Below are 72,089 nucleotides of genomic sequence, written 5' to 3' on the forward strand. Positions count from 1 at the left end.
TTCCAATTATAAAAAGAATCCTCACCCTGTAATCCTAATTTCATGTTAATTTACTCTATTTTTAAATTGAGAAGAAATTTAACTCTTGGAGACTTAAGTGACCTGGGTCCCAGTGCAATCTTTGCCAGGAGACCTGTGACATCAACATCACATACTAGCTCCTGTATTCTCTACAGAGGTTTACACCTTGGCTAATCCAAGGTGTGCAGGTGGTGACTCTTATCTTTGAGGCCTGAGATTATTGCAAGATCTCAGAGTAAAAAAGGACATCTATTTTGACCATATCCAATACCTTGTCTCCTATCCAAGGTCCATCTCCAGTCATCCTGATGCACATCTGGCCACTGGACCTAGATGGCTCCAGAGGAGAAAGTGAGGCTGGTGACAACACAGCCCCCCCCTCACTCAAATCCAGTTCATATGCTTGTCATGACATTACCTCCCCTGATATTGTGATCTTCTTCTAAAATGAAGGAAAAACATTATCCAATACCATAGAAAGTATTGTCAACAAAGTCATCTACTTTCTAGTTTAAAAACCTGTAATAAGTAATCTCATTGGGAAATATGCTCCATGATATGATAACTCATTCAAAGAGACTTTTCTCACACAATTTTTGGATCTGTTTTCAAAAAGTCCTACAATGTCACTTTCAAGTATCTGATTCATGAGAAGAGCTAATGAATTGGGAGTGAGAGTCCTAAACTAGGTAAATTGTGTCATTAAATGGCCTCAGTTGATGCCTCCACTATACTAAAATATTCCAGTGGTCCTGGTCCAGCAGGTTGTTACAAACATCTGATTTAAGTAATTCATCTAATAATAGAAGACTTACTTTCCTGAGTCCTGTTTGATGATTAGATTATGCCACATCAGTTAACTTTACTCTAAAAACTCATGCTGAGTGTCTATTTAGGATCATGATCATATGGCACAAATTCTGGCATATTCTTGATGGAGCAATCTCAGTTCTAGGGTGTTAAGAGCAAATCTGTAACCTGTTCAAGTTCAATATTAGATGAACCAAGGTACATGCAACTCATTGAATAATTAACAACAGAAACTTAATTAGCCATAACATAGCAAGGATGCAGGGGAACTTAACTTCTGTAGTTTCCGTATGGAAACAGGCAGGCAGGGTACAATGACTAATATAGTCCTTAGAAATTTTCCAACTCACATTCACCAAGGTGGAGAGACCCCAATCCCACATGGATGAAACCTTTAATATCCCTAGGTGATCCAGCCCTATCAACATAGCCAATAGCTAGAAGGAAGGTATATCTAGGGAGGCACAACTTGAGCTTTGCCCTACCTCCAAAATTAAGTCCTGACCTCATCTTTTCTTACTCTATGTAGAGGATAGGAGACTAAGTGAGGGGGTGGACCATGAGAGTTATTGGTCCTATAACCCAGAGTATCAAAAGAAATCTCCAAATTGAGGCTATTTTCTGTGAAGGAAGGGGCAAATCATTGGACAGACTGACCTTCTATGCAGAATACCACAAAGCCTACTTTATTCTGATAAGTTGGATATCAAAAGAGATGGAGGGAAGTCCATGAACAGATTAGCCAAGAATGCCTTATATGTTTTTTACCTCCTCCAGCTGCTGACAAAGGAAAGGCAGCTGACTTAAGTAACTCCAAGTCAAGGGTTTGTATCCCACAGAATGGTGTATATTCTCTAGAATAGGGCCGATTCTGTACCTTGCCAAGAGAATTCTCTATAGCTTCCTGCTGGTAGGCACAGTGTTCCTACCATTGATGGAGACAGTTTATTTATGAGAATAAAGTAATACTGTACCAGTCTTTGATTAATCACCAGGATTTGGGGTAATTAATCCCCTCCTGGGGAAGGTAGGACAAGTCCCTCCTCACGAGCCAAGCATGCACACTACCTGGGGTCAAGTCAAAATCTCCCAGGATTGTGGATTCCTCATGTCTAAATTGAAGCAGCTGGATTATATAGTTTCTGAGGTCATTCCAACTCTAATTCTGTGATCCTAAGGTAAAACAAGACCAGAGGTCTGAGATAAGGTTGAACCCTGGTGTGGAAGACAGAGATTCACTTTAGAAAATTCAACTCAATATGCTTTGACAGATATTTATTAGGCATCTATTATGTTACAGGTGTTATCTTAAACACTAGAGCTACAAAGACACTAGTGAAACAGCCCCTGTCTTTAGAAAAATTATATTCTACTGTCAGAAAATGCTATGAACACAGGTAAGAAAATATGAAATGGATGCCAAATAAATACAAAATAACTTGGGAAAAAATCTGGGAAGGGAAGGCAAAGCACTAATCACCAGGAGAATCAGAAAAGGGTTCCTTGTAGGAAATCAATTCTTGGTCCTGGAGGCAGGATATAATAAGCTGACTTTTTGTTTGATTCCACCTGACTTTTATTGTGGTTGTACAAGTTTCCCACATAAAGTAATGGGCCAGAGTTTGCCCAATTCAAGTTAACCTATGCCACCACATAGGCTGGAGGTTGCGATGCTTAAGTGGGAGGAATTTCAAAGTAGAACAAAGAGAAATTAAAAAAAGACTCAGAAACTTAATCAAAAAGATAAGTCATAAAAGATTCTTTGAGAACAGAACATGAGTAACTTCAAAGACTCCCATGCTCCAAAGAAATTGTCAAAATTGTTAACCTTATTGGATCTGCTCCCAGAACTGTAAAGTTCCTCAAGAGGGATAAAAAAATCTATCTAATGCTTCACAGCAAAACAGAAATCAGAGTCACCAAAAATTGCCTTCCTTTTTCTTCAGTCCCTTGGTAAAAGAATTTGATGAAGATGTAGTATTCAGAATTAACACCCTCTATGCCCCCTCTCTTTATTGGATAGTCTTAGCCCAACAGAGTAAGTAGAAAAATCTAGAGTATTATAAGGGGACTAGAAGACTTGGGGAGAGATTGACATATGGCATCTACGCATTGCTCAAGTATCTTTGCTGATATGAAATCAAATACATAATAAATGTTCTTAAATAAATGCTTGTTGACTATGACATACACACTAAGGAAGGAATTGAAAAATCAAGTTCAGAAACTTAGACTATGTTTTTAATTCTCATTTCCCTGCCAAATCTATATGACCCATATATAAGATTTATCCTTTCTCATATCTTCAATAGACTTAAGATAGCAGAACTCCATCATGAGTGGATCAGAATATAGAGAAGACAATTTTATCTTTTGTGTAATCTATCATTTAAGACTATTATGATTTGCAAAAATAATTTCCTTGCCTATGGAGTGTTGACATATAGAATTAAAAATGAAAATGATTTAAAAGTTTCCAGTCCAGATCCCTCATTTTAAGGATGGAGAACTTAGACCTAAAAAAGATGATTCAACATGCCCAATGTCATATAGGTAGCTAGGATTTGAACCCAGATTTTCCGAATCCCAATGTATACTTTCCATTGTATAATGCCACATTCCTAGATGACCTTTAAGGTCCCTTCCCCAGCAGTCATTCAGACAACAAATAAGTGACTACTTTGTGCTAGAAACTAAGGAGACAAAGGCAAAAATGAAAATAGCCCTTGTCCTCAAGCTTACATTCTGTCAGAGGAAAAAACATGTACATCTAAATAGGCAACTAGAAATAGAAATAAATAAAAGAAAAAAAAGAGAAATAAATAAGTGCTAGACTTTGACTCAAGAAATTCTGATTTCAAATTTAGCTTCTAACTGTGTGACCTTGATCAAATCACTTAACCTCTCAGGGACAGTTTCCCCATTTATAAAAATGAGAATAATAGCAGTATCTGCCTCACGTGTTTGATTTGTTGTGGGGGCTAAATGACATAATCTATGTCGAGCACTTTGCAAAATCTAAAATGCAATGAAAGTGATAGCTATCATTATTAATGATAATAAATTATTGTTATGTATTAATATGTTGATTAATTAATAATATGCTAATAATAAATATTATTATTAATAAGTCAATGTAGAATATATGGCAAATAAAATCCACAGTTCAAAAGGTTTAGTTTTAAAGATCGTGCAGTCCTGAGGGTTCCAGAAGAATTCTTCAGAATTAGAATAAGATCCCTAACTGTTTAAACTGATTCTGGTTTCATTGGAGACCTTTAAGGTTTTGTTTAATGAAGAAAAAGACTGTGGAATTTAAAAGTTGTGTGTTTGTCACACTGTAACACTGTAGGCTAGCCAGGTGTTTGGGGACACTGTGCTATTTATTTAGCTATGTTTTCATGCCCTTTCCAATCCTAAAGTCATTCCAGTCTCTAGCATATTATTGAAATGGGACTTGTGAACGATGTCATCCATTTCAACGAACAGTAATCGAATTTTTCCTTTACACATTCTGGGGAAGAAAAATAAATAAAAAAAAAAAGAATTCTCCAGCTGGAACACAGACTATGGGGCACTGAAACTACAAGAATTTTAATTGCCCGAAGTATCACCCGTGGGATTTTTAATATCTACAGTGTGGCTGTGTCAGGAACAACAACTTGTGCAGTATTTAATCTGTACATTTGAAACCATGCAGCGTGACTTCACCCCATGAGGATGCTCCCCGACACAGCCAACATTTTCAAGTCTGTAAAAAAAAAAAATCCTACTCAAAGAGAATCAATACGTGTGTTTAGACTTGGCTACAAATCTCTCATTAGAAACTGAGAGAGTGCCTGCTGCAAATCTTTCCACTGCGTTATCTTCTCCTTGCCTCTTATGGTCTTGGCCATTAACATGTCTAAAAGCCAGTGTTTATTTTTGATAACCCAGGATGGTGTAAGATAAATTCAGAAATCTACAGACTGTGTTAGACATTCCAAAGGATTCTCTTCACATTAATCCCCCAAAAAGAATGTGATTAAAAAAAAATTCTGAAGCTTGGGTGAGGTTTCCAAGGGTTTAAAATCTGACCCTCCATTCTGAGCCTGGGTACATGGTGAGACCAGGATGCTTTTAGTGATGTCCCCTCCTTGGCTGGGGGTGGGGGGGTGGGAGGGAATTTGGGCAGAGGGAAGAACAGGATTCCTGAGGCTGGGATTAAGGCAGCAGAGAATTCTCTGGGGCATGTGGGACATGCTCAAGGGGAGGTGTTTTAGAAGCACAGATGCTGACTGTCTTATGACCAAATTAGAAAACCTTGAACTGGGGGGACAAGGAGCAGCAAATGCAACGTCAGGTTTAAGCTATTCATGGCCCAGCAGTTGCTGCTTTTACTCCAAATGGATTCAACACCAGCTCAGGGCTCATGGTATCTGACCCACCCCTTCCCCATTTATTTGATTGGCGATGGGAATGAGGGTGCTCCTTTTGTTTGAGAAGAGACCTATTCCATCTAATTCAGCCTCTTTATGTCATTTTTTCTTGAATGTTCCTTCCTTGTAATCGCAGCAATATTCACTTTGCTTCTTGACAAATATCATTTAAAAAAGATCTTTATTAGTCAGTTAGGCGGGGCCAAGGGCAAAAGACTGAACTTGATGTCAGTCATGAATTCAAATCCAGTTTCAGATACTTACTGGCTGTGGGATCCTGGGCAAATTACAATCTCTTATAGTTACCCTATCTACAAAATGAGAAGCATAACTGATTAATGCTTAATATCCTCATTGGTGATTGGGAACCATAACTGATTGATGATCAATGAGCATGTCAATCATCAATCAGTTATTGTTCTCATTTTGTAGATAGGGAAGCTAATGCTGCAAGAGGTGAAATGATTTGTCCAGGGTCACAAAGTTAGTTAAGTAGCTTATCTCACAAGTTTGCTGTGAAAGTAGATGAGGAAACAGAGGCACACGGGGCAAAGTGACTTGCATTTATTTTAATTTCTTCCCACTGTGCTCAGACTAGCAAAATATGAGATCTGGACCTAAGAGGTCACCTAGTTCAATCCCATCCTTTTATGGTTGAAGAAGGTCAGAGGAGCAGTGATTTGCCTAAGGCTGTAAAATTAAGATGCTGCAGAGCTGAGTACTGCACCCAGGACCAATGGCCATTCCAACATTCGTTTACATTCTATGTCTCTGGTAGGCATACTTTTTTTTAAAAATGCTGTCCCCTTCATTTGAAATTGAGGTCTTAGGGGTGACTAGGTAGTGCAGTGGATGGAGCACCGGCCCTGGAATCAGGAGTACCTGGGTTCGAATCTGACCTCAGACACTTAATAATTACCTAGCCCTGTGGTCTTGGGCAAGACACTTAACCCTATTTGCCTTGCAAAAATCTTAAGGAAAAAAAAAAGAAATTGAGGTATTTAAGGAGCACAAGGATAGTGTCATTGACATCCTTTTTTTTTTTTTTTTGGTTTCATTTTTAGGTTTTTTGCAAGGCAAATGGGGTTAAGTGGCTTGCCTAAGACCACACGGCTAGGTAATTATTATTAAGTGTCTGAGGCTGGATTCGAACCCAGGCACTCCTGACTCCAGGGCCGGTGCTCCATCCACTGCGCCACCTAGCTGCCCCTGTCATTGACTTTCTTTGTGTCACCAGAACTTGGTACAGTTCCTATCCCATAGGAACTACTTGTTTTGATGAACTTTCTTTGACACATTATTTTGGTGTTAGTCCTTATTAGCAGGAAATTTAAACTGAGCTTTCCTTCTCAGCATTGAGATCAATCTTTGAATGGTCAATCAGAAAAAGTTTATTACAGTGCCAGTCACTGTGCTAAGCTTGGGGGTACCACCTTAAATGCTGTCCTCAAGGACTTCAGTCTAAAAAGTGGCTGTGCCCATCTGTAAGGGTTCTCTTCCCACCCCACTGCCTTTTCCTTGAGTGGCACCTGAGTGGCACCATCTGGGATTCTGTGTCCTCAGCCTTGTCTCTCTGCCCTTGCCAACATCACATACTACAGTATCAAAATTCCTCTCCAGCTATGGCTAAACTAGGGAGCATGACACAATGAAGCAAGCTCAGTGTAATGTTAATGACTCCAAATGACTTTCCTTCAGCAACTGTACACCACCTCCTTGAAGCCCAAGGCCAAGATTAGCAAGGAGGACCAAGTCTCCTGTGGTTCCCCAGTTGCATGTCCTGACTGGCACTGCCCCGACACTGCCTGCCCTTTGACAAGACAGTCTGGGCTTCAACTCCTTCAGCAACAAAATGAGAAAAATAATCCTGCTCCCTTGCTTTCACTGGGATTTATGGAGTGTGAAATGACCAACATTACAAAGATCCAGTGATGAGAGGCGTGTAAAGATGAAACGTGTTCCTTATTAGAGAAGTTGCCTGGTTCCTTGGCAAAACTGTTGGGTTTTGGAGTCAGAAGAGCAAGGTTCAAATCCCAGCTAAGTTACTTATGTGGTCTTGGACAAGTCACTTTACCTCTCTCTTGTTCGGTTTCCTTATTTGTAAAATGAAGGTCTTGGTCTGAAGGATCTATGAGGTCTCTAAGAGCCCTTTCTCTGGAGAGGGTGACCCCAAAAGACCACCTAATCTATTCCACTGCCTCTTGGGTATTTTACACTTCATCTACCTATGCTATTCTGAAATAGAAAATTGCAGTCTCAGAAACCAGTTCCACTATCATGTAGTCCCAAATAAGGAAGTCATTTCCTTTTGACTAAAAAAATCTTTTTAGATTGCTCTCTTAGGTTGAAAATAGCTGAAGACTGTTCTCTAAGAATACTCCTGTATATAACTGCAAGGTGTAGTGAAGTCACCTTTTGTCCTTCTCTACTGATGGAGAAAATCTTTAGTTTTTCTGAATAGTGTCTTATCTCCAGTGCTTTATACTTCTTTCCTTTTTTCTCTTCCTTTCAGATTTTTCAGAATCCTCAAATTATGGACTCACTAATTAACATCAACCTTCTAACTGGTCAACACCGAATGGCTGGAGCTTCATTCTGTAGTCTTCATGAGTATTTCTCAGTTTTTCAGTCCTCACTTACACATGATCCTTTTGTGTTCCACAATTCATTAAAGGTGGAGTCAGCAGCCCTGACCTCCAGCCCTGTATTTCTAGTGCTACCTATTGAACATTTAGCACCAAATGTTTCCTAAATATATCAAGCTCAATACATCCAAAAAAAACCCATTTCTCACCAGTCTCCTCTTCAAAATTTCCCAATTTCCATGGAAGACATTATCCTTCCAATGTTCCATATTCACAACTTCAATGTCATCTTCAAATTCTCTCTCTCTCTCTCTCTCTCTCTCTCTCTCTCTCTCTCTCTCTCTCTCTCTCTCTCTCTCTCTCTCCACCCTATATTGAAGATGATGTCAAATAACATAATTTCTTTTTCCAAACCATCTCCCACATAAGGCCCCCTTTCTCTAGTCACATAAACAACACCTTCGCCTCTCTCCTGGACTACTACAATGGTCTTTGTCTCAAATCAGTTTCTATTCCAATGTATCTTCCTCCAAAGTGATTTTTTTTTAGTTTTTGCTAGGCAATGGGGTTAATGCTTGCCCAAGGCCACACAGCTAGGTAATTATTGAGTGTCTGAGGTCGAATTTGAACTCAGGTCCTCCTGACTCCAGGGCTGGTGCTCTATCCATTGTGCCACCTAGCCACCCCAAAGTGATTTTCTTAAAATGAAAGTTAACTTTGTCTTTCTTCATTTAATAAGCTACAATCCAGAGCAGTTAAGTGGTGCAGTGGATAGAGCATTGGTCCAGGAGTCAGAAGGACTTGAGTTTAAATCCGACCTCAGACACTTGGTAATTGCCTACCTGTGTGACCTTGGGCTAGTCATGAAACCTCATTGCTTTGCAAAAAAAAACCCCAAAAAACAAAAAAAGAACCTAAATAAACTAAAATACCTCCCCCACTACATTTTGGTTCAAAACTTAGCTCTAATATACTTTTCCAGGTTTATTGCACATTACTCTAATTCATACAGTCTTTGTTTTGAATAAGCCAAATAGGTATATATCCTCCTCCATTAGAATGTAAGCTACTTGAGGCCAGGACTATTACTTTTATCTGTGTATTCCTAGCATCTAGCTCATCACCTGGTACATCATTGGTGCTTAATAGGTGTTTGTTGATTGAAGGGTTGATTGAAAGGAAAACAGGTTCAAATCCTCTCTCTGACACTATCACTGAGTCTCTGAGCAAGTCATTTCACCCTTGTGCCTTAGTTTTCTCATATGCAATAAAGGTTAATAAAGTTTAATAATAAAATGTTATATTATATACACATGTATACATAATTGAAATATCTACCTTTCAGGGTTGTGGTAAGGCTGAAATGAGAAATGCTTTGGAAGCTTGAAAGTTCTACATAAAGCTGAGTTGTTTTATAGGATATGTGAAATTTTTACTACCACTAATAATAAGAATATTGACCTGATGGTTATTTGATGGTGGATGGTTTTTTAAAAGAGGGATTTTTTTTGAAAGGATTTTTTGAAGTTAAATCAACTTTATCCATTAAAAAAATGAATTACTGGAGACCTAATGGCTAAGACAACAAAAATATTTTTTATTGAAATAATCTCAAGGACTATGAGAATGGTAAGGTCTCATCTTATTTATTCCTTCATCCATTCACTCAACAAGCATATAAAGTATCTATCCAGGAAAGAATATGAATAAGAAGTTTTCAACTGAAGAAATTAAAGCTATCTATAGTCAAAAATCATATACAATTGATATAGATGGTCCTAACAGCTAGAAAGATAAATAAAAGACTTATATTAACTGCAAAGGCAGACCTCAGTTACAGGGTACAATGTGTCTGGGAGTTTTAGACTAAATTTAAAAATAATGTTTATTAATTTTGAATTTAAAAACCAAAAAAAAGTAGTAGAGGAATGCCATGTTCACAGCACAACATAGAGGATTCAAGATAAAACCATGAACTTTCATTTCATATACTATTTTTTTTGAAAAACTATGTAATGAATACATTATTTCAAAACTTCACTGCTCTTCTGTGCTTCCAATTCTTTTGTTTTCTGCTGTGCACTTTTCTTTCTCCCTCCCTCTCCACCCTGCCTTATAAAAGGCTGCCATTAGACACATATATATGCATTTTCCACATTCCCTTCAACATTTGGTGTTTTCCCCTTCTATCATTTTAGCCAATATTAAATTATAATATGGTATCTCAGAGTTGCTTTAATTTGTATTTCTCTGAGTTGTTTTAATTTTCATTTCTCTAATATTAATTTGAAGCATTTTTCATATGACTATGTATAGTTTTGATTTCTTCATTAAAAACTGCCTATTCATATCCTTTGACCATTTATCAATTGGGGAAAGACTTTCATGCTTATAAATTTGATAAAATTTGTTATATATTTTAGGTATGAGACTTTTATCTGAGAAATTATCTATTTAAAAACCCTTCCTGATTTTATTAAATGAATGATTTTCTTACCCTCAATTTTTATTAATATTATCTTTAATTTTTAAGATTTCCAATTTGGTGTTTAATTGGAGATTTTTAATTTTTATTTTTCTAGCTTTTTAAAATTATGTGCTAATTTATCAGTATGCTCCTTGTTTTATTAATAGAAGCATTTAGAGATAAAACTTTCTTTTGATTATTGTTTTCAATGCACCTCATAGATTTTAATGGTGTCTTAATCTCTGTTGTCATGTTGTCATTCTTTGTAATGAAACGATTATGTCTATGATTAGTTCTTTAACCCATTCATTCTTTATGATTAAGTTATTTAATCTCCAATTCATTTTTAATCTATTTCCATATCCCCTTATATTAATTCCACTGGGGAACCCTAGCTATAGGCTACAATGTGTTTGGGAGTCTTAGCTTTAAAAAGTCAATAACTTAGGGCGGCTAGGTGGCATAGTGGATAAAGCACCGGCCTTGGAGTCAGGAGTACCTGGGTTCAAATCCGGTCTCAAACATTTAATAATTACCTAGCTGTGTGGCCTTGGACAAGCCACTTAACCCCATTTGCCTTGCAAAAAGTCTAAAAAGAAAATTTAAAAAGTCAATAACTTTAAAGTCTTAGCTAGCTAACCATGACATTCCAAGAAGCTTGTTATCGAACTACTCATTTCCTGATTTAGGAGTTATGGACTTACAGTGCGGAATGAGACATATGTTTTTGCCTATGGACTCTTCTTATGGAGAAATAAAGGGGAAAGGTTCAGATTTACCTTAATTTTAACAACTTCATAAAAGCATGTATTTTATAGACTGGGTATATGCAAACATTGCCCAATATTTGCCACAAAGTCAGAAATTTTAGGTAGTTGGTTCTTATTCTTCTACTAGTTTGTACAACCTAAAAGCTAAAAAAAAAATTCATTTCTATTATTTAATGATCTTATTCTAAACTTAACCACAAATGAAAAGGGGGTTATATGTGAAATTATAAATCTTATGAGTGCATCTTACTTTCTAAAGTATAATAATTTCAGTTGTTTCACTTTCACAATTGTTCTTGTCAGTTTTCTTTTTCCTTTTGAACTTTCTTCTGTTCTCCTTTGTACATTATTAAAAATGCTTTAGTAACCCTCTTATGAGTTGTATGTTGTACTCACAAGATATAATTTAATTTTTCAGATGAGGAAATGAAGGGCCAGACAGGGAAGTGACTTATCCAAAGTCCAACTTTAGACCTTGATAAGGGTCTAAGCAAGGCAAATCAAAGTCATAATAGATGAGTGTGGGTGAAAAGTTATGATGATATTAACCACCACCAAGTCTCTCACATATGGGATTTAATTTTATATTCTTCACATTCATTCTCTAAATCGACAAAAAAGTTGCTTGATTTCTGATGGGATAAATTGGGATTGGATTAGTCTGTGGTTTCAATAAATGGCACTTATTACTGCCTGAGAGATGCACAACCATGAATTCTACTCCCCCCCCATTCATTAGGGAGGGGGGAAAGTAAATAAAAAGATGTGATTTTCATATAGATTCTATCCACCAAATTTGGACTGCAATTCGTAAATTCTGCTCAGACAAGGGAAAAAATAGGTTGCAGGTGGCAGAGCTTTGGAAGCACATCACTGAATATAAGTGAATATGTCAACTAAAGACTAAAATATCAAGAGGGTTCAGAGCTGTTCTGGGAGAGGAGCAATGATGAAATAGAGAAGTTATCCATCAACTAAAGTTTTCTCAGAGTGATATCAGGTCACAATCTATATTATTGTTAGTAGATAAATCTTAGAGGGAGATAGTTGAAGTTTAGTGACTTGTCCACAGTCACTATTAAATGTTTAAGGCAGAATTAAATCACAACTTTCCAAAAGGTTCAGCACTTGATCCAGTGCCACTATGTTGCCTTCTACTTATCTTAGGAACATACGTTGTACATGTGAAAATAAAAGGCAAATCTTGAGTTTTAAAAAACAATATTTAAGTTGGCTTAAGCTGTATTGCATATTTAGTCTTTCCATCTATTTCTTCCTTGTTCTGTTCAGTTATAACATGATCAAAAGGAATAAGGACCAGAAAATGGTCAATGAAGTACAATGGAATGAATAATATCTAGACTGAAAGTCTAGAAAGATATGGGTTTAAATTTCTCTTCCATTACTTACTAATAATGTGACTATTGGCAAATCAAAAACCATTATGAATCTTCGTTTTCACAACTATAAAATATAATAGCTGTAGAGGTGGCTAGGTGGTGCAGTGGATAGAGCACTGGCCCTGGAGTCAGGAGGACCTGAGTTCAAATCCGGCCTCAAACACTTAATAATTACCTCTAGGTGTGTGACCTTGGGCAAACCACTTAACCTTGCAAAACATTAAAAGAAATATAATAACTGTAGTACTTGCTATTCATACATGGAAAACCTTAGTGGGTAAAGAATACCTATTTTTCAAACTATAAAATTCATTTGGATGTACAAGCCACAGAGTTTGTCTATCAGAATATATCTTAAACAGACACAGAATACAGACAATGAATGAGGTTGAAATTAGCACAGGATGAGGAAAAGGGGTCAGATTGTCTTTGAGAAATTTTACAGAGTTTTACTGACCCCCCAACCTACTCCCTGAGACATCAATATTCTTCAAGTGATATCATATTTCTATGGATCTTGGAATACTAGAGACTTTGAAGAATTAAAGTTACCAGTCACTCAGAGGGCAAATGAGAAGTATGGCATGAATATATACCAACCAAGCATTGTACAGAAGTATTTTTCACCAGAATCTCACCAGAGATAAGTATGACTATTAAAAGAAGTGGGCTGTCATACAAAAAGAATGAAGAATAATTGATGAAAAGTCTACCTGCATTGGTATTCTTTTTTGATATTGAATTGATATTTTTGCAATATCAAAAAACAGATCACAAAAAATGAAGTGGACAATTTCAGTTACATTAAATTGAAAAGCACAAAATCAATGCAATTAAATTAGAAAGAAAAAGATTAACTCTGAAAAATTTTCTTGGAGGAATACCTAATAAAGTTAAGCCAATAAATATTTATTAAACACCTACTACATTGGAGATGTGAAGGTAAGTTCTGGAGATACCAAGAAAGGCAAGGATAGTCCCTGACTCACAGTCTAATGAGAGGAGACAACATTCAAATAATTATATATAAAGAAATTATAACCTGATTAACCAAAGATAATCACAGAGAGAAATCACTAACATTAAAGGCAAACAAGAAAGGCTTCTTGAAGAAAGCTGGATTTTATTTGGGAATTGAAGGAAGTGAAGGAAATGAGATGACAGATATGAGGAAGGAGAAAATTCCAGGCGTGCATATGTAATGAACTGATTCAAATATATAACAATGTTAGTAGCTCTCCAATAGATAAATGGTCAATGTTTGTGAACAGGCAGTTCTCAAAAGAAGAAATCTAAGTTATAATAACTAGAAAAAAAAGTTTACTTTTTAGTTCCACCTCCTACCTGTAAGGTTTGGAAAGATGATAAAAAATGGAAAATTACAACTGCTAGAAGACTGTGGGTACTGTTGATGGAACTGGGTATTTATCCAGTCATTCTGAAAAGCAGTTTGGAACTATAATCCAGAAATCAATAAACTGTATAGACCTTTTAAATTCCACAAAATCACTACAAAAACCTATACCCCAAAAAATCAAAGAAAGAGAAAAATGATTCATATGTACAAAAATATTAGTAGTTGCTCTTTTTTAGGAGAAATTAACTGAAAACTAAGATGGTGCCGATCAATTGTGGAATGACTAAACAAATTTTGTTATGGATATAATAGAATATTAGTGTTCCATGAGGAATTATTAAAGAAAAAGTTTCATAATGTAGACTAGAGGTCCTTAATGTATTGTCTGGTGGTCCCTAGGGAGTACTTGAGACTTAGAGGAAGTGTATAAGGTCAAAACTATTTTCATGATAATGCTTAGATGTTTTAATTTCTAATTTAAATATCAATAGACGTAAACCATATGAACCAAAAGCTCTCTAGGAACTCCTCCTCAATAATTTTTTTTTTTTTTAGGTTTTTTGTAAGGCAATGGGGTTAAGTGGCTTGCCCAAGGCCACACAGCTAGGTCATTATTAAGTGTCTGAGGCCAGATTTGAACTCAGGTACTCAGGTACTCCTGAGTCCAGGACCAGTGCTCTATCCACTGCACCACCTAGCTGTCCCCTCCTCAATAATTTTTAAGAATAGAAGGGGTTGGGTAGGCTAGGTGGCACAGTGGATACAGCACCGGTCCTGGAGTCAGGAGTCCCTGAGTTCAAATCCGGCCTCAGACACTTAATAATGACCTAGCTGTGTGGCCTTGGGCAAGCCACTTAACCCCATTACCTTGCAAAAAAAAAAAATCCTAAAAACAAAAAAAAAGAATAGAAGGGGTCCTGAGACCCAAGAAGTTGAGAACTACTGGACTGGTCTAAACAATAGATATTGTCTATAGACTTGGTCTTTTGTGTTTTATTTTTCTGTGTGAATTTCAAAGACAGTCTCTTCTGAATGGGTCTCATTGATGTGACTCTCAGAAATATTAATGTACCCTCTACAGTGTAATGAAGCCTCAAAGTTATCAACTCGGTCTGAAAAATAGGAATATCTGGGAAAAATCTCACTGCCCTTTGGGAATACCTTTCCAATTATAATTTGCACAGAAATTAATAATAACAGCTAGCATTTATACAAGATGTTCCAAAAGTCTTAGTGCAGTACTTTATGAAAAGCACTTTATTTATGTTACTTCACTTGATAATGAAAATCTTCCAAGAATGGGGTAAACACCTTTAGTGAGCATATGTCTCACTAATTTATGTCTCAATACCAGTAAGGACAGATTTATTAAACAAAGTCAATTTTGTGATTCCACATTTCTTATCTTAATCTATACTTGGTAGACATCTTGTTCATTTTTGCTTAGTCAAATGTTTTATTAAATGTTGCTTTAGTAATTTGTTTTTTAGATCAACAAATAATGAATATAATGGAATTAGTATAGTTTATGCCTTCTCAATCTGTTGTATGAATAAAGAAACTGCGAAATCTGGTCCCCTTCTTAGACTTTCATCAGACACCCTCAATACACAAGCAGACAGTGCTTATATTTTTTAATAGAGATTTAGAAAATTCAGGCAAGTAAGTTGATCATCCAGACATTTTCTGATTCTAAAAAGAGTCTTCTAAGTCAGGGAAGATCTATAGAATAACCTTTTTCTGAGTTGCTTTAAGATTCTCCCCTCACCCCAACTTTGTTGATTGACATTTTAAAACTTCTTTTTAAGCATCAAATTGCTGTATACATGCCATCTCCCCTTTAGAATGTAGGGTTGCTTAGAGACTAAAGATTGTGAGGTTTTTTTTAATTTTATAAAAATATATCCAGAATGATGAATTGTGTCAATAGTAACAGATTTACTAGGGATTTTGGTAGGTCAGTAAAAATGACCAACAATAGATGGTCCATTACAGAACCATAAACATCATTCTAGGATGCTGAAAAGTTTGTAAGATAAACCAGTGATCACGGTATTGAGAGAGAAAGAGATGAAGATAACCCTCATTATGCTTGTCTTCCAGGTGCTGTGCTGAGAGATTCAAAGATAAAAGTGGAACAATCTCTGCCCTCAAAGAGAATATACTCTAATGATGAAGAGACATTAAAGCACTATGTAAATAGGAAATATAATTACTGCAGTCATTTGACAATATCCTGAATAGATAAAATATTCAAAACTTGTTCTCTTTCATTCCTGGATGAACTTCTTTGCTTGATCCAGTTCTTCAGACTAAAGGAAGAGAGATAAGGGAAAGCTCAAGTCAGTCAACTAGCAAATATTAATCACCTACTATATGCCAGAATGCAAAGAAAAAACAATAGTTCTCAATCAGCTCATAGTCTAATGCAAACAGCTACATATAAAAACATATATACCAGATAAATTGGTGATAATCTCCAAAGGAAGGAGGCAATATTAAAGAGGACTGGAAAAGACTGCTTGTAGAAGGTGACACTTTAGTGGAGACTTGAAGGAAGGCAGGGAAAACAGATTTTCTTCAAGTCTCACTTGAGGAAGATGAGAATATTCCAGAAAGATAGGCAATGAAACTTTTCAGTTGGGAGATAGAGTGCTTTGTGAGAAAAAAAAAACTAAGACTTTTGGAACATCTTGTATAAATAAATGCTAGCTGTTATTATTAAGTTCTGTGCAAATTACAATTGGAAAAAGTATTCCCAAGGGCAGTGAGGTTTTCCCAGATATTCCTATTTTCAGATTAATCAGACATTGTGTTGATTACTTTGAGGTTTCATTATACTGCAGAGGATACATTTATATTTCTGGGAGTCTCATCAATGAGATCCATTCAGAAGAGATTGTCCTTGAAATTCACACAGAATAATAAAACACAAAAAATAGGTCTATAGACAGTATCTATTATATAGAAGGGGTCCAAATTTTGCAGACTTTCTTCATTCATACAACAAATTTGTGTGGTGTGACCTGTTAAAGGGATGATCCATACATTTTATCTGTTATCCTTGCTTGGGTCTAGACCCTTTCAGGATCTAAAGAGGAGAGAAGATCATTACTAATAGAAAAATGGGGGGACAGGGGTCACAATTGTCATTCCAAAAGCAAGCACAGAAATGGAGGCTAACCTTGCTATCCGGATCCACACAAACGAAGTTTAAAAGAGATATATTAAAGATTATTTTGCTTCTTCATTTAATAATGAGGGCAAAGAAAAGCAGAATAAGACATCTGTTGCTCTTCAGTTGTCTAAATATTATGATCCTATTATCCAAAAATGACCAGAAATAAAAAGTAATAAGTCAGAATAGCATCTTCTTTGTGTTGCTAATAACCAAATTGACTTGCTCAGCTGACTGTCTCCTAGTTTGTAATCCTGCTGGAAAAAAAAATTAACTGTCCAACACTGTCTTGCCATCTAAGTGTCACTGCCTTTAAAACAAATTAAACTAGAATTGAAAAAGTATAAGGAAACTTGAAATATAGCTTAAAAACCAACTTAACCAATTAGTCTGCAAAGCTGACATACTAAAAATAAACACAGGCTTTATTTGAATTTAAACTTAATAAATTTTAACTTTAATTTTTTTAAATTTTTATTTAAATTTAAGACTTTTTGTCGCCCCAGGGGTACATTTACTGCTCAACTTGGTCTTCTTTTCCAAGTTCTTATGACTCTCTTGCCATGCCTCTGCTTTTTAACTCTTCCTTTACCTTCTAGAAGGAAGAAATAAACAAACATGTTGTAATTCATTGGTCACAAAGAGTGCCAAATGCATTACTTGGTCATACTCTTGGGTCACTCTAACCCTGAAGAATAGAAAAGGCTCCCTGGACTTGAATCAATTCAGTAACAAATGTTTATTAAAGAGTTTTTGTTTGCTGGATACTAAGAGATGTGCTGAGAGGACAAAGATGTCTACAGCCTAAACCTGGTGTTCAAAGAACTTAAAAGCTAACAGAATGTGATAGAGGAGGGTTGGGTAGCAAGACAGGTATATGTGATGATGATGTTTGCCCTTGAATATCAAAAAAGATCATGACATCAAAGAGGTGATGCCATGACAAGCATTTGAACTGAATTTGATTGTAGGGGTGCTGTGCTAAGTCACTAACCTCACTTTCTGTTCTTCAGCTATTAGGGTCCAGTAGCCAGATATGAATCAGGACAATTGGAGATGACCCTGGGGGTGACTAGGTAGTAATTACGTAGCTGTGTGGCTTTGGGCAAGCCACTTAACCCTATTGCCTTTCAAAATTCTAAATAAAAAAATTCTTAAGGAAAACTTTTTTTAAAAAGTACACAGGAGATGACCCTAGATGTGAGGCAATCAGGGTTAAGTGACTTGCCCAGAGTCACGTAACTAATAAGTGTCAAGTGTTAGATGTTGGATTTAAACTCATGTCCTCCTCACTCCCAGACTGGTGCTCTATCCACCCCACTACCTACCCACTCCAGTGATGGAGTATTTTCCCTCTTTTATCTACTTCTTCCCATTTGAATATCTAGGGAGGATAGTCTTTCCTTCTCTCTAATTATTAAAGAAACTGGGAAAGACTATTTTGAAATAATAATGAGAACCAGAGAGAGAGAAAAGAATGCTAGAACATGAAGATGAGAAGAAGACTGGTAATGTCTACCAATGTTTTGTATGCATAGGACATACTTACAAACTTAGGACTTCTTGAGGTGGGGGCCGGGAAGATAGGAGGCTGAGAAGTCTCTGCCAAAGGCTCCCTCAAGGGGAAACTAGGTGTTGCAGTGGATAATGCACTGGCCCTGGAGTCAGGAGGGCCTGAATTTGAATTTGGGCTTAGAAACTTGAAACATTAACTATGTAGCTTTGGGCAAACCATTGAGCTCCATTGCCTTACCAAACGAACACCATCAATAAAAAACAAAGGAGCTTTCAAATTTGGGACTATAATTAAGAGTGGGAATATGTGTACACCTTTAGATCCAGTTATTATTTATTCAAAGGTCTCATTTATTTTCCTTCTTTTAATTAAAAGCTTCTTTGTAAAGTGTTTTCTGGACTTTAAGGTAATACATAAGAATATCCATCAGTCTGCAGTGGAGTAGCCAGCAGGATAAGAATATTGTTCATATACTTGCCTAAATTTCCTAGACAAGGGTTATGAGCCAAGATAAATGAAAAAACAATCCTACTTAGGTTCCTGCTCAAGTTTTCATGACCTGAGCCTTTGATACCAGGGTTAAAAAAACAAATAACTGTGATCCAACAGAGAGTGAGATAAATTTGGAGTAGTCCAGACATAGTGCTTCATGATATTTGAGGAGGGAAAGATTGCTTTCCCCTTGGGCTTTGGGGAAAATTTATGAGGAAAATGGCACCTTGCCCACGCCTTGCCAAAAGGAAGAATTTCAGTGAATGGATATGGTAGTTTCTTCTTTGTTTGCTTTTCTTTTTCCAAAAAAAAAAGAGATAGAAAGAAAAGAATCCCAACTACCAAGGAAAAAAAAGAAAAAATAGCATGAAATAAATATGGTCTTTCAAAGCAAGTTTATATAATATTTTAGAAAGGAAATAATCATGTGCCAGGCACTGTTAAGCACTTTACAGACATTATCTCATGTGATTCTCACCATAGTACTAGGAATTAGAGATTGTTATTATCCCCAGCTTCTCTAATCATTAGAGAGAAGAGTGGAAGAGAGAAAGGAAAAAGGGAAAATATCCCACTGTTAGTTACATCTATAGGTCTTTCCCCCCCCACTCCTATCCCTCTTCCTCCATTCCCTATTAGAGTGGAAGCCAGGTTTATGCAGGAGTCATCTTCTGCATCTCATAATACCTAAAAACACACAGAAACTCCTTAGTCTGTGTGTGTGTGTGTATGTATATATATGTATATATACATATATATACATATATATGTGTATATATATATATATATATATATATGTATATATTACATTTGAAGAATCTGAGGCACACAGCAACTAAGAGACTTGCCCAAGGTCACACAGTTAGTGAGTGTCTGAAGCCAGATTTGAAGTCAAGTTGACTCCTGGGCCATCATTCTTCCCACTGTGCCCCCTAGCTTCCTCTGACTCTAAAGCACCTTATGATTGACCCTCCTTAGTGTGGTTGTTAGTACTTAGATATGCCTTGCTTCTGATAGTTTCTCTTACTCTTAAATGTTAGGAACAACTTGGCTTCTGGTAAACTAGAAGACCACTTTTAAAAAAATTATTCCTTCCCAGCTTCCGAGTAAGTGTCATTCATGATTTGTAGTAAAAATAAGTATTCTTTGGTAGTTGAAAAAGTCAGTGATTAAACACTTGGCCCTAATAAGTAAAAAACAGAAAATATGAAAAAACAGAGAAATATGAATGCATGAATTCAGAATAAGCACGGAACATCCCAAAGGAATGAAATGATAAAAACAAAAGTTAGGTCATTTCTTCCATCCTCCAGTCATGAAATCTCTACATCAAAGACAACAATCCTGGTCAAAATAAAGAAAATGGCAATAAGGAGCAAATTGGTTTTTTGATAAGTCTTTATACAAAGAAAACCAGGCTTGGAAGGGATGGAAAACTAGAATTTAGAAAAATAAATTTGATTAATTTTCTAAAATTTTAGTAGATATTTTTTCCTCTCTTCCCTTTATTCTTCTTCTTCTCCATTCCCTTACACTTGGGTAAGCAGCTAAAAAAATGTATAAAGCAAATGGTACAGTTAAGCGTGAGGGACACTCAAGATCTGGGCACAGAGTTCATCAGCTGTCACTAAGAACATGAATCCTCAGCTGTTACCCTTTCTTTCTCTTACAAGGGAGTCTTGTCACATAATCCTTCAAAGGAGGGGGGGAGTGAGGAAAGTTCACTTTGATGCTGATTATCACATTAAAGTTCTCAGGGTCAAAGTTTGTACAATTTCTGCATATCTCTAATAAAGCATAATGACATGACATACACATTTCAGTCATTGAAAAGAAAACTTAGCAGTATAAATCCTCAAATTTTATCAGCTTTTCTTGTAGGAATACAGAACACTGTCAATGGATATTCCCAAAGTACAGGTGAGTTCTGGGTACCATGCTTATTCTTAAGGTTTCAGTCATAATAGTCCTTTGAGGAAAAGCATTTCTTTGGAGTCAGGATTAATCCAAGTTCTACTAGCTGTGTAATCTTGGGCAAATCATTTAATCCAATGGTGCTTTAGTCTGCTCACCTGGAAAAGTGTAGGGAATGAAATATGGATTAGAGAACATCTGTCCCATTTTAGTAGTAAATCTTATGTCCCAAAATCATAAAGTAAGCTTTATAGCTAGCAGCTCAATCCTATGTCCAGGCTCTTTCAGTATATAAAAAAGTGAAATCAGGGAAAGTTGATAAACTGGGGAAGGTTAATTTTACCTAAATACATAAATACACAAATTGTGATTTAATCAGCATATAGAACTCCTGGAAACTTTCTCCACTGATACAAAGCAGATTGTAACATAGCAAATATGTCCTTCCAGTTACTACCTATGAGATCTTAGGCAAATCATTGAACCTCTCAACACTTCAATTTTCTCCACTGTAAAAGAAGAGAATTGAACGAGATCACCTTTGATGTTTCTTCCAACTCTCAGCACATGATTCTACAGTTACCAGAGATACAGAAAAGCTAAACAATTGCCCTTGGTAACTACTACTAAGTATCACAAATCAAATTTGACTCTAAGTCTTCTTGATTCTAAACTCAGCATCATATCTATGCTAACTTGCATTAAGGACAAAACATCTACTATATCATGATGCCTAAATAGGAAATGAAATAGTCTACCTCATTTTGACTTGTTTAAATTAGTTGTAATTTCATTTTTAAATTTTCCAGTGGAATTCTCTATCTGAAATGTGTTTATTTGGGGAAGAGTATTGAAACATGTAGAACAAAGTACTTACCATTTCTTTTTTTCATTTCACTTCTAAATGAACATATGTAGCACCAGAACCTGTACTTCCCTCATCAGCTCTAGAATTCCCCTGTTTGAGGAATGATCATAAGCTTTAACAATGACAAGCATTTATATAGCACTTTCAAGTTTTCAAAGTACTTTCCATATATCTCATTTGAAATTTAAACATATTGTATAAAATGTAGGGTGTAAAGAAAAGACAGTGAAATAAAAATTGGTTGTATATGACTAATGATTACAAATGCTAGCTAATAATAGAGACTTCAATTCTCCTTTGATTATGAAAAGAAAATGAAGGGTTTTGAACTTTGGCGGGTGGGAGAATAAAGAGGAGGAAGTAGGTGAGTAAGAGGTGAGAAATAGTGTTTCCCTGAAAAATGTGTCATTTCTGAAGAACTCTGTTCTTACAGTTAAATGGGCAATAAGTAATTTCCTTAGATAAATATATGTTCATGTTAGCAAGACATTTTGATATGTAGGATGTCAGTAGATGAATTTGGGAAATGATTGGCTTGGAAAGGGTGAGAAATTCATCACTAATTACTTTAAGGGCTACTGTAATTCAGAGGACCACTCTACAGGAGCATAAAATGAACTAAAGAGACTAGTACTACTGAAATGTGTTTTTGGGTAAATCATTGGGTATTCTATCGATCTCAATGTAAGTTTCACAAAATACTGTAGAGAACACTATAATAAGGATGTACTCCACACATATTATCATCAGTTATTGATAATCACTCAATCACCAATTATTTATTGTATTTAATATGTCTCGGGCACTGAGATGTGCTGTGCTGGATGCTAGGATAAAGAAAGAATAAAAGCATTCCTAGCTTTCAAAAAGTTTACATTCTGATGGGGAGAGATGTCATTGAAGCTCTCTTTCAAAATAAGGTTAACTTTAAAAATCTGAGGTCCTAATTAATCCATTTTCTTTAAAACCTAGTAATACTTAGTCATTGTTATCTTCTTTTATAAACATGCTAACTAGGCATTATTTTAAAAGTTGCTGCCATATCACATAGAATGAGAAGGAAAAAATTCAGGTATAAAATAATAGGTGATTTTTAATTGTAAAATTCCTCTAAGTATACTTTTCCAGAATACAGTATATTCTTTGGATGGTTGCCTTACTCTTCTTATTGCATCAAGACTACATGACTGGGGTTCTTGAAGTCAGTTAACTTGGAAGGGGTGTGGGGGAGAAATACATCTTTTTCTCTACCACTAACCTTTGTTTCCTTTGTATTTGTGATCTAATATATTTTATAAGATTGTATTTTATTAGGTATTTAAAAAGAATTATTCTGACAAACAGTGATAAGCCTCACTGGAATGCCAAAGGAGTTTATGAGACACATACAAAAAGATAAGATACCCTGGACTAGGAGCTGACTATTAGTCAGGTGAGTTAAATATAAAAAAAAAATCAAAGCCTTCAAGTTGATTACAGAAATGTGTTAGGGGAATAACTCAAGTCTTTTCTTATCTTTAATATATCTAGCCATCTAGGTAAAGTATAGAATTTGTGTGTCCACTAGAAAAGACCTTAGGTATAAGATCTTTCTAGAGACAAGAAGATGAAAGATCATTAGACTTGTCTCAAGGTTTAAGACTGAAAATAAAAAGCAAAAATTGTTAATGTCTCATCTGACTGATGGCTAGATTGGAGGGTAGGGAGGGGGGGAAGGGAAGAACTGTAAAGACAGGCAAATCTAGGAGCCAGTCCCCTTCCTAATTAATACTACTCATGGAAGAAAATAAATTAAATTCCAGAAAACAGTTTTGGATTTTAAGGAGAAGTTTATTTTGAAGTTCATTATAAAAAAGAAGACGTAGAGAGCCCTTGATCTCTCTGGAAGGGAGATCAGGCTGTTCTCAAGGCTTGATGAGCTTTCCATATACGTCTGCTTTTTATTTTTAAACACCAACTCTTTGCTGATCAACAGTTTCTTGCAAAATATGGAAAGGAGGGGAGGAGCATGAGCAAAGGGGCAGGATAGAAGTTTGGTGAGGCTCCCAGCCCTGAAAGCCAAAATTCCAAGTTGAAATTAAATCCTTTAGTAAAGATACTTAGGCATGGGGGAAGGGAAAAAAAGAAATTTACAACTCTAGCAAAACTAAGTTTCTACCAAGAAAAAATATTAGTCAACCTGCTTTTTGATTATCAGCAAGGGACCAAAAGTTGGTTTTGTCATGGTCCCTTCTTTTCATCTGAAGGAGAGAAGGGGGGAGGTGGGGGGAGCCAAGGGAGTTTAAAAAAATGTGATGAAGCCCTGACCCCTTAGATTCCATTTATAGTCTGAGTCGGAATGACATCCCCCTCGACTTACTGAACTGTCCAATCCAACTGCATGTGTCAAGATTCTATTAGGCACTAAGTGAAATATATATGTGCCCTTATACTATTTAACACTCTGGGTCCACCTTCAAGGCACTGGGTTGTAGATCAACCAAGCCACCACTGCTCTTTCTAGAATACATTGACAGGTGCTGTTGAGAGAGAGCTCTTTGCAGGTGTATTTTTAAAACTTTTTAAAAACAAAATGGCACCAAAGAAGGACGTTAAGAAAGCCGCTGCCCCAGCACCTGCCCCTGCTCCTGCTCCTGCCCCAGCTGCACCTCCACCCAAAAAAGAAGAAAAAATTGACCTCTCTGCCATTAAGGTAAATAGGTGAATGGTTTGGTCACTGAAAACTATCATCATTAAAAAGAACATTAGAAATTTGCAAAATATTATATTTCTATGAAGGGTGATCTGACTCATCAGATTCACACTTGCAAGGAGAGGATTTATTTTGGGGCTACTTTTTTAGAAGGGGGGGGAAATTTCAAGTTTAATTGCTCCAATGACTGTAGGAAAGGAAATATAGAGGTTTTAAAAGAGTAATGAGATTTATGTTCATTCAAGTTTCTTTTTTTTTCCCCCAACAGTTTCCTTTTGTCCTGGGCTGTCCTGTTAGATAACAAAAGTTGTAGGCTATAAAGTGCTAAGCCCAGATATTAGTTTTTGAAGGAAACTGGATTTTTTGTATCAGTTATTGTATAAAAGAAGTTAAAATTCCAATTCCTTTTGTGGAAGTTTTAAAACAGCAGATGACCTATTATGCTGGGCATACTTGTTTGTAAGCTATTTTATTTCTTCTACATAAGGAAGTTTTTTGCATTTGCAGTCAATTTTTCTCTTAAGCTCTGTCAAATGAAATTTGATGCCACTCTAAAGTGAAATCCTGCTGGAGAAAATTATACCCTCATAGGTTTCAGTGACTATGACTGTCATCTTTGTGATTTCTTTATGGAGTGGTGTGTTGCTCAAAGTTTGCAAGGTGCTTCTAATTGACACTAGCAAATAATTATTACTGGCCTATTGGCTCTGTTTGCTAATGTTAATCTATGTCTTTGGGTTCTTGTCTCCTGAACCTGAACTAAGAAGTATGCCACTGATTTTTATGTTGACATTTGACTGTGATGAAAGCTCTTGCCTGCGTTTGGAAAAGAAGAATAAATTATCTTATACCTGTATTTCACGGGGATGTAACCGATCAAGTGTTCCTCCCTGTCTTCCCAGCACTGTGATTGGTTCAAGTACTACTTCAAAAATCTCTAAGGAATCTTACCTTATATGGAAACCAGAAGGGGATAGACAAAGTCCAATGATTTGAGAAGGTCCTTTTCATTTATACCAGAGGGTGTAGGCATGATTAATTTTAAAAACTACACTTATTCTTGTCTTGCTGCTGCTGCCTTATTTTTTAATAGCCATTGAAATATTTTTTGGATCGTTGTAAATAATGATATATCCTTGAAACAAATATTTCCCTGGTGTCTAAGTTCCCTTACATATAATTTGAACATATAGCCTAAGTGTGCAAAAGGGCAGACATTTGTTAGCACTATACTGAACCTTTAGAGAGATTTGATAAAGCTGAATTATCTGTGAGGGGTAGAATCTTGGCATTAGGAGGGATCTATACTTCATGGATATCCATTTGTGAGGAGAAATGTATGCTAGACTTTCTAATAAATTATTTGTTACTTTGATGGCCTGTGAACAGTTCATTAAGAGGAAATGGAATTTTCAACTCCAATGATCCTAGCTAATATATCTTTACCAAAGTAGGCTGGTCTGTGTATCACTGTGTAAAAAATTGAATGTGATTACAGTTACTATGCTAATTTCAGTGTGTCCCTGTTCTTTAACTATCAGCTGTGTACGAACACTAGGGAGATGAGTATATGACAAAGCTGCCACCATTCAACTTGATTGTGATTTATAACACAATCAGATTAGTTTGTACCTGGAATTACAAGTGCCTATGAAGGGAACATTTTACCTTCTAGTATTAAGAAGTAAAGGATCCAAATAATGGAAATAGACATTAATTTTCTTTCCTTGGGAACTATAAAATAAAAACAAAATATATCTCAGTATGGTGGGTGAAATGTATCCAGAGAAAAGGGTACAAAAAATATAAGCTATTCAGAAGGTCAATGAAATTTCCCCTTAATTCTTAAAAATGAACTTATTCTTCCATCTGTTTCATTTGTTTCATTAAATCAATCAATACTACTGCAGGCTTCCAGAGACTTAGCAAAAAGTTCTAAAATAGGATTGTATTAGAAAACAACTGGAAACTGTCAGAGTTTAGAACTCTAGCCTTTCAACTGCTTATTGCACTAGAAGTGTTAGGGGTCAAACAGCACACAAAAGAAAGAATTTCTCTAGGAGAGACCATTTACCCTACTTGCTATTAGGTAAATTCAAAAAAAAAGAAACTAGCCAACAGGAACAATGGCATTTTTGTAACACAATTCCAATGCATTGCATGCTTTGGACCATTATGGAATTGAAGTGCATTTTTAAGTATTTTAACATAAAATGAAGAAAATATTTTGAATATATGAGTTTTTTACAATTTTAAATTCTATATAAATTTGATTTTAAAATAAAATTTAAAAACAAAAATCAGACAACAGTTAAGACTTACTATTCAACAGAAGGACCTTAAAAAACTTTGGGTCAAGATAGTGAATTATGTCATATTTGATGGATGTTTCTATATTTATCTCACTTAAATGATTTACTTTATTTAGGGATAGGGACCAGATGTGCAATTTCATTGGTTTAAGGAACAGGGAGAACTATCTTCCAGTGGCAGTTTAGAATCTTAGAGAGTTGCCTAGACATTGAAAGATTAAGTGACTTACCCAGAGTCAACAGCAAGTATGTGTCAGAGATGAGACTGGAATTTAGGTCTTCCAGCTCCAAATTAGTTCTCTAGCCTACTTTAATACTGCCTCTCTTCGCAGAAAAAAAAAATAGCCTTTAAAATCTAACACATAAAGCCTTTTGAAGAGATGTGCAGGTTTGTAAATACTCCTTGGAGAACAGTTCTTAATTGGATTAGCAACTTTCTTTTTCTTAACCTGCACAAAATCAAAGGTTTAATTAACTGTCCATTTTTTGGCCCCATTAACTGTTCATTTTTTAGACTTTGACCAAAAAAAGAAAACAAATGGATAATTATTTAAATCTTTGATCTTGAAGAGAACATCCAGTACTGAAATGAACTGTTTATCACATCAGCAACTCATTTCCTAGATTTATCAAGTTGCTTTGGGGTACTGAGAGATTTAGTAGCCTGGCCTTGGTCACCCAGCTCCTATGGAAGAGAAGCAGGATGGAGATCTTGACTCTGAGGCTAGCTTGCTTTCCACTCAGCCAGATTGTCTTTCCACTTGTCCTTAAGACATACAAAGTCAAAGAAAAAGCAGTTTCTGGCAACACAGACATCCCACTGCCTCTCTTAGCCAGAAACTCTTTACCCCAATAACAAGGTCAAGTTTAGTGAAATACTGCCAGATGCTTTGAGTCTCAATGGAAGACTCCTGAACATATCTCAGATTAAAAAGGGGTGCACCTAGTCAGCTTTCACTCTATTCTATTGTCTTACAATTACTAATGAAAGAAAACTTGAAATAAACTGTGAATTCTACAAAGATCAGATTCTATTATTAATAATCATTCAGGTGGCATTGATGAGATTAATAAGAATATAGAATGAGGAAGGAGTTTTACAAGGAGAAGCTATGATAATCTGCATGGTCAACAAACATCACTGCACCTGGTACAACATCATTTATATTATCATTTTCAGACTTGGTAGCTGTTGAGTTTGGGAAAAAGAAATCTGGAATTGGAGTCAAAAGACAAGGATTTAAAATTCTAACTCTATTCTTTAGTACCTGTGTGACCATACTCAAGTCACTTAATCAACTGCTCTTGGCCTCTGTTTGCTCATTTATTAATGAAGGGATTGGATTAGATGAGTTCTAAATCTGTGTGATCTGAGTTTTTCCATATTTATAGGTAAATAAGTATAGCTAATATTTACTGACATAGTAAATAAGATAAGGGGTTATCTTTATTTCCTCATTACTTTTTCATTTACCTGCTTTAAATGCCCTTTCAAAAATGCTAGTCCTGCTAATAGTGAAACCTTGGAGACACTCACTCCGTTGTAGCCTGGAATCTTTCCTTCTCAAAAAGCTAATACTTTCAACAACAGTGCCAGGACAGTCTGACAAAAATGTAAATCACAGAATTAAAATCCTTAGAAATTTACTTATATTCAGACTCACAGTTAATAGCAAAGATTTTATAAAACCACCTATAATTGTGTGATATAATAAAGTGAATACAGAGACTGGATAATGAGAAACTTGGGTCTACAATTTTTAATATTAATAGCAAGAATTTATATCACATTTTAATGTTTGCAAAGCACTTGCCTGTGTTATCACAATTGATCCAGTTATTATCACCACTTTATAAATGAAGAGACTGAGACAGAAAGAGATTGAGTGATTTGTCCAGAATCACACAAATAATAAGGATTTGATACAGGATTCAACACTGTCTCCTTCACTACATAGCCAAACTGGCTCAAATCAACTGACTTGTAAAGTGTTTTAAATACTAGCAATTTATATTTTAAAGAAAAGTTGAGTTTCTTCATCTGTAGAATTGGGGGAGGGATAAACTAGATGATCTCTAGGATTCTTTCAGTTCTATGATCTTCATGATGTAAGTAAATTATTTGCATGATGCATGCTTGTAGTTTGATTTTTTTTTTTGCATGATGTAATTTGGAATCATGGTTCTCAGTTGTTATCATTGTTAACTCTTGTTGTATTTGCTACCCAACCAGGTCACCCCTGCCTAGGGACTGCAAGTGGTATTATTGCAAGAGTGGTAAAACTACAAAATGCATTGACAGAATCCTATATAGGTAACATAATATGTATTCTTGTGTACAATTTAAGGGACATGAGGAAAAACCTAACTTTAAAAGCATCTCTCTACTGCTTTAAGATCTCTATTAGTGATGAAATAACATGAGAAAATATTTGCATAGGTAAAAAGTTCGTTGCAATTCATCTCATTCTCCTTCTGTTATCTTGGCTGGTCCTAGACTAAGATCTAGATGGACTCTAGATTAGGACATGGTTTTGGTGTTCTTTCCTCTCCTCAAGTACAGACTACATAGAGATAAAAAGGAGAAAAGTGAATAGAATTCTAGGCTTGTCATGGGGACACTGGTTTTAAATTTCATCTCTGACAGTTATTGAACCTACCAGCAATTTATCCTCTTTTGGCCTCAGGCAATTCCCTAAAGGCAACTATTATGGATTACCTAAATCAAGGACTTTCCACAGAGGGGATTTCACCTTACTGGAGAAATATCAAGTACTTCTCTTACTCATATGTAAAATGAATATTTATGTCCCTCCAGTTCTGAAAGACATAGTAATTTTGGTCTCTTTTTCTTGTCAACCATGGCTTCAGATCTGCTAATGGGTAAACCTATAGCTATAGGTTGGTCCAGAATCTCTGGGAGCAGTCTGGGCATCCTCTATAACACAATCATAGACTTGGAAGTAGAGGGATCAAAATAATGTAGAAATTAGTTTCATTGCATTTTATTCCCCCATCAAAACATTCTGTATGACTCCTAAGGCATAAATAACACATAAGAATAATTTTTGAACTCATCTTTAGATTGAATAGAGCCATATCTTAAAATGTTATTTGAATTTTGGGTTTTTTACTCATTCTGGAAAAGAAAATGGATATAATGCTGAAAATCTGCACAGTTTCTCATTCTACAAAATGAGATTAAGGGGAAAAAATGTGTTGTGCATTTATACATATGTGTACCTGACCAGGGCAGCCAGAGAGGGGAAGAGCTTAGATCCTTCCATTACCAAGTTATCAATATTATAGTATCAGTGAATTCTGTTCTCTTGTCTTTCCAAAGAGTAGTTAAAAATGATCAATTCTTCTCTCCTCCTTTCCCAGACCTGTAGTTGTTTATCTCTACCAGACTATTAGCTCCTGCAAACAGAGAACCAGATGCAGATTAGTCTGAATTTTAGATTGGTCTTTTTCTTTTTCTTCTTTATGCCCAACAGTGCAAACCTGCACCATGCAAAATAGAGAACAGAACCCAATAGGCAAGGATTTTGTTTTGATGACATCAATTAAAATATTGAAAGATTTTTGTTTTGCTTTTTAAAAAAGTCTTTCAAAATCTCCATTAGCTTAATTTCTTAAACTGGTTTTCAATCTTTATTTAGTTTATAAATAATTGACAAAATCAGATTTAGAAGTTCTGTACTTTTGAAGGACTATGCAGAAACATGTTGCCAGAGGTATGACTTAGTTCAACTCAGATTTAACTGGATAAGTTATTCTGCAATTCAATGCAACAAAAGACTCATTTACACACCCGCTATGTGTAAGACTGATGCGGAAAGGAGAGAGAGAGAGAGAGAGAGAGAGAGAGACAGAGACAGAGACAGAGACAGAGACAGAGACAGAGACAGAGAGACAGAGAGAGACAGACAGACAGAGAGAGAGGAAGGGAGGGAGGAAGAGAGGGAGAGAGGAGGGAGGAGGGAGGAAGAGAAAGAGGAAGAGAGGAGAGGGAGGAAGAAAGGGGGAAGAGAGGAAGAAAGGGAGGAAGGAAGGAAGAAAAAGAGCGGAAGGGAGAAAGAAAGGGAGAGGAAAAAAAAACAGTTCCTGGCTACAAAGAATTCATATTCTTCATTCTCCCAAGAGATACAATATCAATCTAATCAACCTAGCCTCTGAACTAGGCCCTCTCCCAGGTGCTAGGAATAAAAATACAAAGAATAAAACATACTAAAAACCATACCAAAAACTGGAGGAGAGAATTCTAACCACATCAGTGCAGAGTTGGGGGGGGGCAGGCATGAATAGGGGAAGAGTCAGAAGTGATACTTAAGCTGAGCCTTGAAGGACAAAGAGTAGAAATATAATGCCAAGAGTATATTTTCATTAAAAGAACACATCTAGCCAATAACTAGGTGACACCAATAGAAAAAAATACAAAATTAGTGCAGGTCTCCTTATATAACTTTATGATAGTTATCACTTATCTTTCAAAGGAACAATTATGTTATTAAACTGGACTATATTGTCCTGCAACTCCAATAAAAATTCAGGAATTTGATGGATATATCTTACCTTAGAGAGGCAAATCAACCAGCCAGTCCTTTGAAAATATCACTAGGTGGCAGCACGGGGTTTTCTGTCTCAGATTTCTAAACTGCCAAACTCAAGAAAGGTCAGCAGGCAGGATGGGGAAAATCTTTGAGGAACAATCATTAACTTTTCCTAGAATTAGTTTCAGAGAACAAGCCTTGGCAACATTTAAATGAAATGTCCTGGGTATTTTAAAAGGAAGTTTTAAAAAGAAGAGATAATTCCACCAATAGTCAGTCATTCACTTCCATTTCTAATGTGAGTCAACTCTGTAAACTGATTGAATTAACAGAGTGACAGTGCCACATTTAGCCTCCTGACCTTTTAGAACTGCAAATAAAACCCTTGACAAATTGTATTTAGAAGTTGTCCCATAATTGCATGACATTAAAGACCATTTGACTCATGGAAATTTGGGAAATGATCTGGATAGTTTTCTGATAATACTTTTCTCTCCTTTTTCTCTTCATCCTAAGAAATTTTTTTGATGAAAACCAAGATTTTTGTATTAGAAGATTTCATTTGTACTTCCTTGAAAGTATTTATCCCTGCATGGAATAAAAAACTGTCCAGGTAGCAAAAATAGAAATTAAGAAATAATAGGGATTTCATGTAAACTTAAATTCACATAGTAACTGAGTAAAATTTAAATAATAGCTGATTAAAATTAAAATTGGGGGGCTATTAATCCTCTTTTTAATTTTTAATTTTTTGGGGGGGAGACTATTAAGCCTTGCCTTAGCATAGGACAAAAAGTTTTCCACATTAAAAAAAATGTTACAAACATATATAAGATGTCAAAAGAACCTGGTTCTACCCCTACAATTGCCCCAGAATGATTTTTGTGACCCTGGGAAAGTCAGTTGCCCTCCCAATAGTCAGGGGAGGGGTCTCTAAAACTATTATTTGTAGAGATAGAGTTTCCTGGTCTCTGAGTTCTCTCTCTCAGTTACATCACAGGTCCAATCATTATATTCTCATAATGGGCTTACTCCTTGCCCTTAAAGTCAGAGAACTCTTGGCAACAGAATTCCAGTGATTTCTGAAATGAGAGTACCAATGAGAATACCATCACGAATCAGATTTCTGAATTAAAATAAGGAAGATGTGGCATGAGCTGACAAATTTCTTAAAATATATACATAAAGAAGTGAATGTGGTGATAATATATAGGTAGAATTCTTTCAACAGAATATGCATTATTGACAGATCAGAAAAGACAAATATGGCCAATGTTTTAATGTTTCTGTGCTTTACTTTCCTATGTTTTAAAAGGAAGGCATTAGAATAAATGACTTCTAAGATGCCTACCATTTCCAAATTCTCTGATCTAGTGAATAGGTCATTTGACAAACTCTATTATCTAATTTGAGAAATATATTATAATCAATCTATTAAACAATTCAAAAAGTACTTTACAAAACCCTTCTGTTTCTATGTAAATTTACAATTTTTCAATGCTAGAAAGTATCTAATGTGCTTGAGACATAATAGAGATATAAAAGGACAAGATAGGTTTAAAAAAATGTAGCTAAAAAACTCTGCCTTTTTAATTTGGCCCTCACTCTTTCTCTTTGTGCTTTTGCATGAGTTGTCCCCCCCTGCCATACTTAGAATATTCCTCCTAGGACCTCATTGTCTTGGAATTTACATGTTTAGGGTTTAGATCAAATTTTGTCTTCAACTTTTGTTTTAGTGTTCCCAGTGCCTGCCACATTGTGAGTGTTAAATAATTTTTTGCCAAATTGAATTGAATAAAACTGATGGCATCAGAAGCCTAAAAGAAAGCAATGCTATATCTGTTTGTTTGTGTGTGTGTGTGTGTGTGTGTATAACCATGTTTTTGTCTTTGTTATAATTTTTATATATCCTTTGTCTTATTTCTCTGACTTGAATAAAAATTTTGTTCCCATTCATCCCATTCTATAATCCCTCTTCTAGTGTCTTATGATTAGAAAACCTAAGCTTAAATTACATTTCCATTAGTTTGGGTTTCTCCCACTTATATCAAGTCACAGTACTCAACCCAAATAAATTCTTTGTTGTATTCAGTGGAAACTCCCCTCTTCTGGAATTCAACAAAAATGCAAATATTTCTTTCATTCAAACGGAGTGATTCAGAAGAGCAGGGTCCCACTCCAGCAGATTCTTGCTTCTGCTAGGATGTGTTTGGAAGGAGAGAGTGACTTTGTAATAGCCCCACAGGGATGGGCTGAAAACAGATGAGCTCATGCTTACAAAGGACCTTCTCATCTGCTGGTCATGGTGTCTTTGACAGGTCTTCAATCAGGTGTTCTGTAACCACAACGCACTACTGATTGAAAAAGAGGTTTGTCTCTGTTAGTCCTCTTTTTGCCCTTTTTGATCAGTCATTCTCCATCCAAATGTCTTACAAGAATGATGAAACTCTTTGGCAGATGTGTTTTCCCCCCACCCAGCACCTCATTTTTTTTGGAATTTAAGTACCACTTGCCTTTTGATCATCTTAAATCAAAATTCTTCCTCTTCTATAAATTTATCAATTCCAGAATCCCATTAGTAAACTAAATTATTGGGAAGGGGTTATCCCTTAGGAATTGATCTTTCTATATCCCAGAAACTTTATCCCATCACCTTCTCATCCTTCATTTAATTTCCTTAAACCTATCAACTTTTATTAATAACAATAACTACCATTTATATTAGTATAAAGTTTGCACAGTATGTTATAACTATTAACAAAGAAAAACTGGTTTTATATATGTACTACAATTTTTTTAGGCTTCTGATGCCCTAGCTTTATTCAATTCTATTTAATTCAGCAAAAATCTATTTAATACACTAAGGAGCAGCACAGTCTTTGGCACTAGGGATACAACAATAGCTAACAGCAGGATTCTATTTAAACTCTAAAGGGGTGAATAATGAGGTGCCTAGGGGGAGTATCCTAGGGATAGGGGACAGCTTGTAAAAATACATATAAAAAATAGTGAGGACCTGATTAAAAGGGTAGAATTTATTTATTTATTCCTATTTTGTAGATGAGGAAACTGAGACAGAGATTAACTGGCTTGCCCAGGATTACCTAAATAGTAAATGTCTGAAGTTGGATTTAAAGTGAGATTTATCCACTGTAACTTCCTGGGAATCTTTTGAGGAAAGCTTTTCAAAAGTATCCAGTGAGGGACAATGATTCTGTAACCCATGTTTTAAGACTACCTATCTAAGTTCCACAATTTTGCAATAATATTGACATCTTGCCAATTGTCATAAGCCCAAGGTCGGTACCAATAAATAAGTTACTTCAAGATTGTAGATTTTACTTCTTTTAGCCTCTGTTCGGGACAAAAAGGAGAACAAGTTAGTAAAAATAAGTTTTGCATTTGTCACTTTTAAGGTTCTCTTCTTCAAAGCTGCTTTAATGAATCCTCCAGTAATTCTGTATGAACCCATTTCAGTAGTTTGGGGAGGGGTCTATGATGTTTATTGGGGTAGGAGCTCCCTCTACAGATGCAGATCAGAACTGCACTCTACTTTTCCCCTTCCCTTCCCAGTTCTCTTCCTTCTATCTCTACCAATCCTCTGAGCAGAAAACGTTCATGAGTTTCTCTGTCTAAAAGACTCATCGATCATCATCGACTCTAGGGATGAGCCTTCATGATGTCGGTTCTCCAGTCCACTGCTAGACTATACTTGCTAGGACCTACCTTATTTGGGCTTCATTTACACTCTCAAAACCCAGGTTCACCTTGGTAAAGAATATAGTATTTTGGGGTGGCTAGGTGGCACAGTGGATAAAGCACAGGCCCTGGAGTCAGGAGCACCTGGGTTCAAATCTGGCCTCATACACTTAATAATTGCCTAGCTGTGTGGCCTTGGGCAAGCCACTTAACCCTGTTTGCCTTACAAAGATATATATATATATATATATATATATATATATATATATATAGTATTTGGATTACAAATATGTATGTTTATTCTTCAGGAAGTTGATGCAAAAAATCAGATGTTAGAGACATCTCAATAAAGAAATATTAAAAATAACTTTAAAGGAATATGCACATAACTTTGAATTATTCTTGCCAATCCAGGAAACATTTATACAATTAAATACATCAATAAAAGTTAAGTTCATTAAGTTCATAAGTTCAAATAAAACTGAGTTCCACAAAAAAGAAACATTTTTTTTATCAAATCAACTTTTAATTAAAGGAACTTTAAACATTGTTCTTCCTTTCCACACAGTTATGACCAAATATTCAAACCCAAAATAGATCCTATTTCTTGAGTTTATTTGTTGCTCATAACTGCACAAAAAAGGGAAGCTTTTTTCTATTATACATTCTCATACCTTTTTTTTTCTAATATTCTCAGTTCCTGCCCATTTGCTAGGTAAAATAAGCATCTTTCTTTATCTTCCCCTCTTACTCCTAGAGGCCTTTTTACCTCTACACATGACTACCATTTTCTCCAATGATCCTTCAAAATTCATCTTCTGTAGGCTGCATGTATTTATAATGGTACTAATAATTCAAAAGTAATACCCTCTTTCCTCACCTGGAAACTCAAACGCCCAAAATAATGTTTCTTATCTAGTTTCATGAGAAAATAATACTTCTGGTACAGGAGTTCTTAACTTGAGGTCAATAAACTTGGTTTTAAAAATATATATTTTTTGATAATTATATTTCAATGTCATTGTTTTCCTTTGTAATCATTTGAATTTTATATTATGCATTTAGAAACATCTTAAAAAGGCGACCTTGACACTATAAAGATTTTTAATCTGGTCAGTAGTTTAAGTTTAACATCTGAATGTCTCCCCCCAAAAAATAATTTGAAAGTATTATACTTCTCTCTTTGGAGAATTACAAATAACAGATCCCTAACAGTTTGAGGGTTCCTATTTGGTGGCTCCCCTACGAAAGAGTGGTTTACTTAAAAGATGTTCAATGATGTTCAAGCATCTACTTTTAGTTTAACTTTGTTATATTTATGATACATGTTAATTTGATAATGACTGGCTAATTTTATCCGAGATTATAGAAAATAGGAAAGTATTTAATTCAGACTTCAGTGAACATCTTGTGGCTGGTATCTCTCAGGGATCTTCTGTTCTGTGGGATGGTAGTGAATAGAAGGGACTGACCAGTAAGCAAGCTTCCACTTTGAATTTCTCCTGCTTCCAGCTTTCTGAGTCAAATGCTTCTCAGTCCCTTATTTCTGTAAGTCTTATAAGGCCATTGTGACTATCACAGTCTTACATGTTGGTTTATTCAGATTCCTTTAACATCAGCCCCCCCCCCAATAAGGTGATATCCAAAAATATCTTCCATTTGCTATAGCTGAAAAAAAGCTTGTCAGACCTTTTGGAGAACAGAATAGTTATTAAAGACCAAATAAGAGCCAGTAATCAATATCAGGACTTAAAGTAGGGCCAAACAGAAATATATGTAGACATAGATCACATATACAAAAAATAAAGATGGAAATCTTAAAAAAAGGTCAATAGTGGTCCTGCCTTTAAAAAAAAGGAAGAGAAGGTTAAAAAAAAAAAGATGGTATAACATTAAAGATGCAGTAGGGAGGAAGAAAGGACATCTCTACCAGAATTAGAAATGGAAGCTAGGTCTTTCAAAATGAAGATGCATAGAAAATGGAGAACAAAATGGTTTCTACCTTGGGCAACTTTTATATTCCTGGTGAATGAAGTAATATGCAGCTTCTTTGAACATATCTTTATAAACCCCATTGGTGCCTTCAGTCCAGAACTGAGAATGCACTCCCATAGAATGAGAAAGACATGGAAATTCCCTACAACAATGTAGATTAGCAATTGATTTATTCCTTATAGTCTCAAAGTTGCCTGGAATGCAGAGATAAAGGGACTTCAGCCCATTATTCCACAGCTAGTATCTGTCAGAGGTACTGAACACTACCATCCTCCAACTAATACAAGCTAACATGTGTGGCACTCAACCAGATCCTTAAAAATGAATAAAAAATTCTCATCAGTTGGAACCTACCATTGATTTCAGAAAATCAAGGGTTAATTTTTTTTTTAATAACAGCTGTTCTTGAAACTCAAAACCAGGCTGATCCAGGTAGTTGTAACTAAAATACTCCAACCCCCCCCCCAAGTAATAACCCAATTTTCTGACCATGACTCTAAACCCACAGCAGGAAGAATTTGACCCTTAATCAACATTTTTAATTTACCAACTTCTAAAGAAGCACAAACCCTCCCTAATGGGAATGTCCCAGTAATATTCAGAGATACTCCCCCTGATGATAATAGACCAGAGAAGTGCTGACAAGCTTCCGCCACACTATAGCTGACCACTCCCAAGTTCTGTCCGATCTCCTAAAATAGCTCTTATCATAGACCCAGTAAGAAACGGATCCTTCTTTCCCTTTGCCCTAAGAAAGCTAAAGAACTCTCCAAGGGGAGTGGTCACTATCTTCTGATACCTGATCCTGGCTGTGAGGTCACAGCTTCTCCATAAATAAGAAGCCTAGGGAGAGGGAGGGCTCCACTCAAGGACAGGAGCAGCCCCCAGCTCACTTCGCCAGCTTCTCAACATCTCCATCATGGTGGGTCTGATCAAAAAAAAAATTATTTAACAGCCTCCTGTTGGACTGATGATGGGATAGGGAAGAAAGTCAGGAGAGGAAGTTGCAGTTAGGTTGGGGAAGGTGGGTGACAGGAGGGATTGGGGGAAAGCAGCCAGGAATGTCAGATTTCTATTTGCCCCTGGAGGTTAAGGCAGTGAGAGTGGGACATGTTCAATTGTCTAGAGTTGTTTCATCTGGCTGCATAAACTTGGGTTAATCCAATAGTAAGGCAGGATGATGGCCATTTGAAGCTGAAGTTTGAAGTCAAGAGTAGCTCTCTTTCTAAAAAAAAAAAATCTCTCCTAAAATTTGTTCCTAGGACACTAATACTTATTATTGGAACAAGTGCCTCTAATGCGTTGAATTTATTGTCTGTCTTAATAGAAAATGTCCTAGTTTAAGCAGTGATAATGCTTCAAAGTATCTTCTTAATTCTGCATGTCTAGGGCAAAACCTTTAGCTGAGCTTGGAAGCATTTTGTTATTCTAGGGAGCGTTTATTTCAGCATTTGATTAAGCATTGTTTCACTATCTGAGTTCCAGGCATCATTTCCCATGCAATCTTAAAATTCCTAGATTTAAAGTATATCACCCCCATACCCATGCCCAAGGGAATACTCTTTTAGACCATAGCAAGCTGCCTCAACACAGAGTGCATTCACAACTTCTGTATTTAAAAAACAAAATAGAATATTCTTAATTCTGTCACTGCATTTTCAACAATTATTAGCTGTATCCTTTTTTTTCCCCTTCTCTTCACTGCAGTCCTTCAGTGCTGACCAGATTGCTGGTAAGTGCAACAAAACCTCAGTTTCTCTAGAGAGGGGTGAAATGATAATGTCTCACCTCTCCATACTATATACTAACCTTCAAGACATTTTGCTTCATGCTGTTCCTACTAATATCTATTCTACATGGGCTCATTTGTGAAGACTGTTCTAAAGATAAGACTCATGGAATCATAGATACATAGAAATGGCAGGACCTATTTGGTAAAACAGTTCTTTGTGGTTAATGTCTTTCTAACAGATCGAGTTTTCTAAAGAGCAACAAGATGGTAAGTTAAGTAAAATAAAATTGTTGTTACTATGAGGCCTCTCCTCAAAAAGGCATATGGAAAAACTGACTCTCAGGAAGAGCTAATCTCTCCCTAATTATCCCCCTTAGGCTTGCCTACCATAATAGGTAGACTGAGCTGAAGTCTTCTCTAAATATAAACATTTAACAAGAGTGAGTCTTAGGTTTATGAGCCACAGCCAAAATGTCTTTAGGTGGACAAAAGCAAAATGTTCTCAACTGGTGGTGATACCTCATGTATTCATTTCTTTTTCTAAATTAAAGCCATTGTCTACAGTATCTACTTAACCAAAATTATTTGACCACTCAACTAATTAATTTGACCCCTAAAGAATTTTTAAGGCTCTAATTTATTCAGTTCAACTGCCTAAATTACTCAGAAAAATAAAACCATTGCCTTATCATTACTTCCCTTTTCATCTTGAAATAATCACTCCCATGCCTGGGTTTTGAAAGAAGACAAGCTGTATTGTTTGTTAATGTAGAAAGTCAGCATATTTTCTATCATTCTTTGCTTGATATTAGATTAATGGAGATGTTCTTCTTATAAATAGAGATTGGCTAAAACATTCAAGATTCAATTAAATGAACATTATGAAAGTATTCATTGTATTCCAGATAAACCATGTCTGGTTCCTTCAGAACAGAGAGAATAAGAGTTCTATAAGGTCTTCCCTTTTTCATTCAACAGGTCCATCTCTTGTTTTTCTTTAGAAATTATGTCTTATATTTTCTTCTCTTAGAATTTTATCCAACGGAAATACTAATAATCTTGGTGTACTCCTATTTGTCCAAGGACATACTATTCCTTGATAGTTCTTAGTAATTTTTATATTTTCAGATATGATAATGACATTTTCATTATGAAAACCCAATGAACTGAAAGGGAGAAACCTGTAAGAATGGTGATCTCCTAACCTACATGCAAGTTAGAATGACTAGTCACACAACTTAATAGCTTATTCATAAAAATATTGTCTGGGTCAGGAAAATGTTGATGTTTTTGTCAATTTTGTCAGAGTAAGGAACATCCCTGAAAAAGTTACAAATGCATTTATTATATGAACACAGTGGATTGCCTCATGAAGAAGATATATCAAATAGTCTGCAAAACAAGTGAACTACAATTTAAGAACAATGTTGTAGAAAACATCAGATGTTTTTTTAAAAAAAAAAGTCATCACTGAGAGATTCTACTTCTTTATCTTCCTCTCACAGTGAAAATTTCCTTTTATTTTCTTAAGATACCTCAGCTTACTATACTTTCTCCTCTGTGGCCTTCTGAAGTATCTAACTTGAAATCTAAATGTGACTGTTATACTATTATAAGGCTAAGCAATGAAGCAATTAAAACCCATTTAAGGAGACAAAAGGACTGGCTTGACATGCATTAAGTCACCTCACTCTACAGTTAAACTTGTTTTAAATTTAGAGAAAAAGAAAGATGTTGTTTAAGGGGTCTTTTTTTTCCTTTCATGCCAGGAAGTACAAAGTTAAGAATCTTAAATGCTTTGAAAACTACATATTTTCTTTAGTATAGTTTAGTTTTGAATGTTTCTAGATTGAGCACTGAAATCTCTGAAAATATGTAACTAGGAAATATGCAATATTTATAACACCTTAAGACCTTCTGGTTCTTCCAAGGAGGTCCTGGATTCTTAGAGAGACCAGCATTGCTTAAGAATATTTCCAAATAAAGCAAATTTTCTTTTCTAAGAAGGAAACTGATTAGGGAGAGTCTGGTTCTGGTCGCAGCATTTAAAGTAGAGAGGGTTAGATTTGAAGCTATCCTATTACAGTCTATAAAACTCTCTTCCTGCATCAGCAGTTTGACTAGGGTGATAGTGAATCTCCTAAGCAGACTGTATATGAAGACTAAAGCCAGTACTAGAAGACTCCAATTTCACACGTCCATTAAGGAAGATTAAAGAGTTCATGATGACTCAGGACTTGTGGATCATCTATCAGCACTTATAGTATGTTCTCTTAGAACCGGTCATGGAAATGTTGAGTCCTTTATTGCAAATGGCACGCCATGCAATCTACTTTAAAATTGTAGATTCATATTAAAGAAATAAAAACTCTCTTAGTCATTGGATAGGGAATGGTCCTAAACTAAAGACCTACCAAGGGCTTTTAGCTTGACAGGACTCTGAAATTTTCTAAAATACTGGTCCAGACAGAGGAAAATTTTAAGTTAAAGGTTGATAGTCATACCCTTCACCAACATATTGTATTTTTTATGGTGACTATTCATGTGTGCCAAAAAAATGCTTCTTATCCTTTTATCCTACCCCTATCACCCCGAAAAAGGCATAGCTGTGATCCTGAGTTTGTATTTTCTGTGACAATCTGCTCCAATTCCCTCTTAATATAATCATGGCTCTGATTTTACTTCTACCACTCATTTCTTTGTCTGGTCAATAACACATTCAGGCTCACTTTTCTCTAGAGAATGATGGTTAAAATTTTGAATAGAGTTACATATGAAGTCAAATGATAATTCTGAGTAGAATTAGCTGGGGGAGAGGGAGCACAATGATCCATAGAGCACAGGGTGTGGAGTCAGGAAGATTTGTGTTTAAATCTAGCCTAAGATATCAGCTATGTGACTCTGAGAAAGGCATTTGATCTCTTTGCCTCAGTTTCCCCAACTATAAAATTGAGATAATAACAGTGCTTGCTTCCCAGGGTGGCTATAGTGATCAAATTATTAATATTTGTAAAGTGCTTCACACAATGTATTATACATAGCAAGTTCTGCATAGATTTTAGCTATTATTGTAATCAGGAAGACCTAAATTTAAATCCAGTCTCAGTCACTTACAATTTATAGGAAGCAAGACAAGTCATTTTAACCTCTATTTGCCTCAATTTCCACAATTGCAAAATAGCTAATAGCACCTGCCTCCAAGAATTATTGTGAGGATGAAATGAGATAAATATGTAAATTGCTTAGCACCTCTTTAGCAACTTCCAAAGAATCTATGACTAGAATCTATGACTATAATGACGAGTGGAGGTGGTCAGATTTATTAACAATATCTTCCATTTGTAGAAGCTCCCAATGGACTTGAAATCTAAATTCTGATATGCTTTTGTAATTTTATAAGTAAAAATTATAAAAATCGGTGAAGAATGTGTTTTGTAGAAATCAGACCCATTCATGAGAAATTAGTCACTCAACTGTGATATTCATTAGTAATAGTAAATGAATCCAGGATACCTAAGGTCACCCATAATAATAATAGCTCATCATTACACAGCACTTTGCAGCTCACAAAACTGTTTGCCTCATGGTGATTTTATAAGGTTGATAATTAAAATACTATTATGCCTTTATTATATCCATTTTATAGACATGGAAACTGACTCTCAGTAAAATTACTTTAGTCTCATAGCTAATGACAGATCTAGGACAGGAGTCCATTCATTGCTCTTTAGAGGAAAACAATCCATAATTCTTCATCAAAGTAACAGAGATAGATTAAATCAACAAAAAAGAAGAAGAAATATGGCCTGCATTGCCTTTTTACTAAGATAGATAAAGGGAATTTATGAAGAGAGGTTGAAAAAAACAGTTATATAATCTCCAGACACAATGTCAAGGCAAATGGGAATATAAAGAGGACAGTGATAATACTTGTTACTTGGAGAAGAACATATCTAAGAAAGAGAGACCTAGAATGTTTTTCAAGATTAAAACTGTCGGTCTAATAGGTCATTGTTAACTGATAGATCTGTTGTAGGAAGGAACTCCTAAACAACCTGCCTTTTCTCTTCCTACAGACTTCAAGGAGGCTTTCCTCCTCTTTGACAGGACTGGCGAAAACAAGATCACATTAAGCCAAGTTGGTGATGTCCTACGTGCTCTGGGTACCAACCCAACCAATGCAGAGGTCAAGAAAGTTCTGGGAAACCCTAGCAATGAAGGTAGAAAATGAAAACAATGTCTAAAAAATTGAGAACCTGCATGTTCAGGCCAGGTCATGTTCCATAGCCTAGGCTTCAACTCTGAGAATAACTGATATCCTTGTACTGTAGTTTCTCCATTGATATATTAAGGTGGTCATAAATGATGTGGGGAGTTGCCAGACTTATGATTTGAACAAAATAGAGAATTACTTTTACAGAAATTCCTAGCCTCAAAACAGATCAGCAACATTTATAATTATCTAAATGGTCTAAGATGCTGAGAGATTAAATTACCTGTTAATGGCCAAATCCTAAGGGGCATACAGTTATAATGACCCTAAGACAAGACTGGAACCCAGCTCATTCTAATTCAAAGGCCAACTCTTTCTCCCCTGCACCCCCTGCCCATTCTTGGAAAATACAGCAATGAGAACACAGAAGTTTCTTTTTTGTTTTTGTTTAATATCCATTAACACTCTTAATATGTTACTTTTTAGCAACTTCCAAAGAATATATGACTGTAATGAAGAGTAAAGGTGGTCAAAATTAATAACACTATCTTCCTTGTGGAAGATCCCAATGGACTTGAAATCTGAATTCAGCTAATGCTTTTACAAATAAAACACTGTAAAAATCAGTGAGGAATATGTTTTGTAGAATTCAGATCCATTCATGAGAAATCAGTCACTCAACAATGATATTCAAGCCATTGACACAGAGTAGCACCAGGACTTGGAGTCAGGAAGACCCAAGTTCAAATTCAACCTCAGATACTAGCTATGTGATTCTGGGCAAATCACTTAACCCTGTTTACCTCAGTTTCCTCATCTGTAAAATGAGGATCATATAAACGCTAGCTATTATTATAAATGTTGTTGCTGTTGTTCAGTCATTTTTCAGGTGTATCTGACTCTTCATGATCACACTTGGGATTTTCTGAGCAAAACAAACTAGAGTGGTTTGCCATTTCCTTCTACAGTTCTTTTACAGATGAGGAAACTGAGGCAAATAGGGTTAAGTGACCTGCCTAGAGTCATAAAACTAAGTGTCTGAACTTCCTGAACTCAGAAAGATGACTCTTCCTTTCTCCAGACCCTGTATGCTATCCACTGTACCACCTCGCTGCTCCAGTAAAGCACTTTACAAACCTTTAAGCATTATATTAATTCTCACCATTATTACAAATGCCAACTCCTAAATCACCATTAGAATTACATTCAGATTTTCTTGCTTCCTTCCCCCTACCCCCAAGCTGAATTTTATCAAATTTAATCATGCAAAAAGTATCAAGAGTGTGAGATAAGGTGAGAGATCAGTGGATAAAATCTTATTTTTAAAATGCCTTTTTTCTAATTAAACATCCATCTTTGACCATGGAATGATTAGATTAATGTAGCTCATTTCTTCAGCATTCAAAACTCAATCTGTTTTAATCTTTGCTCTTCAATTTAATTTCCATCCTATGAGAGCACTCTGGAGAAGGGGAAAATGTAGTTTATATGTAGAAATAATTTCCTTCCTCTGTATATAAATGACTATACCATTTTCATATTTTGTCATCGTCATGTGAGCACTCAAAGTCTGAGATCATCGATTGCTAAAAAATGTCAAAGAAAGCTCTCTCATCTACAGGGTTTTGGACTTCAAGAATTCAGTCCAGACTTACTTATATTATACTTAGATTTAAATCTAGAAAGAATCTTAGAGGTCATCCAGTTCAACCCTCTTTTTTATAAATGAGAAATAAAGCCAGAGAAGTAGTGATTTCTGTCAAAGTAATAGGTGATATGACTAGAATTTGAACATATATCCACCATTCTCCCACTGTTATTCACTACCTCGCAATCTTCCTTCTGTACTTCTTTTTCCTTTTTTACTGGCACCTTCCTTATGTACTCCCCCCCCCTTCAATACTTTTAAAAAGAAAACATTTAACACAGCAAGATGGCCCATGGTAGAAACTTAACAAAAAACTTCTTTAGATTCCATTAGAAATACATTCTGTTACAACCTTTTTTTAAAAAAGTATTTTGTGTCTATAACATCTGGGCAGAATTTTATAATGCTTCTCCATCTAAAAATATTCTCCTCTTTAAAAGTTTTATCATCTTAAATGTAGTTGAAAATGTAGATATTTTTCAGGTCCCTTATCTACAAACTTGAACTGCTACTATGGATAGCATCATAGAATAGGGTCAACTTGTGCACCCAAAATTCAGAAAGCTGCATTAAGTTGAAGACTTGATAGACCCTGGAGAGTTCATAAATCTCAAAATGGTGACATTTCTTTCAGAACTGAATGCCAAGAAAATTGAGTTTGAGCAGTTCCTGCCCATGATGCAGGCTATTTCCAACAACAAGGACCAGGGAAGTTATGAAGACTTTGTTGAGGGGCTGCGTGTCTTTGACAAAGAGGGCAATGGCACAGTCATGGGTGCTGAACTTCGTCACGTGCTAGCTACCCTGGGTAAGTACCCCTGATTCCCAGAGGCCATCATAAAGGCTGACCGTTGAAGAAGAAAGAGGGAAATTGGTTAAGGGAGACCTGTGCAAGGGGAAATATTCCAAAGTTCAACTGATGGATAGTAATAAGGGAAAAAAGTTACTGAGAACTTTGACCATTCAATCTCAAAGTTTATTTTAAGGATATCAAAATTTTGTTAAAAGAATGTAATCCTAAGATTACATTCTGGAATGAATAAAAGTATAAATCTTAGATGATAGACAAAGAGAATTTTAATAATATTAAATCTTAAAAACATAAATTCATTGTGGCATTATTCAAATATTCAAAAGTATTTATGCTATCTTCCTAAAAGCTAGAATGAGGAAGCAGAGATGCATGAAGTCTCTAGATAAGTAATTTCCTCAGAATCAGGGAAATCCCAGTATGGAAAATTCTTTCACTAATCTATATTAGATAGTCCTCTATAATTTAGGGAATTGTCTGAGGGATTAAAAGACTTTATACATAGTCACATAACAGGATTTGTCAGAAGGGTGGTGGGGACAGCTAGGTGATACAGTGGATTGAGGCCCTGTGACCTTGGGCAAGTCACTTTGTAACTCCACTGCCTGGCAAAAACTGAAAAAAAAAAAAAAAAGAAGAACCTGACCCAAGGTCTTCCTAATTCCAAGAACAGTCCTTTATCCAGGAAGTCACTTGCATTATCTCTCTAATTAGCATTAATAAATGAGAAATAGAAAAGTAGTTTGGAATGCCTTAGGAAACTGCTTTCTGCCCTTATTTCCAATTACAAATTTTTTTCTCCTCTTCCAGGTGAAAAGATGAAGGAAGAGGAGGTGGAAGCCCTGTTGGCAGGTCAAGAAGATTCCAATGGCTGCATCAATTATGAAGGTAGGGTCTGGAATGCTCTTTTTGTTGGCATAATAAAAATAAACAACTGTCATTTAATAGATAGAGCCTTATGATTTGCAAATCCTTTTACAATATTTAATTTGATTCTCACAGCAACCCTGGGAAGTAGATGCCATTTTATAGATGAGGCAACTGAGAGAGGCAAAGATTAAAAATGTATATATCATCTCTTACTTCATGATAGGTCTGACTAAGTCCTTGAAATGGAAAATGGCTAATTTCCCTGGGGCTTTTTTCTCCTATGTCCTTGATTTGGAATTTACTATGCCATAACGAATTGTAGTTTATTCATTTTAAGAGTCATTGGAATCTTGAAGAAAAAAATAACCCAAAACCTCAGCATATTGAGTAGACCCCCAGTGGCAGATACATTAGAAAACAGAACAGAATCACACAGGCTGGGCAGGCAATGATTCCAATGGTTGGAAAACATACAAATTCTTATAATTCCAGAGCCATTTGAATGTTGACTATAAAAAACTAGCAGGTAAATGTCAGTAAATCCCATCTTTTACCCAAAGAAAATACAATCTGAAAAATCTGCACTCTGGGTTTCAAAAAAAGGTCCTTAAAGTAGCAAAGTAGTTTCCTATTAGGAATAGCTGAGTGGAGCAATGGATAGAGCACTGGGATTGGAATCAGGAAGATTCATTTTCATGAGTTCAATTCGGACCTCAGTACTTATTTGCTATGAGGAAGTCTCTGAGTCAGGTTGACCTCAGTTTCCTCATCTGTAAAATGAGCTGGAGAAGGAAATATCAAACCATTCCAGTATCTCTGCCAAAAAAAAACCTACTGGGGTCACAAAGAGAAGGGCATAACTGAACAACTCTTTCTACTAACAATTCTAGAGGCATATTAAAACAACTTCAGCTGTATTTGAATATAACCTAGTGTCCATTTTAGAATTAGAAGGCATCTTTGTGATCCTCTATAGGTAGAGGAGATCTCTACCTATAAACAGCATTCCATTCCCCTTCTGGCTAGTTTGAATTACTAGGAATGTTTTATTTTTCTTTACATCAAACTTAAATCTGCCTTTAAATCTACTTTTGTTGCTAGTTCTGTCTTCAATAATCAAACAGAACAAGTATAATCTTTCCTGTATTTATAGACAATTATTGCCTCTTCTCTTCTCCAGGATAATCTTCTTCATCTAAAAATATTCTCCTTCTATTTAAAAGTTTTATCACCTTAAATGTAGTTGAAGTAAAGATTGTTTGGAGAATTTTCCAGGTCCGTTATCTACAAACTTGAACTGCTACTATGGATAGTGTAATAGAATAGGGTCAATTTGTGCAATCAGTTCCTTTAACCATTGCTCTTTTGACCCATACCAAAGGATCTTTTGGACATCTCTGGACATCCTCTCATTTATCAATAACACTCTTGAAACAGCATGTCCAGAATAGAATATAAAATAAAATATAAAATAGAATATAAAACTCCAGAAGTGGAGAATAGAGTGAAAGCATTACTAATTTTCATTACTATTTTTGGCTCCATAAGACACTGTTGAATCATATTGAGCCTGAAGGTCAATAAATCCACCCCCCCACCAAATTATTTTCAAACTATTTAATCATACCTCCCCAATCTAGTACATATAAAGTTGATGTTTTTTTTCAGAGCTTATCTCCATTAAATTTCATCCAAATAGATTCAGCAGTATATTCAAGTCTGCCAATATATTTTTGGATCTTGACTCTCTCCTTCAGTGCGTTATTGATCCCTCACAGATTTGTGTCATTTGCAAATTGAATGAATCTGCCATTGTTGCCTTTATCCAAGTCATTATAAAAATGTTGAACAGTGCACAGCTTCTCTACTAGAGTCCCTTTTGCCAAAAAGCATTAATGACTATTCTTTGAGTCAGGTCATTCAACCATTACAAATCTAATCGTATTATCACCCAGCTCCCATATTTCCATAAGAATAGCAGGAAAGCTATGTTTATTAGCTGTTTGAATCTTGGAAGACTATATCTGCAGTAGTCTTCTAATATAGTAGCTTAGTAACTCTGTCAAAGGAAAATAAGTTTGATCTGGCTTCATTTGTCCTTATGAAATTAGGCAAGCTCTTTCTGGGGCTTCTCCTTTTCTAGATGTTTAACTTATTTCCTAGAAAAATTCTATAACTCTAACTCCTAATCTATAGTTTGCAGACTCTGTTCTTTGCCTTTTTTAAATTTTTTTCTAAATTTGGACAATGTGCCCTTATCTGATACTGAAGTACCAACACCATTTTCTATAATCTATTAGGTATTACTAATAATGGCTCAGTAATCACACACATTAGTATTTTCACAACCAAGGGAATAACTTGCTTATTTGTTCAATACTTTATAAGCACCTACTACCTACCAATGAAGAATGAAAGACAGAATTTAACAGCCCCTGACCTCAAAGAGTTTATGTTCTATTTGAGGAAATATGAACAAATGAGTAATAACAAATTAATTTCCCAAGGGGACAGTGCTAACACCTGTAAGACTTTATAGAAGGTAGCTTTTAGTTGAATCTGGAAATAGGAATTCAAAGAGGCAGAAGTTCAAATTCACCCCAGTCATTTCTTTGCCTGTGCCAAGATCCAGAGAAGGAGAGTGGACTGTCACGTCCAAGGAACAAACTACTCTAGTTTGGTTGAAACGTAGTATGATGGAAAATCATGAGTAATAAATATGAGAAGAAGAAAGACTGGAATGAAATTTAAAGGACTTGAAAAGTTAAGCAGAAGAATTCACATTTCATCCTAGAGACAAGAACAAGACATTCAAACTTTTGAAGCAGGGGTGGGGACAGTGGTCAGATCACTGACTTAAGCTTGTTGACTTGACAGTGACATTGAAAATAGATGAGACAAACTAGAGTTTAGTTGACTTGAATGACCTGAGTCATTTTCCTTCCCAGAAAAATAGAGCTAAAATAAGAATTCTCTCTCTCTCTCTCTCTCTCTCTCTCTCTCTCTCTCTCTCTCTCTCTCTCTCTCTCTCTCTCTCTCTCTCTCTCTCTCTCATTGGTGATCACAAGTCATCCACACCAACCAGCAATAATCCAGTCCTTTCTTTGAGCTTACTCTTCTTATAGCTTAAAAACAAACAACTTAGCTTTTCCTTGATGATCTCTGCTCATTCTGAGCTTTATCATTTTTAAACTATTCTGCCCCTGCCCCCAGCCTCCCTCTCTGTGTACCTACATATCTGTATATTTTCATATCTTCCTCAATGAAATTATTATGTCTTCATGTCCTCTGTACTTACTGCTAAAAAATTTCCCATCCCTCTCAGGCTGACTTCTCCTGTATCATTTTCAAGTGTGGGAGCATACCAGTCCTTCCTCTAAACTCCTCAAAATCTCCCCTCCCCTACAGTACATGTCAAACTAAAGCTGAACGTCTTCTCCTCTAACACAAATTCTGGCCATTGAATGAACCCAATCAGGTTACCTTGACATCACCTAGACAATTCTTCCTCTTCAATTAGAAATTTACCCATTTGCCCATGCTGTTTCTTTTGTCTTTTGGAAGAATGAAACTACTTTTCATGTAAGTCAGGAAATTATTAGCTCCTCTACTTCTCTGATTGAGTGTTCCAGCAGAAATCTAGATAACCTGCTTTCCATATCCTATTAGGCCACAACTCTTGCAGTCTTATGATCTTTCCTAAACTCCTCATCTATTTCTTCTTTCTTTGGAATAGTTATCTGTAGTACTCTGGTGCAAAAAACACTTCTCTCAAATACTGTTACCATATTTTTTCTCCAAGTTCTTAATTTTATTTTCTCATAGAAGCTTATCTTCTGGGGCAGCTAGGTGGCATAGTGGATAGAGCACCGGCCCTGGAATCAGGAGGACCTGAGTTCAAATCCCCCAGCCTCAGACACTTAATAATAACCTAGCTGTGCGACCTTGGGTAAATCACTTAACCCCATTGCCTTGGAAAAACCAAAAAATTTTTAAAAATATATATCTTCTTAATTCATACTACTACTTTGTTTCCTGCCTCCTCTCAATCCCTTACTACATCATGTGAATATGGTATATCCTTCCAGAGTCATATTCCAATCATGGATCTAATCCCACCAAGTTGGGATCCCCATGAGAGTCAAATCTGAATTCTTCACTTCATCTTGTTCCTGTTGTTCAGTAATGGCCAGTTCTGATCCATTTGGTTTTGTTTTTGTTTGTTTTGGCAAAGATACTGGAGTGATTTGCCATTTCCTTCTCTAGCTCATTTTACAGATAAGGAAATTGAGGCACAGGATGAAGAGACTTACTCAGGGTCACACAACTAATAAGTGACTGAGGTCACAAAAATGAGTCTTCCTGACTCCAGGTCCAGAACACTATATACTATGGCACCACTTAGTTGCCTCTCACTTCAACTCACTTGTCGCCATTATGGTTGGTATTTATGTACAGATATTCAAGGCTATGCATATTGCAACTACTAGTCCCTTCTTTTAATTTTTATCTCCTGTAAAAAGCTGAGTAATTCAACTGCTATTTTTCATATATTCTGGGTACTCTTCATGATATCTAGTGTGGTGCATATTGTTTCTCCTTCCCCCAGCCTCCTCCTCTTTTCAATTTAAAGTCCTTTTGATTAGATTTGCAAGGCATAAGGCAATTATATTCTTATCAGGCTTTCTTAGGTATACTCCAGGTGTCTTGTCATTTCTTTATGCTAAGCCATACAACAGAAATTCAAATCCCATTATCAGATGCCAGCTGTTCATTTCTGTATTAACAGCCTTCCTATAAATACATATTTTGAAGCTCTATTACTTTGTAAAATATGCCTGGATTAAAGCATAATCTATATTTTAAATACATATATATGTCTAAGATTCACTGAAGTTTGTATTCTAAGGATACTAAGCTTGGCAACTGTCTATTGAGATAAAAATAAGACCAGCTTGGGTGATTGAGTCTCACTAAAGGTAACAGATACCCATGTACTAAACCTCCTAGTCTCATAGCAGAAAATAATTAGGATTTAGCAGATTGTGAATAAACCTTTTATGAAATTTCAATAATTCTCTAACACTATGTTGTATTATTCCACAGCCTTTGTCAAGCACATCATGTCCATATAAATGGGACTCTCAAGGTAAAATAGCATCCTTCTTTAATCTGCATGATTTATTTGACTTTGCCTTTATTTGAGGATTGTGTCTCCTACGGATATAATTAAGTTAGTTCCTATTAAGGACCACTACCCAAGAATACCAGCTATTTCATACAATTACCTTTTGAACTATAGTTTCCTTACATTTGTGTCTGCCTGAAAATATACAACACCTTCTTTCGTTTATATTCCTTAGCTTTTACCATGCAAAATTGAGCTTGTTGGTTAATGTCTTAATGTTAATGTTAATGTTAGAGCCAGTGCTACAAAATCATGGAGTCATCACCAAAGCAGGTCAGATAATTTGACTGTAGCCCTACTTTATTTCCACATTAATCAAAAACTTTCCCTTCCTTGCCAAAAATAAGGTATCTAATTGGTTATTAGGGCTTCTAGCTTAAACACATGAAAACAATGTTTTAAAATTAAACATATATATGTATGCACATGTAGATACATATGCATATATATATGTGTATATATTTATTTATACATACACACATACATATAAAATACTTCTAATCTAGAAACAAATGTATGGGAGACATATAGATTACACCCTACTCCTTTCCTTGAGGCACTTCCAGTGTAAAGAGGTGAGGGGATGGGGGGAGAAAGCATTGTCATACACTCAAATAATATATCTAAAATAATACTGCCTAAGTGTATAAAAGCTTATGTTTCTGATTAGAGATCAGAGGAGCTTTTCCCCCCATATGAAAGATGGCATGTAAAGAACAAGATTGAAAACTTTTAAAACTCTAGGTACTTCTCAGTCTCCAGTAACATTTTGTTTCATATTGAATTTAACAAGCATTTTATTAAGAGCCAGGTCTGCCAAAGCACTTACTGTGATACAAAGATACCCAGGTCTATGGACTATGGTACAGCAAGAGAGATAAGATAAAAAAAGGCAAATAATGGTGCTCTAAGAGAGAATAAGCTTATTTGGGTAGTGGTACAAAGGGAGAGTTTTTCCTATTCATAGAGGAAAAGATGCTGTCTCTGGAAGAGAGGGGAGGTAGCTTTTGAGCTCAGTCTCAAAAGATAGGTAGGATTTCAGTGGGGAGATGAGTGGGGGTAACATTCCAGGATAAGGAAATTGGAGGAACTAGGTTTGGGGGAGAGGGGAATTAACATGTGAGAATTAAGAAGTTTCCATAAAAAGTTACATGATTATATCTAATATTGAGTTGCATGCTGTAGATAAAATTATCAGAATTCAATTGATTACTCAAAAGAAGAAAAGAGGCAGCATGCCTAGTGAATAGTACAAGTCTTTTGTATAACAAGGAATCCAATCTTAAGCCTGTTAATAGATACTAGTTGTGTGATGGTGGAACAGTCAGTCAACCTCACTCAGAGCCCATTGGCAATTTTCAGATTACAAATTACAGATGAATTACAGATATGTATTGGTAGAAGGAATTTCAACACAAGAAGTCTCCCCCAATAAAGTTAAATAAGTAATTAAATCATAGGGCTAGATGATGTACAAAATGAAATCATAACTTAAGAGAAGTACTAATTTCATAACCCAAAAATCACTTGTACCTAACTTGTCTAAGTTTACCTTCCTGTTATCCTACCTAATTCACATAATTACCTATTTATCTGCATGTCCTCTGTTAGAATCCATATATCCCTTCCACATCACAGAAGCTAGGAGCACATCCCTCTCTGCCTACCCCACCCCCACCTGACAATCTGAAAAATCTGTGTAAAATTTTTTAGCCCTTCCTTCCTACCAGAGATGAAGTCTGGCTTTTTTTTGTTTTTGCAAGGCAATGGGGTTAAGTGATTTGTCTTAGATCACATAACTAGGTAATTATTAAGTGTCTGAAGTTGAATTTAAACTCAGGTCCTCCTGACTCCACTGCCAGTGTTCTTTCCACTGTGCCACCTAGCTGCCCCATAAGTCTGAATTTTTTTTCTTTTTCTTATGGGGTATTTATGGTATCTTACTGTAAAATTTGGGATTGATATTATACAATACTACACATATACTATATGCATTTCTGAGTTTCTAAACTCTTTTTGCATCATCTGCTGGCCTGTGCCTTCTTTTTTTTTTGGCCTGTGCCTTCTTCAAAGTCCACAAAACTCCTCCAAAATTCCCATTTAATTTCTTACAGCAATCCATAACGTATCAAAACAGGGAAAGTTGCAATATAGAAAGGAGAACTGTAGAAATTCCTTGAGAGTAGGCTCTACTTTTGCCTTTCTCCCTATCTCCAAGGCTTAATATCTGCAGTAAGCATTTAATAATGTTGGTTTTAAAATCAAATTACTTACTCACCTATTATCAAAAATGCTTTTGCTTTTTTCTTTCTTAGAAAAAAAAGCAATACAAATCTAACTCTATTTCCCCCCACACTTTCTTAACAGAACAAATGATGTCTATGAAGACTGACTGGAAACTAAGCCATGAACTTTCGGGACATTCATATTCAACTCTCCAGATCAGTTGACCAACAAGGCAGGAAAAAAACAAAGGGATTTGTACTATTCTGAAGACCTCCCCAATTTTGTATTTACCTTTTTAATTTCCTTCCGAATTCTCAAGTTATATTTCTACTACACAAGTCAAATGTTTGCAGAAGCAAATAACCCAAAGTTTCTACCAGTCTCAAGTCTAAGTCATCTCTCTTTCCATGCTATCCACCATGGGTAAATGTATACCCTTGGAAGAATCTAACAATCAATAAATCTTTGGTCAGTCTCTGGTGGTGACATTATTTTTGTTTTTCTTGTCATATTCTGAAGACAAAAAATAAAACTGAGTTTTTATTTCATGAAATAAACAGAATAAGGTTACTATAAAACCCTTTCTAGAAGGGCAATTTGTTTTTATCTGAATCTCCAAAAGGAAAAAAGAAAACCGGGGCAAAGAGGTGATAAAGAAAAGGTAGATCTGAGTCATGCCTCCAGTGGCAAAATGTTGTTTAATAATGGAGGTAATTCAAAGTTATTGATAAGCACCTGGAGATATCTTCTCCCTTCTAAGCTAAATTTAAGGAGACCATGGTAATGGGTTTTCCAATATTTGATGGTGTCATGTGGAAATGGGACTATTTGTCTCCATAAAGCAGAATTTGGAGCAATGGGTGGAAATTTCCACTCAATGTTAGGAAAAACTTCTCAATGGCAATATCCAAAAGTTAGCGGGCTCCCTTTGGAGGTATAGGAATCTCTTCTACAATAAGTCTTCAAGCCTACTCTGGCCATTTAATGACTTGAGCCCATCCAACTCTTATGTTTACACAAAGAATTTTTATTTAAAATGTCCAAGAAATTAATGCAAAAGTAGATTTCTTGCATCTTGTCTAAATAATACCTCCTTTTATCTAATTATCTTTTATTTTTGTTTTGCCAGTGGAGTTTTAGATCTCTTAAAAATTCTCAGGAGTTTTTTAATCCCCCTTATTGAATGTCCTTGAGAAATACATAGATCTTCAGCTATTCTATTAATCTCATCTTCTTTCTCTTCTTTTCTCTGTCTTTTTCCATCTGTTTCTCTCTATCTCTATCTCTATCCTCCACTCCCCCACCACAGCCAGAGAAGATTATGGCACAAAAGTTTATTATTTCACTCATTTTTTTAACTCCCTCTCATGTTTTTGTTTCCTCCTTTAGCATGGAATAAGCTTTTGAAATTTAATAGTTTGAATACTTAGGACAGCTGAAGTGATTAATGGCTTCCCAAAAAAGGAAATGTCTCCATGGTACCTGGGATCAAAGAACTCTAGAAATCACTTTCCTGCATTTACCTCTTTAGGGAGCAGCTTTTTCCTATTATTTGGACCCACCAATCAAAGTGGTATTCCTGTTTTTGATAACAAAGTTTTTGTGATCCTTATATTTCAACTCTGCACTATATTGTTGCAACTGGGACATTATTGGAATGTGAAAATATGCTCATAGGGATAGTTCAAATAAACTAGATTTTAAGAATAATTGGAGAAAGAGGAAGAAAATTTCATTTTGAAAAGCATTTGACAATAAAAAGTGCCAATAAGAAAGTAAATCCTAGCCCCTACATAGTTCTATGGGCTTTTATTGGAAACATATCAGTGGCAAAAGACCCATTAGGTTTAAAGTATTTACAAAATATCTCCTATGCTATAACTTCAATCGGAAAGCTGTGTTCTCTATTCAGGTTGCAAATTTAAGGTCTCTAGATTTAGATATAGACTCTTGTCCATTGAGACCTTATAAAACTACATTAATCCCCCAGTGGAGCAACAGCTTGTGCTATTACTGTGTGACCTAACCTTATTAAATTACTGGATCTGAAATAGCCATAACTCAAGCAATAGCAGGTGCATCCGAGAGGAAGGGTTGGGACACTGATGATAATTTTGAACATCCACACCAGCTGGAGCAAATGACAGGTGCTAGGCTTCCAGTTCTTTCAAAATATTTTTTAACTCTTGGTGACCAGGCAAACATGTTCTAGCATCTTTGAAAAATGTCTTTGAGGGTTGGAAAAGGTCCCTTCTAACTCTGAAAATCTATGATTTTGTGAAGGAACTTTCAGGCAGCAAGGAACTTACTTGTTACTTTAAATGAAAGAATATCATGTAAACCTTCCTGGGTCTCAATATCTCTAACAGTGTTAGATATAAAATAAGGGTTAGATGACCTCCAATGTCCTTTCTAGTTCCAAAACTATGATCTTACAACAACCTGTTTTGCCTTCTTGGTTTGTAGATACACTGTCTGTTATGATGCATAACATGTAGTAGGTACTAAAATACTTGTCAATTGCATTATTGAATAAAAAGTGATAAGTAAAAGTGTCCTTGGTGGGAAAAATATACACTAAAAATACACAAACTTTATTAATGCTTCCAGCATTGTACCATTTGTAAAAGTAGAAATTATTTGACAAACTGAATGACATATAATTCATTGATTGTACAATTAATTTATTAGCAGAATATGCTAGACCTTTAATATGACTATAAAACTGGGGCATCCATTCTAACCAGTAAACTCTCCAGAAAAGCTATATCAGGTTCAAGGAATTACATGGACTCATACCTACTCAAAACTATAGCTCATAAAATCCTACCAATGTATTTACATTAATTAGTGAGCCAGAGGAAAACAATAGCTTAAATGCATTTAAAGAAATAACAGTTCAAAATATATTTTAAAAAATAACATTTAGGGGGGTGGAGCCAAGATGGCGACATGAAGGGATCCAGTCTTAGGAGCTCTCTGATAAAAACTCATAAACTAAGGACTCTAACTAAACTTTCCAGAGACAGAACCCACAAAGGGACCCAGTGAGGCAGTTCTCCTACTCAAGGTAACCTGGAAAAGAGCAGAAAGGCTCTGCTCCCCGGGGTCAGAGGGGTGGTCCGCCAGAGGGGTGGCCTACCAGAGCCAAAGAACTTCAGCCTCCCGGAGGAAGCCCCAGGGCACTGGGAGCTGCGGCTCACAGCAGCCGGGGAGTCTCCTGAGCTGCACCCTGGGGAGCACCGGCACAAAGTGGGGTAACAGCGGGGGGACCTCTGCCAGAGCGAGCACATGGAGCCCAGCCCTCAGGGCACACGGCAAACAGCTTGGTTTTTTCTGCAGCCCAGACCCAGAAACAGAAGCAGGAGGATCCGGTAAGCAGGAGCCCGCAGGGCATGAGCCCATTGAGCTGAGGGAGGAGAGTGAAGAGAGAGAGACTGTCGAGCTCTGTCCTCTGCCCCTGGAACAGGACTCTGGGGCTCTGAGCACATTCAGATCCTGATCGCAGTCTAGCCCCCCCAATAGAACAGCAAGGCCCCCCCCACCTCAGCCCCATAGCAGAGGGGTGTGCATATGGTCATTCACAGACCAGGAGAGAGGACAGAGCCTCACACACTGAGACCCTTGTGGGAGTGGCCCAAAAGCTCAGGAAGCACCCCAAAAAAACAGGCTTAGGCTGGGAAAATGAACAAGCAAAGAAACAAGAGGAAGACCATTGAGAAATATTTTGCAAATGAGCCCAAGAAGGATCAAAATACTCAGTCTGAAGATGAGGAAGCACAAGCCCCTGCATCTAAAGACTCCAAGAAAAACAGAAATTGGGCTCAGGCTATGATAGAGCTCAAAAAAGACTTTGAAAATCAAATGAGGTAGTTGGAAGAAAAACTGGGAAAAGAAAGGAGAGAGATGCAGGAAAAACATGAAAATGAAGTCAGCAGCTTAGTCAAGGAAATCCAAAAAAATGCTGAAGAAAATAGCATGCTAAAAACCAGCTTAGGTCAAATGGATAAAACAGTTCAAAAGGTTACTGAGGAGAAGAATGCTTTAAAAAGCAAAATTGGCCAGATGGAAAAAGAGATAAGAAAACTCTCTGAGGAAAACAAATCCTTCAGACAAAGAATAGAATTCAGGGAGATTAATGAATTTAACAGAAATCAAGAATCAATACTTCAAAACCAAAAAAATGAAAAATTAGAAGAAAATGTGAAATATCTCATTGAAAAAACAACTGATATGGAAAACAGACTTAGAAAAGATAATTTAAAAATTATTGGAATACCTGAAAGTCATGATCAGGAAAAGAGCCTTGACATCATTTTCAAAGAATTACTACAGGAAAATTGCCCTGATGTTCTAGAAGCAGAGGGCAAAATAGAAATGGAGAGAATCCACCCATCCCCCTGAGAAAGAGATCCCAAAAAACCAATCCCTAGGAATATTATAACCAAGTTCCAGAACTCCCAAGTCAAAGAGAAAATATTACAAGCAGCCAGAAGGACACAGTTCAAATATCGTGGAGCTGCAGTCAGGATCACACAAGGACTTAGCAGCAACTACATTGGAAGCTCGTAGGGCTTGGAATACAATATACCGGAAGGCAAAAGAACTTAGAATGCAGCCAAGAATGAACTACCCAGCAAGGTTGAATGTCCTCTTCTAGGGAAAAAGATGGACTTTCAATGAACCAGGGGAATTTCAAAGGTTCCTTATGGAATGGCCACAGCTGAACAGAAGGTTTGATCTTCAGATACAGGACTCAGGTGAAGCATAGAGATTGGAGGAGAGGGGGGTAATATGAGGGACTTAATGAGGATGAACTGCATGTATAGAAAAATGATACTGATAATATTCATATGAACCTTCTCAGTTAATAGAGCAGGTAGAGGGAACTTTTATAGTTGAAGCACAGGAGAAAGTTGAATTCGAAGATAAAATATGGTGTAAAAATGGAGTCAATAGAAAGAAAGGGAAATGGAATGGGAGAAAAAAAAGGAGAGGGGGGAATAGTCCAAGATATTTCACATAATAAGATTTTTTTTCATTACAATGAGCTATTGCAATGATATGGAAGGGGGGAGGCAAGGGGGAATAAGGGAACCTTTGCTCTCATCAGAGATGGCTAGGAGAGGAAACGGCAAATATACTCAATGGGGTATAGACAACTGGAGTAAGAAGGAGGGGGGAGCAGGGGGAAGGGGTGGGGATGTTAATAAAGGAGGAGAGGATGGACCATGGGGGCACAGTGGTCAGATATAACACATTTTCTTTTTTACTTCTTGCAAGGGGCTGGGATTGGATGGCCTGCCCAGGACCATAGGGCCAGGTGGATTCTGGACCTAAGGGGTGGTATGGGGGCTCAGGGCTTCTTGGCCCCAGGACCAGGGATCTGTCTGCTGTGCCACTCAGCGACCCTTCAGCAGAGTCAGAGTGAAAGGAGAGAGAAAATATAGTACATGGTAGTGGAGAAATAAGAAAGGAGGGAGTTGCAATCAGCAATGGCAATGTTGGAAAAATATGGAAGTAACTTTTGTGATGGACTTATCATAAAGAATGTGATCCACCCATGACAGAGTTGATGGTGTTGGAACAAAGACTGAAGCACATTTTTTGTTATTATTATTTGGGGGAGGGTGCAGGGCAAGTGGGGCTGGGTGGCCTGCCTGGGGCCACATAGCAGGGTGATCTTTGGGTGTCTGGGGCCGGATTTGGACCCAGGTGCTCCTGGCTGAAGGGCCAATGCTCTGTCTGCCACCCAGCCACCCCTACTATTATTACTATTTTATTTTATTTTGGGTCTTTTTTTTTCTTCTTTTTGGTTTTTGCAGGGCAGTGGGGATTGGGTGACTTGCATGTCACATGGCTGGGTGATTATTGGGTTTATGAGGCTGGATGTGGACTCGGGCGCTCGTGGCTCCAGGGCTGGTGCTTCGTCCATTGCACCACCTGGCCATACCTACAATTATTACTATTATTTTTTTTAATTTTAAATTTTTTTCTCTCCCCTTTACTTTTTCGCCCAAGCAAGTCTATCTATATTCATGGTGGGAGGAGTATTTTGTTTACTCGTAAACAAGTATATTTTATTAATGAAAAAAAAACATTTGTACAAAATGAGAATAAAAAATAAATTTAAAAAAAATAACATTTAAAAAAGGAGCAATAGAATGTTCCCTAACCCTATTGGTTGGTTGGTTGGTTAGTTCTTGTCCTTCATTATCAAAGGAGGTCAAAAATGACATCACTATATTTGAGACAAATTACAGTGTGTCCAACTGTGACTGATCAGTCTGATACAGGTTGAGAATGCTCTACCACAGGTCGTACACAAATTTTCCATGTGAATACTTGGGGCAGATACTCTAAACTTAAGGATGTCATGTTTCATTTGAGTTGCTTCAATTCTGCCCTTCTCATAGAGCATAGTACCCTCACTGATGTGGGCATGCCATGCTGGGCAGTCCTATGCCAGTGTCTCCCATACTGTACAATCAATTCTAAAGTTCTTCAATTAGACCTGCAGGGTGTCTCAGGATCACTTCTTCTGACCCCCTTGGGAACACTAAACCAAATATGTATAGCACATTGAAGGGTATATAGTCAACATGTGTGGCCAGAGCAGCCAAATAGAAGGTCAACTCATATATCTGATGTGTCAGGGTTATTATTTGATGTTCAATCACATTTGACTTGCTCTGACCTCATTTAGGGGTTTTCTTGGAAAAGATGCTGGAGTGGTTTTCCATTTCTTTCTCCAGCTCATTTTACAGATGAGAATTTGAGGCATACAAAGTTAAATGAGTTGCCAAGGGTCTGAGGCTGGATTTGAACTCATAAAGATGAGTCTTTCCAATTCCAAGTCAATGATCTATCTTTTGTGTCATCTGGCTGCCCCCAAAGTTAACCTAATCATCTACTAAATAATACAACTTTCTGCTAAATGAGCTTTGTGAATCATCATGGTCTTTACTGGTCTCATAGTTCCTGAAATTCTCTCTGCTACTGCTTTCTAGGTTTCATCTCTGAATAGAAACTTTAATCTCTCTCAGTTCCCATCTGATAAGGTGAAGTGATTAGAAAGCTTCTCCCAACAGTCCATTGTTTATAGCTTTAAGCCACCACATCCTGCCAAGGGCATAAAGCAAAACCCAAATTTAAGTCTATTCATTTACCTATCATCTTGCTTAGCAAGATTAATATCTTTGGTCCAAGTCCCAATTTGAAAGCAACCACTGTCAATTCCTAATAGTCAAGTTCACTTCCTATTCAAATCCTTTCTCAAAGAATTATATTCCAATATCTCTATAGCTATATCCATAAAGATACAGACATGTTGTTATTGCTGTTGTTATTCAATCCTTTCAGTTGTGGTTGACTCACTCTCCCTTATCCATTTGGGATTTTCTTGGCAAAGGTACCAGAGTGGTTTGTCATTTCCTTCTCCAGGGCATTTCTCAGATGAGGAAACAGACATCTAGCTGCCCAGATAGATATATTAATGTATTGCTGTTCTCCCTTTTGCCCTCAAATCTTATGGTTCTTGCATGCAACTAAATGGGTGTGGGGAAATTGGGAAAAAGAAGAAGGTGGAGTAGAGCTGCAAAGAGATTCTTTCTACAAATTTTAAATACTTTATTCTAAATCCTTGCCTTAATTTGAAGTTGTGGTCAACAACAATCCTCCTAAACTTTTAAGTTTCTCTGCTACCTGGTACAATGGAAAGAAAACTAGGCCTGGAGTCAGGAAAACCTCAGTTCAAATTCATCCTTAGAAAGTTACTAGCTATGTGATCCCCGGCAAGTCACTTAATTCTGTTTTGCCTCAATTTCTTCATCTGTAACATGAGCTAGAAAAGGAAATGGCAAATCAAGACAGCATCTTTGCCAAGAAAATCCCAAATGGGATCAGAAAAAGGCAGACATTATTGAACAACAGCAACACTTTCACCTAATAGTTATCTATTAAAACATTTCAGAATTATAAGGAGAAAAATATACATTTCCTTAAAATCATTTTGCTATTTTAAGCTTTAATACTGAAGAATTTTCAAACAATGAAAGTCCTTTTGAGAAACAGAAACCTAAATTGTAAACTAAAGGATAAAGGAATTTTGTGTCAATGTCATCCATTAAAAAAGGAAAAGTAACAGAGAAGTTTTTTTAAGATAAGATACAAAGTTTAAATGAGACATGCTCACTACCTGCATGAATCTCACAGACATAAACCCCATACACAGATAACTATAATACTTAATAATATATTATTATGAAAAAATAAAAATAATAATATATTATGGAACCTTTAAAAAGTGTGAAATAAAGAATTATAGCATGGATATACACAAATGGAGAATGTTTCCTATCTGCCCCCAAATAATATGTAAAAAGAAGAAACGTGGGATGAAGCAAGTATGCTAATAATAATAACAGCAAAGCAATATTTGTATAGCACTTTTAGGTCTGAATCCAAAATACAAGTTTACTTCCATAGAAATCAAATAATCTGGCAGTGATTCTGCATAGGTAGAGACATTATTTTGGTTGTTCAGTGGTTGAAAGTTTAAAGTTTCAATTTGAAGTGACAGAATGAAAGCGTCTTGAGGACATTTTTGTTTTTCTCATTCCAAAACATATGTGCCTAACACATAATAAATGTTTATTAATTGATTGGGAGGAGAACAAGAGTTAATAGCTAAAACTATCTTACCAAAACAACATTCTATCTCTGTTTATGTGGTTCATTATCTTTAAATCCTCCTCCATCTGTTATTCTTAGATTATCACAGACCTCAAAGGGATATTAGCTATCATCTGATTTTTTTTTGTTTTTCCTTCTCTTATACAAGTCAGTTGCTAGCTCTTACTATAATAAAACTATTTTATAGAAAAAATCAATTCTAAAAATATATGTTGTCTCTGAAACATGTCTAGACTTCCACGCTCAGACAAAGCACCACTCATAGCAGTTACTAAAATGCAGACATAAAGAGCAAATGACCAGACTCATACTGGACATACCTTACAAATCTGGTCAGTTTTATTGGTGACAAATGCAACAAGAATAATATGGATCTTATATATCTTTTGCTCCTCTCTCTTATGCAACCCATTATTACTTTTCCTTCCAAAGGAACCATGTGCACTTCAAGTCTTCACCAGAATGTGAGCTCTATACCTTCCCCAGAGATTTTTTGCCTCCCAGTAAAACATACTGATTACTAACCAAATAAAAGATGAAAGGCCCTGCAGTTCAGTTCTAGCTCAACAGTCCCAGTTCTGGTTCTCCTGTTTTTCAGTAATTAGAAAAGACTTAAACTTTGTGATTTTGTCTTTGAAACTAAACACTTCCAGGTATAAGCTTTATTTATGACATATTAAAGTCAACTTCCTGGATCAAAGAGAAAGGGCTTATAAAAATGGCTCATAAGGTTTCCTGGACATCAATGAGAAAAGTGTAAATAAATCAGAAACAAAAGCTTAATTTTCCTTGAAATTCATATGACTGTTCAGATGAAGAAAGCTCAGCAATATAGAGATTGCTTTTTGTTGAGTTAGCTTAAAGAGAGCTAGTTAAATAGACCTTCCCGTTTCCCTGATTTAACTTGAACATTTGCTCAACAAAATGAAAAATACTGAAGTGATATACCAGGTAAACACTAAGGTATAAAAAAAATGAACATTATTTGTTGTAAGTTCCTTTTGGCATATCAGCTAAATACTGCCTTATTTAATGTTTTAGTTAAGGATTTGAAAGATATAATAAATTAATTAATGGAAGGTGAGTGGCAGTTACAAAATTGTTACCTATAGTTACCAGAACTATGAAAGAAAATTGATTGTAAAAGTTTAGGATAAGTAGCAGTTTGATAGTTCCGAAAAGGGAAGAGAGAGAAGCACTATACAGTAATAATACTAATACCAATACTACTAATAAATATTTATATAAGTGCTTATTATATATCAAGCATTACAAAATCAGGTTTACAATTATTATCTCATTTGATCTTTACAATAACCCAGGAAAATAGGACAAAAGATTCCTTTGTTACTTTCTGAGTAACATTCTATAGTGCCATTCTATAAAATGGCCAGGTATGTTACATTTACCCCCTCTCCTAAGGTTCTTTGCCCTTAAAAGATTTGAGTGTCTAATCACTGATTGAGTACATTCAAATTTTAAAGCCCTGGCACCATAGTTCCATTTAGTAGTGAGCAGTGAGTCTTAGTGGTGAGATTAACTTTAAAGAAAAATATTCACTTTACAGACATAGGAAAAACAAACATACAAACATTCACTGGCCCCAATGTCTAAGGAGGGAAGAAGTATAATTTTCTCACGGATCCGGCTCTACTTCTGAAAAGGGGAAAGAAGTTTGAGTCACAGCTTATACAAGTTACTAGCATTAGTTCCATCAAATTCCAAATTCTAAGCCTCCTTGGGCTTGCTTCCTAGAACTCTGACTTCTCTGGGTTTTCCTACTGAGTTGGCAGCAACATATGGTCTAAAACCCTGGAACCAAAGTTGAACTCCCTGCTATGGACCCACCATTTATTTCTAGAAATGAAAAGGACAACCAAAACTCTTGGGGCCAAAGGACCCAAGGGGAAAGGGAAGATGACCCTTCCCTCATCTAGCTAATGGTCCATTCTGTAGATGAATAAATTCAATTCTATAAACTACAGGAAAGCAAACAGAACTGTCCCTCCATTGGGTAGATTTAAAGATGCAGCCAGTTCCAGCTACTCAATCTATGGAAATAGGAACATAGAATTTCTTTTAATAAAGAAGTGGATCCAAAAGTAGATCCTTAGTGAATCCCACATAGATGTCTCCATTCTTTATTATCTAAGCATGCATCAAAGTCTCATTAAAAGAGACTCCGTAGATGGAAGGGGCAGATCAGATCATTAGTTTCTAGTACCTAGTACCATACCCTGCATTTAATAGGTATTGTAGTTGTTCAGTAGTAGTTCAGTCCTCTCTGATAATTTGTGAACCTGTGAACCATGGCACACCAGTACTATCATTGGGTTTTCTTTGCAAAGATATTGGAATGGTTCATCCTTTCCTTCTCCAATGGATTAAGGCAAATAGAGGTAAAGTGTGTGCCCAGAGTCATGTAGCTGGTAAGTATCTGAGGTCACATCTGAACTCAGGCTTTCCTGACTCCAGGTCTAGCACTCTATGACTGAGCTACCTAGCTGCCTCTGTAAAATAGGCATTAAATGTTTGTTGAATAAAAGGATGGAGGAATGAATGAGGAGAGATAGCAATAATAATCAATATTAGGGGGCAGCTAGGTGTCACAGTAGATAGAGCACCAGCCCTGTAGTCAGGAGTACCTGAGTTCAAATTTGGCCTCAGACACTTAATAATTTACCTAGCTGTGTGGCCTTGGGCAAGCCACTTAACCCCATTTACCTTGCAAAAATCCTAAAAAAGAATAATCAATATTAGTTCAAAGGTAGGTGACATCAAAGAGAACCAGAAAAAAAGACTTTTAAAAGTTACAGAGTATGGAGAGGTAAGAAAAACTGGCAATAAACAAGTAGTTAGAGTTCTGGTACTAGGTAGAAAGAAATCTAGTTGTAGAAAACAGAGATCAGATCCAAGATCCCATTCTCAAGGAGGAATAGAAGGAACATCACAGGATTCTTATATCAGGAGGAATAAATATCAGAATTCAGTTCCTTGAGCTATTCTAGAAAATATGGATTTGGTCAAAGGGAGAAAGACAAGAAATGGTTACCATAATCAAACAACAAAACTGACCATAGAGATTGAGCCAAAATTTGGAGGGGGACCTGGGGGCGATCAGGCTTATTACTAAATAGCGATGAGGGGAAGTAGGACACGACTTTGGGATCAAAATGCCATAAGATCAGGAACAGACTATGAGTCAGGATGTCACAAAATATTAGAGGTAGGAAACTTAGAAGTTATCAGGTTCAGCATTTCATCCATACACAATTAATACAACATTTAGCTTCAAAATTTTTACTAATGAAATGTCACTCTTTGACAATAGAAGCCTATCTCATAATTTGGAAAATCATATGTGTGGGGAAATGTTCTTTATATAGAACTGAAATGGGTCTCTAGATAACTTGGGTGAAAATTTCAGATCTAATTGTTATCATTAAGTGTAAAATTTGCAGAAAGTTTTTCAAACACCTTGGTTTAAAAAAAATAGCCTCTTTTAGACTGGTGGCTCAGTGGATGGAGGGCTCGATCTGGAATCAGAAAGATCAAAATTCAGATTTGATCATATAAGCAATGTGAGCCTGGACAAGTAATTTCACCTCTGTTTGGCTCAGTTTCCTCAACTGAAAAATGGAAATAATTATAGTATTTACCTCTCAGTGTTGCTATGAAGATCAAATGAGTTATTTGTTAGCACGGTGCTAGATCTTTTGTAGCTACTATATTTTTATTCCCTTCCTGTTATAGCATTCTAAGATTTTATGATATGGAAATCTATTTAGAGAAATATGAAATTTACATATTCAATGTTGTAAAGACTAAAAATTGCATTGAGGGGGCAGTTAGGTAGTGCAGTGGATAGAGCACCGGCCCTGGAGTCAGGAGTACCTGAGTTCAAATCCGACCTCAGACAGCTAATAATTACTTGGCTGTGTGGCCTTGGACAAGCCACTTAACCCTATTTGCCTTGCAAAAACCTAAAAGAAAAATTTCAGTGAGTTATAAGCATGGATAAAATAATGAAAGTCATGAAATTGGATGTGATGATCAAGAAACAGAAGAAACAGGAAAAACATAAGACATGGGACAAAACCCTGGGGAACTCCCATGTTTTTGTGTTGTAAGGAAGATGAATAAGTCATTAAAATATAAATAAATGGTCAGAGAGATGAGAGAGAAGGCAATGGAGGAGAACTAATGAAGAAGGAGTGATGAGGAGGCTTATAATGGCAAATACCACAAAGAGATTAAGGAAGACGAAGACAGAAAAACAAAAATTTGTTGATGAGGAAAGTCATTAACAACTGCAATAAGCTATGTGAGTAGAGAAGTGGGAACAAAAGTGTGTCTGTAAGACATTAAGGAATAAGTAGAAAAGAAGGTGAAGTAATTGGCGTCAACTACTTTTTCTAGGATTTTGACAGTAAAAGGAAAGATGATAGAATGAGGAGCTAAAGGAGACTAGAAGAAGATGCTTGGGAGAGGCTGGATTTTTTAAATTTTTATGTTAAATATTTCTTCAATTATCAAACATTTGGGGCAACTAGGTAACATAGTGGCTAAAGCACTGCTTCTGGAGTCAGGAAGACCTAAGTTTAAATTTGGCCTCAAGCACTTAATAATTACCTAGCTGTGTGACCTTGGGCAAGTCACGTAACCACATTGCTTTGCAAAAAAAAAAAACAATTATCAAGCATTAATTTTTCCTTCCAACTACCTTCTACCCCCCCAGAAAAAAAATGTAAACAAATCCCTTAAAACAATATGTATAGTCAAGTAAAATCAATTCCCATATTGATCATGCCTGAAAATACATACTGACTCCATCGCCTCTGTCATATGCCCATGATATCACCAACATGGGGAGTATTCTTTACCCAATGTTCCACCAGAATCATAATTGATCATTGTAGGGGCGGCTAGGTGGCGCAGTGGATAAAGCACCGGCCCTGGAGTCAGGAGTACCTGAGTTTAAATCTGGCCTTGGACACTTAATAATGACCTAGCTGTGTGGCCTTGGGCAAGCCACTTGACCCCATTGTATTGCATAAATAAATAAATAAATAAATAAATGATTGAGCATTGTGTTGATCAGTTTAAGTCCTTCAAAATTGCTCACTTTTATAAAGTTGTTGTTATTGAATAAATTGTTTTGGGGTTCTACTCAATTTTATTATCAATTCTTGCAAGTCCTTCCAGTTTTCTCTGAAATTTAATGGTATGCCATTAAAAATTAATATACCACAATTACTTCAGTCATTCTACAAACGATGGATACCTTCTTAGTTTATATATTATTACCATTACAAAAATAGCTCTTATAATTTTTTTTTTTGCACATAGCATCTTTTTTTCTTTCTTTAATCTCTTTGGTCTAGTAGAAATATCGCTAGGTTGGATATTGCTCAGTTACTTTGGGAGTATAATTCCAAATTACTTTCCAGAATAGCTGGAATTCAAAACTCCACCAACAGGTCTCTTTTCCCATAACCCCTCCAATATTTGTCATTTTCCTTTTCTGTCAACTTTGACAATCTAATGAGTATGAGGTAGAAAGTCAGATTTACTTTAATTTTAATTTCTCTAATCATTAGTGATTTGGAGTATTTTTTCATTTGGTTATAGATAGCTTTATCTTATCCCTGAGAACTGCCTATTTATATCATTTGAGCATTTATCTATTAAGGGTTAGTTTTCCTTATACATTTAGATCAGCTCCTTATATATCTTAAAAGTGAATTTCATTTAAGTGACCTTTTATATCTAGATCATGTATACATTTGGAAATTACCTTAATATATGTAATGAAGTATTGGTCTTAACTTAGTTTCTGTCAGACAACTGTTGAGTTTTGCCAATAGCTTATTTCTCTAGTTGTGGTTTTTTGGTTTAGATGTGTTTGCTTAGGTAAGTTGTTCTGCTAATCGACCTCTATTTTTTTAATCAGTACTAAATTTTTTGATAATTACTACTTTTGAGATCTAGTATTTCTAAACAACTTTCTTAAGCACTTTTTCCCATTATTTCCTTTGAGATTCTTTTCTTCTAGTTCTATACAGTAGTCCTTTGATATTTTGATTAATATAACAGCAAATATAAATTAATTTAGCAGTATTTATCATTTTTGTTATATTAACTTGGCCTTTGCACAAGTAATTAATATTTCTCCAATCATTTAAATCTGCTATAAGAAATTGAGATTTTATTTTTAGATTTCTTTTCAAGGCAATGGGGTTAAGTAGCTTGCCCAAGGCCACACATGTTTTGACTTTTTAAACAAATAGAGACCTGTGTGTGGTTATGGGCAAAGAGAAAATAATAGAAGTGAGATTTAAGACACATCAAAAAGAGGAAACGATTAATGAAGTCAAAAAAATAAAAGAAAGGGATTAGACAGAAGATATATTTGGAGGAATTAGCTTCGGTAAGAAGGGAGCTTACTTTTAAGAATGAAAAGTAGGAAGCTTAAATGAATGTGAAGTTTTTGAGAGGTAGAAGAGGAGAGTTGAGGAAGCTCAAGTAGCATTTTTTACTTATGGCAACTGACTGTTATTTTTATGCCTCACACTTTGGTCCTCCATCAAAATGTGCTGCAGTGAAGAACAATCATCCCTAGGAATGTTTAATTGTATTTGTATCCATCTGTCTTCTGTGTTGTCACTGAACACTCCAACTGATTTTGCCCGGGTGACATATTTCATAGATATGGTTCTGAAAGAGGTAAGGATTGATTTGTAATTGAGTGTTTGAGGAGTAAAGAGAGGGTTTCGAATATTATGCATTCTCTGAGTAATCCCAATAGTGCTATTTTCAGCTTCATGGTATAATGCAGTAAAAGAAGTTTTGGACTGGGAATCAAAAGGCCTGATTTCTGGTCCCAAATCTGCCTTTCACCAGATGTTTGGTCTCAGGCAAAATCATTTACCTCTCTCCCTCCTGCTGCATCAATTCTAAAATGAGTGGGTGGGACTAAAGTCCCTTCCAGCTCTGACACTGTAGGATATTTATTTTAATGACAAAAAATAGTATAACTCTGAAAATGTAGCATAAGATTACAGTGTTTATTCAAATTATAACCCATAATTCTTGGTTATTAGCTATTGAAACTTTTTTTTATCAATTCATTGTAAAGATGGGTTTTTTTAATTGAATCCAAGCTTGAAAGACCTCCAGACCATTTCTTTGAACCAGAATTCAGGTAAACTGAATCAACTTTACAATTATTTAAATTCTAGGGGCAGCTAGGTGGTTCAGTGGATAAAGCACCGGCCCTGGAGTCAGGAGTACCTGGGTTCAAATCCGGTCTCAGACATTTAGTGATTGCCTAGCTGTGTGGCCTTGGGCAAGCCACTTGACCCCATTGCCTAGCAAAAAAGAAAAAAGAAAAAAAACCTGAAAGAACAATTATTTAAATTCTTGCCTCATTTTTCTGCCTAGTACACTTTCATTTGGGGTTATGTAAAGTTGAAAAGGAAATAAGACTCAGTGGGAAATAAGAACTTTTGAGAAATTTAACAAATATTATTCTTTAATGATTTTTTTAAATGTAAATCCTAAATCAATATAAAAGGAACCAGAAAGGTATTAATTATCAAACTGGGTTTGTTTTCTGGAAAATAGGCAGAAATCCAGACAGGTGACCTGTATAAAAAGGGTATGTACCTAGTTGCCCAAACTTGAAAACATTACTTCATAGCTTAATGCTGAGATCATATTCTAAAGTAGATTTCCCAGACCTCACCCCTGGGAAACACATGGACCCTGATTTTCACTCACTCATATGTTTTCTTTTCTTTTCTTTTTTTTTAAGGTTTTTGCAAGACAAACGGGGTTAAGTGCCTTGCCCAAGGCCACACAGCTAGGTAATCATTAAGTGTCTGAGACCAGATTTGAACCCAGGTACTCCTGACTGCAGGGCCGGTGCTTTATCCACTACGCCACCTAACTGCCCCACTCATGTGTTTTCTTCCAGTGTCCATGCAAGGGTAGATTCACCTACATACCTTTCCAGAGAAATGGGCTATACTTGACATGGTTATAATGTTATTTGGAGTGTCTAGGCCTGTGATTTCATTGTTGTAGAGAACTTCCTATATATGGAAACTCCCTCCACCATGGCAGGTCTATACCGGCTCTACAACTTATTGTCTCAGGCCACTGAAAGGGTAAAACACTTGCCTATGATTACAAAGGCGATCTATTTCCAAGTCAGTACTTGAACCCAGGTCTTCCTGATGATACCTAATTCACTACATTATGTTGTCTCTCAATTTTGCTATTTCTTGGTTCAATAAGTGCTGTACACAAATATCTTCCAATATTATTTCAGAGGATGGGAAGAACAAGCAATAATTATAGATGTCAAAGAGTTTCTCACAAACAGTAAATCTTGAGTCTATATAAACAAAACATAGCTATATGTTTTACATACTAAATTTGCTCATTATGTAAACAAGAGTATGCTTACTACTTTACAAAACATAGAGGAAGGCATAATTTCTTTGTGTTTGACTTTCAATTTAACTAATTAGACAGGTAGAAAATAATAATATATTTGGTATTCTCTGCATCTTATAGGGGAGGAAACTAAGATAGAAATGTTGTGACTTACTCAAGGTTATGTTGATAAATGGTATCAGAGATGGGAGTGGAATGCAATTCTCCTGATCTTTACTCATACATCTGTATGTGGGTGGGTATATGTGACATAAGAGGAATGCTTACATTTTATGTGCAACCAGCTGTTCAGCAGTGTGTTTCTATGGGGTTATTCAATTATTTTCAAAACAACCATAAGTCTTTAAATAAAATTTTTAGATGGTTTTCTCTATATTTGAGATGAAAGATCATTTCTAAGTGAGAAAACAAAAATAAAGGTGCTGATGTATAATTTTTTTCAGTAGTCATTTTTTTAAACTGGTCAACTTTTCATGTGTGACCCTGTGGTCTCCCATTTATTTAGGTCTATCTCTGACCTTGAGTCATATGGCATTAGCTTTAATAGCTTAACAGAGAGACGGGAGTTTTTTTTTATTCCTTGAAAATAAAACATTACCAGGAAATCATTTCAGAAAAGGAAAAAAAGAGTTGGGTTCTTAATAGGGACTCGGAGAATTTGAAGACAGTATACTTGAATAGGCAGAGAAAAGTAGTTTAAGTTGGTCTCTAGTGACTCCCTGTGGCATATGAAGAGAAAAGGAGAAAAATGAAGTCCCAGCTCTTCTCCATTCTTAGGTGACACCAATCGTGATTTCACTGAGTCTTTAACTTTATCAAAATCAAAAGTAGAGAAATAATTTTTATCCTTTAAAAAGTCACAGAGATGAAAATCTAACTTCTGGACTTTCACAACTGAGGAAACTGAGATCCTGAAACTAACCTTTACAATTTGTAATTTTATAGAACTGCCTGGGGGATGAAGTTAAGAGACTTGCCAGAATCACACTAGTGGTACATAATGTAAAACATGAACCTAGATCTTTCTTCCTAACCCCAGGGCCAGTTGACCTTGTTGCCTTTACATGGAATTATTAGAAAAATCAAAAGCACTGGAAGTTTTATTTTGATGGAAATCTTTTTTGTGTGTGTTTGTGTGTGTGTGTGTTTGCAATGAGCTTTTGTTAATATTTTGTTTTCCAATTATATACAATAGTA

At 36.0% G+C, this 72,089-nt stretch overlaps 1 protein-coding gene across 2 annotated transcripts; it reads left to right on the top strand.

Moving 5' to 3' along the window:
- Positions 1-24,233: 24,233 nt before the first annotated feature.
- Positions 24,234-51,470, top strand: MYL1 (myosin light chain 1). Of its 2 annotated transcripts, none has more exons than XM_074191461.1 (6): positions 24,234-24,488; positions 39,019-39,046; positions 42,856-42,999; positions 45,275-45,448; positions 46,262-46,339; positions 51,428-51,470. In XM_074191461.1, the coding sequence occupies exons 1-6, from the start codon at positions 24,369-24,371 to the stop codon at positions 51,454-51,456; spliced, it is 573 nt and encodes a 190-aa protein (XP_074047562.1). In that variant the 5' UTR covers positions 24,234-24,368; the 3' UTR covers positions 51,457-51,470. The 2 variants fall into 2 exon arrangements, with proteins under 2 accessions (XP_074047562.1, XP_074047563.1); XM_074191462.1 differs by lacking the exons at positions 24,234-24,488; positions 39,019-39,046 and adding exons at positions 37,885-37,969; positions 38,755-38,779.
- Positions 51,471-72,089: the final 20,619 nt, after the last annotated feature.

The sequence above is a fragment of the Macrotis lagotis genome, chromosome 6, assembly GCF_037893015.1.
Source record: "Macrotis lagotis isolate mMagLag1 chromosome 6, bilby.v1.9.chrom.fasta, whole genome shotgun sequence".
NCBI lineage: Eukaryota > Metazoa > Chordata > Mammalia > Peramelemorphia > Peramelidae > Macrotis > Macrotis lagotis.

Bases quoted from the DNA above. Each gene is read 5' to 3' on its own strand.
- MYL1 (XM_074191461.1), top strand. From the start codon at position 24,369: ATGGCACCAAAGAAGGACGTTAAGAAAGCCGCTGCCCCAGCACCTGCC. The intron at 43,000-45,274 runs GTAGAAAATGAA...CATTTCTTTCAG, and splicing joins GGGAAACCCTAGCAATGAAG to AACTGAATGCCAAGAAAATT. The intron at 45,449-46,261 runs GTAAGTACCCCT...CTCCTCTTCCAG, and splicing joins TCACGTGCTAGCTACCCTGG to GTGAAAAGATGAAGGAAGAG.